Source organism: Anopheles cruzii, chromosome 3 (assembly GCF_943734635.1).
Source record: "Anopheles cruzii chromosome 3, idAnoCruzAS_RS32_06, whole genome shotgun sequence".
NCBI classification, from domain to species: domain Eukaryota; kingdom Metazoa; phylum Arthropoda; class Insecta; order Diptera; family Culicidae; genus Anopheles; species Anopheles cruzii.
The window spans coordinates 13,284,138-13,348,222 of NC_069145.1; the positions used below are offsets into that span (position 1 = coordinate 13,284,138).

Here is a 64,085-nt window from a genome sequence, read left to right on the forward strand (position 1 = left end):
GGCGTCGGTTTCCTAATTTTCGGAGCGATTTTTCCACGCTTGAAAACCGGCGGCAGCGGCTCCCGGCGGCCGGGACATGATTTGGATATAATCCAATTACGGTTGCGGTTGGTACACACTCCGATCTACATCCGCAATGCCACCCGGGGCCGGAACCGGGCGGACACACACACACGGGGGCACCGAGCCCGCAGAACCCGTAAGACACTTGGACGGCACTTGGGCTCCGGCACGTTTTGCGCGGCACAATCCGGCGACACACGGGCGGAACGAACCGTCTGGGTGCGGCACGGCGCGGTGCAATTATGGAATGGTCGAAAGATAGCATCTCAAATTGGCGCCCAAGTGCGGCTGAGAGTGAAATGAGCAGAAAGTTTGGCCAGAGAGTTTGTTCGCACTGTTTCGCACACAACACAGCGATTATGTGTGAATGAAATTACTACAAAGTGCGTTTATGAGTGACTGTCCGGCCGGTCTTCGTTTCGGTTTCGACCATTCTTTTTTCGTACAACTTATGGCATATTTGCTGAAAGTGTCACATCACATAACGGATCGTATTGAGCACCAAATTGTGCAAATACACTGTCCGGGTTCGAATTGACATAGCGATGAGAGTCAGTACAGGGCAGGCGGATGATCTATGGACGAGCCGCGATTCATGCTCAATTGACGATGCAGTAATTTTTGTAAATTAGATGAACTTTTAGTATTAGCAAGATACACTCTTACTCTGAAACGTTCATTGAATTTTTTACATTTCTTTTAGGTATTTATTATTATTTTAATGGCTCCAAATGTCTGCACTTAATTATTACGTTCATTTACTTAAATCAGTTTTCGAACAATATTAACGTGATATACGTAATCCTTATTACCAAAATTTGCTAGGATTGAAGCAAAAATCATACGCTAACTTTTAACGATCCCTAGTTATTTCATCAGTGAAATATAAAATGCCAACTCTTGCAAAGGAATCAGTTCTAGATGTGGCCCTTGGTCTTAAACCGCTGCACGGTTAGGCCAAAGACATTGCTCACTTCACAGCATTCTTGCGCAGATAAGTCTCAAATATTTAGGCTCGCTTACGTAACCTCCGAAAGCACCCAGCCATCGCTAATCTCCATGCACTTGACCCGTCCTTGTGTGACGGAAGCGGTCCTTCATCACACCACGACGCTCCGACGGCACGCATTCACTGACACCGGAGGCGAACGATGCTTCATCTTCAGCCCACGACGTCGTCGTCGTCTTCATGCGCCGGTTTCACGCCCCAGGCCCCAGTAATCTGCGAACGTTGGCCGAAGCTAGGGCTGCGAGGAAATACCGGCATCAGGCCGACGCCACCAGCATAAATATAAATCTTTTTTTGAATCCCTTAATGAATTAAACAACGATTGTCGCTGTAAACTGGGTGCAAATAACAGGAGTGGTTTGGTTGTACTTTTTTTTTTCCGCCACCGTGCGGAGTCTTTCATCTCCGGCGCCGTGCACGGATGCCCGGGCATCCTACGCCGCGCAACGGCTGAGGGCTCAAGCGTGAAGCAAAGAAAAACAACGGCACCAACCGGGCCGGGGAGCTTTCCGAGAAAAGCGGTTTTCCCGATGCGTGAAAATAATTCCGAGACCGAGACGGGAAGGACAAGTGAGCGCAGCCGGTGGCCGGTGACGACGACATTTAGATTCCGCCCCACTTGGGGTGTTGCCTTGGCGTTGTTTGAGCACGTGTAAGAATGTGTTTCAAGGCAGTTCGGTACAGTGGCTCGTGCTAATTGATTTCTTTTTGATGGTAACCGTTTCTACGCATCATTAGAAATGTAAATAGCAAGCTAAGCTTAAGAATGCCACTGGAATCCTCGGCAGCAGCTGCTCGTCGACGCAAATCGATGCAGGTGAGTTTGAATAACGTAATATGCTCTACAAAATGTTTAACCCTATTAAAAAAATGATTTCATTTGAAACCGTACTGTTTTGAATTTATTTTAAGCCATGATCACTTTTCGAGGATGATCAATTTTGAGCTTCCAATCTACTGTTCCACCAATATGATAGCTAGTAACTTCCCACACGCAATGCTACATTGATGAACTATGGTGGATCAAAGTAGCCTCTTGGCAGCGGAATACGTGCTTCTAGCAAAGGGGCCAAAAATCAATAAAATGAATTTAAAATTCAAGAGAAATTATACCTTTCCCAAAACAAACGCAAAAAAAAGATTCTCTGGCACGTGTGCCAGTGCCGCAGGATCAGCCTGTTTCCTCCTCCGTTGTGAGTAGTATTTTAGTAATGCGGACCGAAAAGTGCTTCAGGCGGATGGTAAAATATGCGAAATTGATTGAGCTCCGGTGTTCTACGGCAAATGGGCGTAAGTACCTGCGGAGTTGTTGCCAGTCCTGGCCAGCGTTGGTCTTTTTTTCGTCCGCTCGACGGTTGATGTTTTCGCCATTTCGGTTCGGGGGCCCAAAGTACGAATCGATTGGGTTCGCGCACGTGAAGCATTAATTTTTTTCGCCGTACGCTGCGCCACTAAATGAAGTTGAAGCTTTCACGTACTGGCTGGTCACGCACGGCACACACACACAACTGGCGAGCGGCACATACACACACGCACACACACACACACAAGTTACGTCTCGCTACGGATCCGACGACGAATTCGATCCTTTAAAACCACAGCACTGAAAGCCACTCCAAAGGACACAGGCACACACACACGGGCGCGCACACACAAACACACACCGTTGTGGTCTAAACAGTAACAGCTCCGAATTTTCAGTAACCGAACCACTGCAAACCGAATGGCGGCGGTTGGGTGACCTACCTGACCGCAGCATGAAAATGCGGCCCAAATCCGGCTGGCCCTGGCCCTCTGGCCGCTGGAGCATAATTCGATTGCACCCATTCTGCACTGCACATCTGCAGTTGCGTCACCAGGCTTATCTGTGTTTTGCCTGCGATCCACTCAATCACCGATTCCATCGGTTCTACGCCCGGATGGAAACTCTACGCCCCTCCCGGCAGCTGTTTTCCCGGCACTCGCGAGGTACTCGATTGAAAAACGGAATCAAATTTGCACACAACTCAGCTGTCAAAAGCGATGGACCACGAGCACCACTGGTTCACCATAGGCTACTTGGACACTTCTTCACTCCGACCCAAACGGTTTCAGCAGCCACAGTAGCACGATCGCATCCCGGTCCGTGGAGCCTTCCCCAATAAGGGCATCCGCGGGTCCTAACGTCACATTGGACCGCTCGAATAGGGATCACCGTTCGCGATCACGGCGAGTTCTTCGGACCGCCCTGCCCATAGGCTCCTGGACAACAGGTGACAGGTGGTGGAGGTGCCCCCCCTCCGTGAGTGAGGGGCGGGACATTCGGGGTCCCAAAAGGGTAAGCAATCGCCCTATCGCACTATGGGCGACCGCGACATACCGCAATGCTCACATTGTTTCCACGACGGATTTCGAAACACTACTGACGGCCGTCAACACACTGACATTTGCATCACGTCGACGCCCGAATCGCGTTCGGGTGCCCACGGGTGGCCGCAGGATGCCGAGACCGACCAGGCGCCGACCCGGACCCCATCGGGCGCGCGCCACGTTCGGCCACCGACCCGTTCGGGTTCGGCTGCTTCGGGTGGTTCGGCTGTGGCCGCAAAACCGAGCTGTCACAGCAGGGGCAGGGTTGCTTCGCTCGAACCGGTTCCGTAATCGGTTCAGTTAACCGATACAAAGCTTGGAATACGCACCGCAGGGCGCATGCTCCGGCAACAGAATGTGGGGGAAAATTCGTTCCAAGCGTCAAAAGGAAGTGTAGGGACATTGGCCGGCGTTTTGCGCGTTTGAATAGGCCATTTCAGCCATTCTGATCCCGTGTCTGCTCTCGAATGGTCACTCGTCTCGTGCGATCCTAGTGATCGTGAGAATGTCGAGACAGATTGGCCTCCTTTTCGATCACTTCGTTACCATGTAAACGCAATTCTAATTAATATGATGCGAAAGTATTGCAAATCTATAGTACGCAATGTGATGGAAGTAACTCTGCTCAGCAGTTAGTCCAAACGGGAATTATAGCTTAGTTTAGCTTATCTGTTTCACTCAATGGCACACGATCATTCATTAGAATATAAGTCCACGCACTGAGTTGTGACGATGTGACTCATTTTCTTGTTCAAAGGACTCATGGCTGCTTTCTGCTTTTACATGCCCCACTCTGGCGGTTAGATCTTTGCTGTTAATCAACTAGAACGTCAATCGTAAATGAGATTGAACATTGTATCGTGGTAAAAATGCTGCAATGGCACAGCCTAACCACAGCTCGTTTGATGTTCACGACGACGGGTTGATTTAGAACCCACGGCGGCCGCGAGTGTCACGAGTCACTCCACGCTCGATGACACCGGAGGTCACCGGCGGTGGGTATTTCCACGGTCACGCCCCGACCCCCGAGTTCGAGTTCTTCGGTAGGTTCGGGCACAAATAACCACCGTCAACCACCGTGACGCTTCCAATGAATGCGCCCAATCACGTTGATGCTAATGCTACATGTCGCCTAAATTTACCACCAGCCGCAGCGCGTGGTTGCGCGTGAGCTTAGAAAAAAGGACAGCCCGTGTTGAAGGGATTGCATTTTTGCTATCCTTCTTTGCTTTGTCCCGGGCGCGCACCGGGCGGGTACGGTACGTAGATTAAAGAGCTTGTTCATTACTTTGCGACCCTCATTACATATGCATGTGCCGCGATTTTTTGTTTTGTTTTTGGAACGAAACTTTCCTTTGCGCGCGCGCGCGCGGTTGGCCTCAGCCGCTCAGAAGAGATCTCGGCGCACACCGACCGCACGTCACAATAAAAACCACTTGCCAAAGTTAATCTTCATTAACCCCGGATTCCGGAGGAATGATAAATGAATGAAATTAAAAAGTTACCCCTAGCATCTGGCCTGGCCGCGTACTTATAAGCGACTGTCACGGTAACCGTATGCGCGGCCTACCACACTCTGTGACAGTGATGTGTGCGTTAAAGGGACACGAAACCGGCGCGCTAATTGTGGGCTGCGAATGTGGCTACAAAGTTGTGCCTCTCTCTCGCCTCTGTGAGGACGAAAAGAAAAAAGCGCGCAAGTATAGAAAATAGATGGGGCCAAAAGCATTCCCTTCAAAGATCGGAAGCCACGTGGCCCACGTGATCCTGTGCCCCGTGATCCAGGGGGGCTCCGGATGGTATGCTAAAAGTTATAAACTGCACTGGTACTTGCCCCCCGAGGGGCCTTAGTTCAACGTTCGTGTGCGTGTGTGTACAGCACGCGCCTGTCCCCCTCTTTAGGGGGGTGGGCGTGAATAATGAACGATAAAGCAGAAAACCGTCAGCAAGCATCGCTGTAAAATTCCATTAATTCCTTCGTCCTACACACGCGCGCCACGCATACGCCCGTCGTGCTTTGCATGTTTGCTGCCACCCCTTTGAAGGTCCCGTGCTTTGAGCCTGGGGCCATTTTTTTCGAGCACCGCAAATGTGATGATGTTTTGTGCCCAAGATTTTTCCTCCTTTCACAGTTCCCGCCAGCAGTATTTGGGCAATAAATTACGGGCCAAATGGCAGCGGCAGAGAGCGAGAGATGATTGGCGAATTAATGTGCTACCAAAAGTTGCCGGCAACAATCTGCACCGTAAACATCGGCCGCTAATCGCAGCTTCCAGCGTGAGGTGGCATTTGTCTCTGGAGCGAAATGTGAAAGCGAAATGTGAATTAAAATACTTTATTCTACCATGTCACACAGCCTTGTGTCTCTTTCGAACATTTACATCTCACTTCGGTGCGGGTGAGAAGCGTCAGAAAAACATGTAGGAACAGAAAAGGAGCAACCCGGAAAGGTCACCAAGGTGGCCAAGGTCCGAAAGAACGTAAATCGTACAGCTTGACCCCGACATCGTTCCGGTTCGAGGTTTGTAAATAATTAATTTAATTGATAGTTTGATAACTTCGGCTTATGGTTGTCTCCCAGTTCCGTTCCATGGCCGACACGGGGCGACGGAAAAGCTCACGCAGCAAAAGTTTCCGATCGAAAGTTAAATCCGATACTCAAACAACCCATCTCGGGCGGCGGGCCGGTCGGACGGTGAGAATTGATTTCCACCTTCGCCACGGCAGACGAGCGCTGGCATTAATTATGAAGCATTTCGAATCGAATAACTTTGACGTGTATTTACATTCCGACCAGCACGGAGCGGGCGACGTCTCAGGTTCAGGACCGAAGTGGAGTCAGCAAATAACCGGGCCCCCGTTCGCCATTTGGCCAGAAAGTGAAGAAAAGAGAAGTGATTGAAGAAAGACGCAGAGCTATGGGCTCCTTCGGTGTGTGTGTGTGCAGGGAAACCAGGACGACCCTTTGGCAGGGTGAAACGGAGAAAGGTGGCCGCGACTAACGAGCGTTCGGTGAGCGGGCTCACCGCTCGCGGTGTAGCGGCAAAGGTCACCGATGACAAGTGACAGTGAATTTTCGGACGAAACACGCCAACCTAGGTTCGTGGCTCGCTTTCCGACGCCGGGCCGGAAGCATCGGCGAGCATCGGCAAGATTATTTATTATTCATTTCAATGATCAAGCCAATTTGAAGCGACGGAAATCATCCCCGGCAACCGACCCGTGGCCGCCTATCGTCCCGGGCCGCCCTGTCAGAAGACACCGCCCCGCATACCGTCTAGGCTAGATGTTTAAAGATGATATGAAACTTTCAGATGGGGTTACTTCAAATTGTGGCTCATCTTTAATTTATGGTGCACCCCCCGGAGCCGTTAAGCATTTTTCGCTCGCCATTTTTTTTTTGCTCGTCGACGAAGTCGTTAGGGCGACCGGAAGCACGGCAGACTTTTGCGCTTGACGAATGTGTGTCAAACCGACTAGAAATGCACCTAATACCGCTGGTATACCTTGGCACCCCGGGCTCAGTACCCGTGGCACGTCTGGACCGCCACGGGACCGACCATGGACACGATGAAGTGTCAAACGACTCCTAAAATCCTTCGTCATTGGTACGAAATTTCATGCGATTTTTTTTGCCTTCTCTTCGCACCACACATCCTTCGGCTTCGGCTGGGTTTGGTGTTTCAAGACAGGATGGAGAGAAAAAAAGCTGCTACGAAGTGACACACCACTTCTCAGCGTCTGTGAGGCGAGTCCGCAATATTGCCGCCCGAGCAGAGCGGAAAGAAACGCGTGGCACACGGTTCCGACCCACCGACCATCGTCAACACTCGTCGGCACCTGAGCGGAATGCTAAATCAACTTTGCCGAAGTGCTCCACCGGCATGGGGAGTATGTTGGCGATGGAACGGGTGGGCAAGCGAGTCCTTCGTCGGCATCCTGCGCTGCGAGGTGTAATGTTTTCGAGCAAATACTTAATGCTTGCGTCCGGGTGTGCAGCAGGCCGCGATCCGATAGCGGTTCGAGAAGCTCGCGAGCGCGTACCACATCAATATTCGCCAGTTATTCGCCAGCTCCGGGGTTGATTTGACTAACCATTGTCGAGTCGCTGGTATGGATGCTTCGAAGTGAAACTAAATAAACGGTAGCGATACTCGTTGCTACTCTTTCCGATGTGACAGCCGGCCGAACTCTTAGTTACGGCCGACCCAGTCATGGAGCTCAGAAGTCATATTATTTATTCACTTGTTTGGCTACGATACTGTTGACTGAAGTTCAATTTCTCATCTCGATGCTGAGAGAACAATGTCGTGGATTGGACTTTCCTCTCTTTCAATTTGTACGCCCAATACATGATCTGACACATTAACAACGTAGTAGCTGCAAAACGATCGATTCGATCACGAAATAAAATGTACTTGAAGAAATAATACGTAACAATGGTCGCTGAGGTAGCTTTTCTTCTTTCGTGAATCAATCATCGGCAAAATGTCCCAAACTTTGGAAGCACCCGGAACGTAAGCTCGTTTCAAAGTGCTACGTTTGTTTTCACGCTCCCGGAAGTATCGCATTCCGCACAACATTGTCTGCGCCGTAGACGTTGGTCGCCGGACGACTGGACGTCTGTAAGTGGTCCCATGTAAGCTCTCGGTACCGCTGGAGCCCGTCGCGCTTGTATCGTCTTACAAATGAACGGTTCAGTAACCTGATACCCCGATGAGGGACGGTTGACCGGGAGCTGGTGCCGTGGTCCCAGGCGGAAGACCTATAAATTATTCCGTCGACGCAACACACGCAATTAGGGTAATGTTTGAGTTTCGGTACGCTCGGTGCGATTGAAGGTAATTAATTTATGCAACTTACGGCCCGTGAGTGAGCTTGGCGAATGCACTATCGTTAGCCTCGCGGCATTACCAAGCGGCCATTTGTGCACCTTCAAAGTGGGTCCTTAAGCGTCGTTTTTCTGCCGCCAGCCAAGGAAAGTCATTTCTGATTACGACATGCGGTACCGCTGTCGGAATGGTGTGGCCGTGGCCTTGATTGATTGAAGGCAAGATGAGTAGGCTGACGACGTGGCTAGAACATGCCTTTGATGGATCAAAGTAGGCCAAATACTTTGCAAGCGTCTCAAGCGTTTAATTCGAAAAAGACCAATCGAAAGGCGACACGTTCAACAATTAACCCCATTCTTCTTATACTTTCGGAACGGAATATTATTATTATTATTCCCAATTATTCTTATACTTTCGGAACGGACTATAGTGAATGAAAAATTACTTTTGCTGACAATGAAATAGTTAAATGTCTTGCAACGAGGGTTTTAGGAGATGCTGGGTTTTTCTTCAATTTCAGCCAATTTACCGGGTCCTTTCCCGTCAATCGGTTGCAAGATGCCCTTGCAGCTAGCTGGCCCCGGCCTGCCGACAGAAACTTTCCCTCAGATAACGAAATCATACATGGAAAACGGTCCTACCAACTGCCACTTACATTGCCACATGCCCAACAAGCAACAAATTTTCCATGGCCCCGAAATTTGTTCCGGAAACTGCTGTCTGTTAAACATTTAAAAAGAACCATAAAATTATGATAACGATTTGAAGTTGCTCACCCCCTCGCATTGGTGCTGCCGCGGCGTAGTTCATGCACACGTACGGAACGGCACACACACACACACCGGTATGGCCCCGAAACACATTGGTGGAGCCGATGGAGGCGCATGGTAGCCCGTGTGCGGCGTGTCGCTTATCGCCGTCAGCCATCGATTCTGGAGCCAGAAGCATATGCAGTGTACATTTGCACACGCATTTTATGCATGTTTTCTGTCCGCTTTTGCCAACCGGGGACATTTTAGGAGCCAGTAATCCACTTGCCCGCTCTCCCGTTGTGTGGGAAGATTTTCCATCGCCTGGTTTTCCGTCATCTTTCATCCGGCGACCAACTCGGCAGCGGCAACGTGACTACAATTCGACCGTTTGTGCGGTAAAACTCGCGAACAGCAACACACAGAACAGAAAAAAAACAAATCGCTTCGCCGCTCCACGCGAATCGTGCCGGCCCAGCACGTGGCGTGGAAAAACTTTGATGGAAAGAAAAATAAAACGCCTCCCTGCCGGGCGCCACGGCATCCTCGGGCGTGGCGGGGGGGCGGGGGCCGTTCGGGCAAACGGAAGCCCAAAAGGCCACTTCAACTGATGGGCCACGGTGGCGCGCCGCGGTACGGTTTTCCAGCTCACTGACGGTTGGCTACTTTTGGCCGGAAGTGCTCGCGGGCTCTCTTTCCGTCGTTGTTCGTCGCCGTCGCCCGTTCGCTGTTATCAATAAAAGTGATACACATAAAATTTGCATAATTGATCAATAAATTTTATGTAAATTTGGGACGCTGGGCGGCCCACGCACCCCACTGACCACGCGGGAACCGAAAGATTGGCGCTCTTGGGCTGCACTCGGTCGCCGGTTTACCTTCCTACGGGGCGTGCGACGGCCGGAAGGTGTCAGGCTCGATGCTTGACATCGTCGGAAGTTGTAGGCCCGGCCCGAGAGAATCGTCACCGAGGCCCGTGGAGAGAGAGAGAGAACGCTCTCTGTGGGGATTTCCGAGAAGGCGCAGATGAATGATGCAAAGTAAAACGGCCGGAAAACGCACACCCCGCGCACCGGTGTGCGGTGGCCGCGAACGATTGGAAAAGTTTTCCACCGGCGCTTCCATCTTAATATTCCGGCCCGTCCGGGCACTGACTGCCCGAGTTTGGTGCGATAGCAAAGTTGTTTGCGGTGACAAATGCCCGAGCCAAGACGCGCGCTGCCGGTCAGTGATACGCTGTGCTGTGTGCTGCGTTTGGGTCTCCGAAGACACACTTCAAGCACCGGGCCCACGCACCGACCGGCGATAGGAGGTAATTGTTTTGGGAATTGTTTTACATTTCTCTGTCCACCGCCGGGCCCCAAAACCGCGATACTGCACCGGGGAAAATGGGGCTGTAAAAAGTTTGGCCACCGTCGGGAATTTGCCGGCGAGTAACGGTAATTTGTAAATAATCTGGACCGAGACGACCGATCCCATTACGGGATGCTATCAGCCGAACGGCACAATTGGAATAAATTATTCGATAGTTTCTTGCCGTTGCCTTGCCACGAGCGCGTGTTACGCTTCTTTATTTAAACACACGTTTCTTTTAAAGACATCCTTCATGCAACAATTCCTTACTCGAACTCTGCTCGGGACGGGATCCAATTTTAGCTTCCGCCGTTCACCTTTTGCACATTAAATTCCGCACAATCGCAATGTTTTCTGAGCGGACGAGGCACGCAAAACACGGACATTCCTATCCGTTTCGCTCGCCGTAGACGCTCGATCGAGGCTTCCGGAGCGACCGGAAAACGGGAGAGAATTATTTCTTGCATTCCACCGCATACGACGTGGCGCGGCATTTGATGAAGGATGGTGCTGCTCTCGTTAGGGTCCTTTACAATTGAGAATTTCCCTTTCATGAACCATCTGAGACTGAGTCGTTCGGACGTTTGCCTCGCAGTTTCACGGTGAGAGAAACAATTAAGTGCCCCGTCGCTACACAGTGACGGGTTTCGGTAATTTATAGAGCCCTGTCAATGACTTGCCAAACTCTTTCGAACGTTTCTTTTCGGAACATTTTCAACGTGTCGATTAATGTATTTAAAGCTTCAAACTAGCTTCACATTCCACCAACGTTCATCGTTGTCCCGCCGACACGCAGAACCGAAAACTTGGCAATGGCCCTAAGTTGCGTGGCCTTCACGATGACGGTGGCGACCAAACTTTTAACAAGAACCAAACGAGCTTCCCTCGCAACGAAACGGAAAGAAACAAAAACAACATCCAACACCAAATGTTATAAAACATTAACGAAGCAGCGCTCTGCTCGGTCGCTTAGTTTGTTGATGAATTTTCCAACCGATCCGTGTGCCGTGAGGCAAGAGCGCCCAGGGCAGGCCCCAGGACCTAGTCGTTAGCGCTTGAATGTTGAGCGCCGGAACTCGGCAACCCAACATTCCAGCGACAGCCCTCTACAGCCCTCTACACCCGGCCGTGCCCGTACCCAACCCAGCGTGTGGCGGTGTTTATATAGGTTTTAAATGATTGATTGAACGTTATGACATTTTTGAACACATTCAATAGAGAGACGGTAAATAAATCATCAATTATTGTGTTGTGTTGCACACTTTGCGAAGGGCACGCTTCTGCGCACATCCACTTCCGCCCCTCTGCTGGGCTGGGAGCGATTGCCTCGCTTGTTTCAGCGCCCGGGTCCTGGGTGTTGATGCTCCGGCCGTCGACAGCTTCGGCAGTCGCCGGCACGGGCCCGGCGACCGGCCCGGCTGATAGGAATCGCTATTAATGAATTTATGTTACTCTTGTGGCAGTTTGGACTGCCCCGGACTTGCGTGCCGGAGCTGCTCCCCGCTGCTCCCGGGGGTCCGTTGGAATTTTTCCGACACCCGGCGGCAGTTTTATGCAGCCCCCGTTACTGTGTGGACGATTTATCTGGGCAGAACGCTGCTAATAAACCTTTGACATGGTGTCGCCTTCCCTACGGAGGTGATGATGGCCACCGATGGCGGGTGGGGTGATGATGGTACTGGTGATGATGATTGCGGGATGAATTTTGGCACGCTTCCATCGACGGCCCGTATACCTGCGTGGTGTGTCCTTGCACCGTTTGGGCAGCAATGAATCATTTAGATTTGCTGTCACGTGCAGTGTGTTGTGGTGCAGCCAGAATGGTCACTTGGTGTAGGCTTCTGAACGGGTTTGGCCATAGGCAGGCCCTTCATCATTGCACTTTCGGAGCAGTTGACGGGTAACTGGGAAAATTGCTAGCAATGGAAGAAGACTTTTTTTTTGAGTTATTCATTAGATTTTTATTATTATTATAATCGACAAAGCCGTATTGAGCACCAACTTATGATTTAAAAGGTTCAAAAGTATGATTGAAAAATCAAACCAGGATTCTTCTTATCCGTAGTCAGACACGAGTTAAGGACACTCGCTGAGTCAGCGGTCAATTGGCAGGTACACCAGATAACAACGACATGCCTGAACTTGCCCCGACATTCAACAGACCATCAGCTAGCAGGTACACCAGGACAACAAACAGGTCAGGTCTCGAGTTGCTGCAAACAGAATAGGCAGGACAAAGTAGAGGTAGCTGGCAAGGTAAGATAATCGAAAGATAAGATCGAAATTATATAAGATCAGAAACGGCAAAAATAAAGTTATTGTTGAAACGGGGAGGAAACTCTAACTCGCGTTATCCTTAGCGCCATAAGATCTTGTTAAGGTATTTAAAGTTTTATGAAGCAATATATAGATTAAGTAGCAATCGGCACTAGGTATCACGAGGCGGTAATGTGGTTCTGAAATTAACTGTATTAATGTGTAATTTTTGGCCTGATTGAACACTTGCATTGATTTACTACACCACCAATCATTGATTTCTTTTGGCACCTTAAATTCGTGACACTGATGCTAGTGATCTTCACATCCTGCGAGTGTTTGGGAACGTTAGTTGGATACCACACCTTCATCGCTATCAATCCCAATTTGCTACATAAAACGATTCTTCAACTCACCTGCATTCCTGTTACACTCGAACGTGCTTCAGAAAGCGTACGACCGTCGAATCCATCTCCCAAACTATGTTCCCAGCGAACTCCCGAGTCCTGCCTGTGCTTTCCGAGTCGAGCGGAACGCGTTCATTCCACCGCACGCCGGGGCTGAGGTCAAAATTATGAGTTGCCTATTAAGAAACCGCATCGGTTTGCCCGTATGTCCCCTAATTGGCCCGGAATCATGCTCGTTAAACAACCGCAATCCACCGGCGACCGGCCGGCGCCCCGATCCCAGCCCCCACTCGGCCGCTCCGGCATAGTTTACTCCGGTCTGTGGTGAGGCCAAATCTTGCGACAATCCACCGTTGCCGCCGCCACCGTCAAAAAGCAGCTGTCTTTAAATTGTCATTTATTCTTCCCGCGGCCTCGTGGCTCGGGGCCGGAAAACCGAAAGTCATTCGTCGTCCTCGGTCGGTGGTAGCGGCGGCGGCGGCGGAAGCCACATGAAACGGCTAATGGGCGGTAAATTTATTTTAATTTAATTTTATTACGTCCCCCGATCCGTGCTTTTTTCTGCTCCCCATGCTCCCGCTAGCCCCCGTTCTCGTCGCCGACGGTGCGGCCATCGGGGTTGCCGAAAACATCGGGTCGGCCTTCGGACGTCGGCGAGGAATCGCTTGGCGAAACCGGAACCGGAATCGAAGGCATTACGCGCGCGGCGTTCACCATCACACCGGACGAGAGGTGGAAAGCCATCGCGCCGGAAACTTCCCCGTCGCACGTAGAACAATAAATTTCCCGACCGACCCGCGGTTCCCGGGGCCCGGGACCCGGGACCCGGGCCGATAAAGTGGAATTTTCTCACAACGTATGTGACGTCGGGCCTGCCGGTGAAAAGTGATCCATCCTTTTTCGACCTCGGAGAAGTCGCACGAAGTCGGGAAATTAATGAACATGACATTTCCTTTTTTCATTCGGTGAAAAGGGGGTCCCATTTGGCGCTCAACAGCGATTTGGAATTGATTGTTTATGGACTGCGCAGCATGAGCGCTGCTCCATCCACACGCCGAGCGCACGTTTTCGTGCCAATAACTCACTCGCCCAGCGTAATGGAATGTTTTGTAAACAGAAACGAAGATAATTATTAGAACATTATTGGAACTTTGCAAATGTAGAAGACACACTTTAAGACGGCGCCTCCTCTCGGTGAGGGGCGGCAAACAGACGGCCCCCACGAGGGAAGGCAAATTTATGTTGTACGGCCCAGGCAACCATTTTTGAATTACTTGACGGAAAGTTGCATGCGCCACGGCCACGGGGCACGTTCCGTGGCTGGTAATTAATTAACTCGGGTTTAATTAATTCGTCTCCGATTTATTTATTCGCGCCGCGTACCCGGCCGACGACCCGCGACCGACCCGAGCCCGGGGGCCCAAAATATCTCAATCTCGCTGTCACAAAGCTTACGAAGATCCGCGTGGCGTGGCGAAGGAATGATTTTTATCGACCCAAAAAAAAGGCAGAGAAAAGGAGACAATTTTTGAGGCGAACAAAACGATGGCACGCAGCAAACGAAGAGAATGGGACTAATAAAGTTGCCCAGCTCGAACGATTTGCATCCGCCCTCGGGAGCGGCCCAGCAGAGTAACTCGCTTCGTCCTCGCGTCAGGTCATTATTAATGGATCGGTGAAGCTGGCCGAACCGTGGACGACCGCTCGGGCTCAGGGTCTGGACGGAAAGTGAGCTGTTTCCTCGCCGCTGTTTGTACAATTCCTTATCGATTGTAGACTATTTCCGGGTCTCGTCCGTAAATCACTGACGTCAGCGCTGCACCGAATATTCTATGCGAAAGATGTCAGTTCAAACCCGGACAGTGCATCAACTTGAGTCGGTAGACTCCGGTAGACTCCGGTAGGTTGGTCACATCACGGGAATGGCGGACCACTCCGCAAAGTCTCCTTAGGCCGTCCGGATGGCCAGAGGAGCATCGACTCGGATGTTGTGCTTCCGGATGAAGAAAAGAACTACTATTGATACAAAATTTTATCAATATAGAAGAAAACGGACGGTAAAAGCTTTGCCGCTGCTAGTAAACACTGCGCTGGTGTCTTTTAACACTCGGGTGGATCAATAAAACACTCTTGCGGGTCGAAGCGACAATATTCGGTTTGGGAGGGCATCGTTTTACCTACAACATCGGCGAAGAAATGGGTCACCGCGAGCGCGAGCCATTAGGTGCTACGAAAGGAACTAATTCCTCAATCAAACTCTAAAACCATAATCCGACAGCGAGCAATCGCCAAGCTCCGATGCGCGCCACCCGATGCATCATCGTCAGCCAGCCGAAGAAATACCCGGTTGCGAAGTAGTTTAAAAGCAAGCCCTAAGCCCTTTTGGTGGGGGGTGCCCTAGAGTCGACGGACAATGAGGCGCCAGGAAGTCCGCGAAGCACGAACACGAGCGAGCCACGGCCACTTAAACTGGACCAAAAGACAGACACGGACGTTACGGATTAGTTTGATGAATGGTTCACTCCCATCTCTCGCTCGCCTCATGATACGTGTTTATCGACGGAAGCATCCTCTCTTCACGGGTGGATTCAATTCTTGAAATCCACCAGCTCCTCGACTCCATGACAGCAGAGCCCTGGATAATGGGGAGTACAAAAAAAAAGTAGAAGCGCCAGTTCAATCCAATCTTGGCAGAGAGGGCGCCACGGTGCCGCGCGATCAGGAAATCGGAAGCACCCAATCCATCTCGGAGTTGGGCGATGGCCCAGTAGGACCCACTGCTTGGAACCGGGACGCGGCACAACCCCAGCCCAGCTAATAACTGGTGATGGATTATGGATAATCTTCGCCGGCATCGGGCTCACGTTTTCTATTTTCCTTTAAAAACTGCTGTGCGAGGATCGACGGGTCCGAAACAATCGATCGGCCCTCGGAGAATGCTGGCACACACACACACACACTGTGCCGGATGTACCGCAGGACCGGAAGAGTGAAATGCGAGATGGCGAAACCGAACCTGCCCGGCCCGGCGGGTGGAACAAATAAAACCCCAAACGGCAACCGCTCACACTTGCCGGGAAGATTTTTCATCGAAGATCCGACAATCCTTCTTCCCCGGTGCCCCCGGTACCGGTATCGGATTGCGGGGCTAGAACACGTTAGGGTGGGACGGACGGGACACGGAAAATGGAATCGAAACACGAAACATTCATGCGAACGGCAGCCGTGCGGCCGCAAGAAGCGAGAAGATAAATGGTAGCGGCAGACGCGCTTCAGTAGATAAAGAGATAGATTACAAGTCACCACAGGTACTGCCTGTTCCGGCTGGGCCTAGAGAGCCGGCCTGGCGCATTTCCACGATTTCCCCCGATTCCGATGCCGCTGCCGATGGCCATTTTTCTCGCGCAGCCTTCAAAACCCGGCCCAGTTTGGTGCGAAAGCAAAATTTAAGCCGCGCCAAGCAAATCGTGTCGTCCGTGAATCGATCGATTCCGTGGCCGGAGGTCCGTGTGGGCCACGTAGGGGCCGCCATCGAAGGCTCAAAAAGGCTTCTCTTTGGTTTGGGAGTTTTTTTTTCGTCCCGAGGAGGAGTGATTCAACCCAAGGCCACATCACTCTTTGGGTCCGGCATGGGTCCGGAAGCAGGAAAACTGTCTAACCAGCGCTCGGAACGGACGTTCGGAATGTTGCCGCGGTTTCGGCTAAGATGACACCGAGCTCCAGCTCGACCACACGAGAGACAGAAAGAGAGCGGAGAGATAGAAAGAGAGACGAACCCCGGTCCGGTGAGAGGTTGTGCGAAATTCAATTACCGACCGCAACCGACGGGCGAAGAAATATTCGAACCATTCCGGCGGCGGCCCGGAGTACCGGAATGCTCTTCCGTGCGAGCCTTCTTGCGGTCAGCAACTGGCTGGTCAGCGACTTCCGACTGCGGAGGTATCAATTTCAATCATTACGCTCGACCGAAACCGCACCGACCGGCTGCCGACTGCCGGCTACCGGAGCTTTCCTTGGTGACACATACGCCCGAGCTGGCCCCGAAGTGCCCGGGAAATGTGATTCCACTTTTCCTCTTCCACTGGCCACTGGGTTGAAAATCTAAATCGATCGGAATCGTGTTGACCCATCCCGGGGGTGACGCATCAGTGGCCGAGGTCAGCGATCGATGCTGCATCGAGTTTGATCTTTAATTTCATTACACTGGCCGGCCTGTAACCGACGGGTACCGATAAATTTGCATCTCACTGGCCGGCCGGCAGGACGGCTGCACATCGCTCACGTGCTGTCACTTTCGTTGGGATGCAAAACAAACATAATTAATGGCGGAAAAACAGCAGGCGGTGGAAAAAAGCGCTCGCGCCGCCAGGCAAACACATGGTCCGTTTGGATGCAGCGTTTACTAAACCATGTTTACCGAAGCTCGGATCAAAGGGCAGTGTAACTGGGGCGCCAGGATTTTCCAGGATTCCGCGGCGGTCGAGTGTTGTGCGGAAAACTCCTGCTAAAGTTCAGCTGGGTAATGGAGAGACTAGTTTTGATTTTGCTCTGATAATTATTTTAATGTGTTTTAATGAAACTCATTCAACATGAACTATCTGTACATATGTACATATGTAAGGTCACATGTACAAACATGTTAGAAGGCCTATCAAGATCATCAATTCCAATTTCATATCGGTGACCGAATCGTGGGCTTGCTGTGACACGAGTAGCATGTTTCAAAGGAGAAATAGAGCCGAATGCGAAGAGCAGCAATCGTTTCTATCTGTTCCGTTGACAAATGATGCATCTCCGAATAGTAGCAAAACAGTGATGGAACTGTATCAAAATTTAGATCATTTTCAAACAGAATAAAGCTAAAGAAGTTTATACAAGCAGTTCAAGCACCAAAGCAGTTCAAATATGACAAACTTTTACTTTTACAACTTACAGGAACCTCTACTCTAAATTGTCGCGTTCATATCCTTGAGTTCCTGTTATTCCTAAAACACTGATCTCTCTTCGCGCGGAATGGTTCACTACTTTTAGTCAGGTTTTTACCCATTTTATGTTTTTTAATTAATTGCAAGGTTTCTAAATTAAAATAGATAATCTGTTTAAATTAAAGAAGCTGTTATTTACAGAAAGCACGAAAGTCAAATGCTGTCTTTGTCTCAAGCGGAGCTTTATTATCCTATTAAATTATTGCGATATCCGAAAGTTTACTGCACTGCTATTGATTTCGAAACGACACCAATTATGCGGCCCTGCAATGCCCTTTTCGATACGCCTATAAATACACCGGTGCTAGCGTTTTACGCTACCTAACCGATCATTGTAGTGGCGGTCGCGTCCCATTGACAACAGTTTGCACGTCGGCGGTTGCCAGGAGCGGTTCCGGCACAGCATCTCTGCGGTGCGCTTAGTCCCCACGGTAAAGGCTCCACCATCGATGCCGATGTCGAGGCTCTTCCCGAGGCGCTGCCGAGCATAAAAATTAATTAAGTGTGTAATACCCCGAAAGCCACAATTGCATGTCGGCAGTGGCATGAATATTTATAAAATTTAATTTTTGATTGGCACCGCACTCGCACCGCGCCACCCGCCGCTCCCTCTCCGAGTACGTGTCCTCGGTGTGCGCCGCGCACGGTAAAAGGACCTACAGCGGAGGCAGTGTAACTAGAAACGGGTAATAAACCGAGGCCGACGGGGATCGGGTCGCCCGTCTGCAGTACGTAGACGTACGGACACGCCGACTGCCCGAGAGATTTTATAATCGATTTTTGCTACGTGCCCATATCACACAGTCGTTCTCGCTTGTCCGCCCTCCGGTCCAGACGGTAGACTCCTCCGTAGTAAACCCCCGGGGGAGATTTTTGTTTTTTACCCCCGTTTCCATTCAGTAACGACGGTCGTCTTTGCACCACACGTAACGAATGTCTCTCTCTCTCTCTCTCGCTGCAAGTCGCACGAAGGGTGTCGCCATATCCGGGTACGTCCTAGGGACGGATCGGCAGAGCCTGCGGCGGAGTCTGCAACAATCGTGCAAATAAAACCTCGGGAAGCTAAATGAATGAAGGAGAGTGAAATGGTACTAATTGAAGTGAGATACACCAGCGTCTGGCAAACGAGGGAACTATCGTCCAGCGAAAGGAGCCACCGGTGGCCTAGGAGCACGAAGGTGCACGAATAAACTGACTGCGAAAATAACATTTACAACTACACAATCAAGTCACTTGATTAGTCATTTCGGCTCGGGGTAGCCACACCAGGGCCTCGGCCAACTCGCGAATTGAAAGTGGATTTATAGCACAAAGGTGTGAGAACGGTGCACCATTTGTGGTCCGTTCCCACTGGCGGTCGCGAAAGCAATATAAACGAATTGCAAAACATGAATTATTATCCACGATTCAGGTGAGCATTCTGACTTCACCGAATATGCTTCAAGCGTCGCCCCATGAGATCGATTCCTTTCATTTGTGCAGAGTGACAGCATTAATTTATAGGCACATTATACTGCCGTGTACAGCCTTCCTTTTGTGGTCGGTCGAGTTGGGGAATTTTAATCGCTCCCCGACTCGCCACTAACCCGAGTTCGACGACATAATCGCATCTCAGCTGTTGAACCGATCTCAACCATTCGCCAACTCTCGGCTCCCCGGCGAACGGAAACTTCACGGAACATGCCACTCAATTTGCCGGGGCGTGCGGATCAGAGCCCCACGGACGCCTAATGCGCGCGCCTCAGCGCCGCCCCGAAGCGTCCGCCCCGATAAATGGGAACGACAACGAAGGAAATCGATAATTAAGAACGTTAATTATGCTCCATTAACGCAACCGTTACCGTTCGCGGAATGTGTATTGCGTCCTGGCCCCTCGTCCTGCGCCAGCCCGGGTGCTCGGGTCGGGCAAAAAGTGGGGCCGCCCTCTTAACGGGTGCGGCGATCGACGACGGGCCATTTAAAAGGCTGGCGTAATGCTGCCCTAATACATTACACACACACAGCGCCAAACGCTTGGCGCAAAATATGGGCCAGTAAACGATGCACAAATTAGTGAGCTAATTGTGTGTAACGAGTGGACCCCGGGTGGGGGTGCCGAGTGGTGTTGTTTTAAGCTAATGGAAGAGGTATAATTTCTAATACCGCTGCCGGGTGGTGGGCGTACGCAGTAATAACAGGGGGCTCCGTGGTAATTGATGCGACCGGAGATGCATTAGAGTGTTGAAGCATCGCTCGAATCTGTCCTGAAAAGTGATGCGCCATGACAGTTCGCGATTGAAGTGGGCCACATACTAACTAGAGTTCCTACGATCAGTCCCGCCAGCCAAGGATTGACATTCAGTTGGTCGATAGAATCATCATTGAATGGATCATCGAAATTGAAAGTGTCAATCGCCTCATAATTGTGGCACGCCCGTAGATCATCCGTCTCGTTGCACCGATTAATCGGTGACACCTGGATCAACTTGAGTGTAAAATTCTGCCTGTTCTAATAATAATAAAAAGAAACAGAATTATTTAAAACTTTAAACGGGATATTTGAGATATTTTTTCGCCAATTTACTGTTGAAACTTTGTTGGCAGACAGCGTCTACTTTCTATTATAAGGACTTTGAATTAATTCATGCGGTTTTACAATAGTGCTCACTAAATGTAAAAATTGCCAAACGTTCTCGTTACTGATTTGAATGAAAAATTTACCTCAATGTTGGACATCAGCAAATTCGAGTTTTCGATTTTCAATTTGGGGCACCCAACAACATTCCAGTTAAAACAAGTTCTCAGTTCAATTACACCGTCCAGTAAACCGCCCATTTGGGTTGATATTGGAACAGATCATTGCTAGCCAAACCAGTACAAACACCACGTTTCAGAATTTACGCAACGCGGCAACGAGACGAGAATTTTTACGCAACCTCGCTCGCTGGACGATAAAAATGTCTTCCCATTTTATGCACTTTTAATCCAGTGAACAGGTTCATTAAAACGTCTTCAGGCGTTCGTTTGAGCGTTCGATCTGGTTGCCGCCGTTTTACCGCCAACTCCACGTTTATGCTCCCGCTTGGTGCTCGCATTATAGACAAGTTGATGCATCTTTAGTGCCACGCAACGCCACGGTTCCAGGGCCTCCACCGGAGTGTCGGTGGGTAGTTAAATTTATTGTCACTTATTCGCAATCGAGCTTCCAAAGCGAGTCGTGTGCTCGTCCTGAACGGCGGCGGGGCGCTACTTCAAGTGGCGCGGTGGCACCATTTTGTTTTACGCTTTGTTGGGATGGATTTTTTTTTATTAACATCGTTGCTCGCCACTTGTTAGGCGCAACAAATTCACACCCGCGTGCGCTGCACGTTTAAATTAGCTTCTTTCAGTAGGAGGTTTGATGGCCGAATCGTAAACGGTTGAAGGAGCCGTGTGCCAGGCGCCAAGTTTGGCGGCAGCCAACGGCCAAAATGCGGGGACGGGCTTTCAATTATCAAACGGCGCTGGACGAGCATATTTCATCTTTTACGACCCCTAGGAGGTGGATCGGATTTTATGAATGCTCGTATGTGGTACCCGGGAGTGCCCTTCGTGCCCTCACGGGGCGCGACATGATGCGGTTTATCAGTCAATTGATACGATACAACGCAACACCGCTAACACCGGTCTGTCTTGGGTCCCGTCCCGTCCCGGGTCCGTTGGTCCGTTACAGCCATCGAGCAGGTCCAGGCTAATACCCAATTATGTTTGATTAGAGCGAGAGAGAGGCGGGGACCGCAAGCAGCCAGCAGGTCATTCGCAGCGCAGCGTTTTAGGAGCTGAAGGAGTCCTCCGGTGCCTCATTTGCTGTTACCGACACGACATGTCGTTCGTTCCGCTGCTCCCGATTTTGATCGGCGTTCGGATTCAATTTGTGTGCATCCGCCCGTAACTGAGCGCGGTGGCCACCGTCCAGTGGAAGCTGCAGCTCAAAATTTCAATTATCCAACTCCGGCGAGCTGAGCTCGTTGTCGTTGCCCCGGGACGAGGGTTCTTTTTCGAGCAGTTCGGTTGGACGTTCGAGTAGAAGATTTATGAAAATTAATTTAAAACTGTGTACGTAGTGCCCGCCGAGTACGCCGCCCCCCCGAAATCCGATGGACCGATAAAACCACACACTCATCAGGACCCGGTCGGTTCGGGTTGGCCGTACGGAGAAGGCGCCTTGTGCGCCGGAGTTGTCGCCGGCTCCATTGACACGGCACGGCAAGCCACAGCGCTCGAAGTGGCCCATTGTCGGTCGGACGGACGATTATGTTCAATCTTCGGCCTGAACTATTGCCCCCGCGCCAACCCCTGTACCAACATCCCGTTCGAATCGATGCCATTACATGTCCACTTTGGCGTTTTCGAACAGTTCGTACAGACAGGCCGTACGGGATGCAGGTTCAGCGCGCCATCCTTTCGCTAGGATTATCCATCCGGCCGGGCATTTGCTTTTTACGAGCGACTCCTGCCGTTCTTTGGGTTGGCCGCAAATCCTTAATCCTTCTGGTCGTGGCCATGGGAGTGCACGGGTACGGCACGAGCAGGCCTTGGCTGCTCGCCATTGGCCGAAGCGAAAACTCCGAGACTCCGGGAGCAAACGTACGAACAATTGACTCGATTAGATGCATGCCGCTATTTAGTGGCGTGAGCGCGCGCGCCCGTAGAGCGAAGCCGTTTATCGGATGGTCAGGAGGGCTCCGGGAGCATAATCTGGGATTTGGGCGGATTTTTATGCCCGTGGTCCCGGGCCGGCGTCCCAAAGATCCAATCAAATCCAACTAACGCGACACGCATGCACACGTTCCGCTTGGAATGGTTCCATCGGTACGCACGTAACCGATTTAATGTTATCAATAATGCACCAAACCATCGCAATCTGGTTAATTATGCAACTGCAAACAAACTGTGGGGCGGGCGCGCATAAAATCGCATAAGCTTGTTTGGGCACACAGTTGGTCCCCCTCGGCCCGGCTCGCCACTTTAGACGGTGAAGGTATGGGAAATTTAATGAACGATCAAATCTAAACGACCGACTTGCCGTATTAAAGTACTCTTTCTCTCCCGGGCGTTAAAATCGTTCCGCCCTACCGAAAGTGCAAGAAGCTCGGCCCTCTTTGGCCCTCTTTTTCGTGATGATTGCTCATAAAACGGCGTCAGGCGCGGCTTTAAAACGTCCTCAAACGCAAAATCACACCCATTAACATCGTGTTAAATGCGTGCAAAATACAAGCGTTGGCACTTGAAAATGTATTGATCATAATCCTCTCATGTCAATCAGCGTTCCGTGTGCCGATCATTAATTGGACCTCCTTTCCGATGGCAACCATTACAACCAAACGGTCGATAAATAATGCGATTGCGATGGGATTAAAAATTCCCATTTCTCACTCGGTCAGTGGTTCGCTGTCCAAAAGGAGCCCCCGTGGCGCCTGGACGTGACCGGACTGCCTCCAGAAATCAAACATTTAAACACACACACACACACACACAGCTCATCGGCGAGCGTGCCGACGACACCAGGGCAAATAATCATTAAAATGTGTATTAAATAAATTAACAGATTCAACATTAATTATTAATTTGCGTCAACAACAATGACCATGAATTCTGATTCGATTCCACGAAACGGAAGGGCCGACCGAATAAAAAAAACCCAGCCCGTGTACACAGGAAACGGAAAAGCCGGCAACCCCCCACCGGGTCGAGTGCACTGACCCGTTGCCCGGGGCAACGACGGTAGATAAATATATGCGAACCGCACTTTCAGCTCACGATCAGAACGCAGCCCCCCAAAGCAACATCGATGACAGATAGTGGGTTGCTTGGATGGGACAGCCACGTTGCCCTCGCGTAACTCATCAACCAATATCAGTCAATATCAGTAAGCAAACGCGAGTCCCAATATCGCCGAACAAGAATCAAGGGAAATGGCTCATGGCCAGGCCTCATTCACATCGACATTCACTCAACTTGATTTAAAGCTTCTTGTCACCGGCGCCACAATGTTAGTGACTCGCCAGAAAGTCCAGGAGCTTGGTTGGGAAGTTTTAATGTAGTCCGAACCTTGTGAAAATAGATGGCTAGAGTTTTTCGTCAATAACGACCAAAACTTCTAAAAGAAAAGCATTATGAATCGACGTTTTAAATGGCAACAAATTTAACAACAAAGCTGTGCATTTTTTGACGCAAATCGGACCATCGGAAATATCTTAAATTAAGTTTGAAAATTCACGCAAAAATAATAGATTAATTTTAACCAACCTAATGTTATCACCAAATTACTTGCAAAAGCCTCAAATTAGGTTTCTTTTCGATGCAAATTAAATAATATAATTCGTAGCATGATTTCGGGTAGAAGCTAAATTTATCCTTTCTACCCTTATTGGTTGCTCTGAGTGCTGTTTCTACATTTTAACTGTTCTTTGCATCATTATATTCTTGCGTATACCTTTTCCGAGCACTTGCAATTTATTATTAAAAGCTACTGAAACTATACTTTTAAAAGCTTGAAGCTTCTTCGAACAACTTTGTGTCCCTCTTTAAACTGTCGTGTTTTAGTTTATGTTGTAGGTGCTTGGTGCCCGTAATTTATGCTTGGAGCAAACTAATTGATTATTTGATTAAAAATGACAGAATTTTCCAGTTAAGCTAACATGTTTCAAATGGGCATCTAATCTTCTAATAGACACGAATCCAATATTGATCCAAACCAGTTAACTAACTTTGAATTTTACAAACAGCGGACCCTGCGATTATTCGTTTCTGAGCATAAGGGAACCTCGCCCTCACCCCGAAATAGGCCACGAATGACCAGCGTAGGCCGTTGGCAGTCGCAGCCTGGCCCCTTAATACCCTTAACGCAAATTGACCTAAGCGAACGGATAAACACAATTTTCAGCATTGTCGTGGCAGGGCCACAGATATGTGCAAAATATTCAATTAACGAACGGAACGAAATCAAACGGCAGCCGACTACCGTGGTCCACAAACGCCGGAACCGGAAGGCCGACCGGCTAAGGCTCGGGGAACGATCCACGATCGCCCATATTTAAAGCTATTTTATTTGTATGCGGATTAGATTACGCTTACGGAGCCCCTGCCATCGGATCGGAGTTCATTGGATTTCGATTGAAACGGCGATTCGATTCAATCAGCACACTACACGGACCAGAGAAGCATCAGAGGGGTCTGTTTGGCGGGGACACGGCGGCAGAGAATTGCGTTTCCGGAATGGTAAATGATCCTGTTTGATTGGAAATGAGGCAGTCGCCGAGGGTCGCCGGCTGTGCTGTGTTTAATTGGACAGAGTAAAATGGCCGGATGTTAGCGCACTGCCACCGATGGTTTGGGTGTCACTTACCACCTCCCCATCGCTCTCTGGTCAGCATTCGGACAATGTTAGTGACGTGTTACAGCTTTAAGAACGTCCAACGGACAACGGCGAGCGCTTAAAGTAGGAGGCTCCCGCCCGCCCCGAATGCCATGCAACAGCAACTGACGGAGTGTTTTTGGTAACGTCACAATATTTATTTCAACCAAGCATGTAAATGATGTTTAAATGTTGTCCATGAAGAAGAGTGCTGAAATCGTAGATTCCATCCTCTTCGCTTGCACCTTCGCTTGCCGTTCCCGTTGTGACTCTCGTGGTGGCCGCCGCTCCGACGGGTTCTAGACACCTTGCGGCGGGTATCGATGATGATGTCCGCCGAAGCCCCAGGCGCTCCGCTTCCGCTTACAATAAATACAACTGCTACAGTGATTTGGTTCAGAGACATTCAGCGCCGCCTATCCCTTAGCTCCGCCAGCTTTCTTCTGCAACGCGCAAACACAATGGACAACAAGAAACAGGTTAAGGTCAAGCTACTCCCGCGAAAGGATGCCGATTTAGTGGACCGTTCTTACCGATGGCGGCAGCATCTGAACGTCGGTGGCGGAGCAGACCGCCTCCGGGTGGAGACCGCCGCGCAGGTAGCACAGGCAGTCGTTGGTCGTTTCCGTTCGCGACAGCTGATCCGCCAGCACGGCGGCAACGATCGAAATGAACTGCTTCTTGTCCTTCGGCGTCTTCTGCTGGGAGAAGTTCTGCAGCACGAAGAAGTTACCGCCCGATCGCTCGACCGCGACCACACCGGCCACGTCGTCGTACTTCAGGGCCTTCCGCTGGTCGGCCGAGCCGACGACGCGCTTCTTGTCGTTGATCGGGAACACCACCTTCTCGTTGAAGCCTGGAATCGGACCGCGGTTAGTACTCCGGGATCCGGATTTCCGCAAGCCAGTCACACTTACCAACAATCGATTTGACCTTCGACTGGTCCTTAGTGTTCGCGAGACCGAGGTTCTTCAGGGGGGCGATCATGTTGAGTGAAACGCCTCGCAGCCGCACGTTGGCCACTCCAAGCGCTGCACCGAGAGCGCGGCCCTACAAAAATCAGCTCATGGTTAGGCCCAGAAACCACAGAACCCCCCCTTAGGCAGGACTTACCGGATGAGCGATTTCGAACGAGTCCGAGCGAACGATCAGCACCGACTTGCTGGCGGTGGCCCGGAACGGGTAAGAGAATGCTTGTTGCACGGCGTTCACCTCGCTGGTGGCTCCCAGGTCTTCGCGGACCTGCTCGCCCGCATCTTGGAGCGTCTGCAGCACCTTGTCGACCGGTTCGTAGCCCGTCTTCAGTCCCTTGCAGTGCTGCGGTCCACTCAGGTCCGCCTGGCCCAGCTTGCCGGTGTAGTCCAGCTTGCCACCGCTCGAGAAGAGGCTCGTGTACTTGCTGGTCTTGCTGTACCCGATCACGGCCACGTTCACGTCGCTGATGCCCGTTGCCTTCAGCTCCTTGCGCAGGTCGTTGATCGTGGCCTGCACCAGCTCCCCGAGCAGCGGTCCCAGTGTCGTATCAACCACCACCACCACGTCGGCCTTCTTCTGCGGTGCCTTCACCGAGAACCAGTCGCCCACGTCCACCGTGCGGCCCTCGTCCGTCGAACACTTGTGGCACTGGCTAGGCGCAGCCGTCGGGATACCGTACAGGCTGCAGGTCGAAGCGTAGAGCTGTGCAATCTCACAGGCGGCCTCTTCCGCCCCCTTTTCCCCAGCATCGTGGGCCGCGTGGTTACACGCTTCCTTGTAGTCGGCCGAGTCGCGCAGGTACGAGCAGAGCTTCAGCGACGAGTCGGAACCGAAGAACTTGGAGCAGGTCGGATTCGAGTGCTCGTGCGAATCGTGTCCGTGGTCGGCGACGGCACCACATGCCGCGCTCGTTTTGTAGTGGTTCGCAAAGACGGTCGATCCGTCCGCGATCTTGCCGTCCGGAAGGGCAAGATCGTCGTACGGCTCGTGGTTTCCGTTACCGAGCAGACCGCGCAGACGGCCGAGGTAGAAGCCGGACACGAAGAAGTGACAGATCTTCAGGTCGGTCGTGCACATCACCTGGGCGCCGTACCGGGTGCCCACGGTGACGGTGTAGTACTTGCGGAACGCGTACACATCACCCTTGTGAATCGGCAGATCGGTTTCCTTGCCATTGAACTTCACCGCTCCACTGCTGGTCAGCTCCACCGACGAGTCCCGGTCGAGCAGTGTCACCGACTTCAGATGGCCGGCGTCCATGTCCGCGACGAGGCTGAAGTTTCCATCGACAAAGTCGGCGGCCAGCAGGTACGAGCAGCTGCCCGGGAACGTAAAGTGTTTGTCGTCGAACGTGAAGAAGTGACCTCCGTCGGCCAGCTGACCGTGCATGCTGAACAGTGGGACACGTGCGAACGGATTGAACGCGTACAGACGCAGCTGGTGGACCAAGTCCCGGAGCGAGAACATCTTCTCGTTCCGGACAAAGTTCCACGGACTGAACTGGACGCTCGATACGTAAGGGACCAGTTTGAAAGTGACGAACGACGTCAGACTATCGCTACCGAAGGTCGGCTCGGACAAGTGAAGATTGGCGCTCGAGATGAGCCGCTCCACGATCAGGTTGATGGCCTTCACGAAGCTTACGGCGATAGCCTTCAGTTCCTCGACATCGTTGACCGGCTTGCCGTCCAGCTTGCTGCTGACGTACCGGTTGATCGCTCCGGTGAACTCCTTGATCTCCGGCACCGGGTAAAGGTCTTCGACCAACACCAGCACCTCCCGCAGCAGCTGGTAGGCGTACCGATCGAGCCCATCGAAGTACTGCTTCAGTGTTTCCTGCACCGCCTTGAACTCGTCGAACGACTCGACGTAGTCCTGGGCGAGCTTGTACAGATCCTTAAACTCCTTCTCCAGCGCCTGGACGGCCCGGGTGAGCGTTTGGGCGAACGTCTTGAACAGCTCCGACACGTTGCCGGCGATCTTATTGAAGTCCTCCTCGAACACCTTCAGCGCCTTGACGGTGCGCTCGAACATGGCCACCACCAGTTTGACCGTTTCTTCGTACACGTTAAACAGCATCGCCTCCACCTTCGCGGAGAGTTCCTTCAGCGCCGGCAGCACCTTCGTGTTGAACGTCTCCACCAACGTCCCGGTGACGTCACTCACGATGGCGGAAATCTTGCGGAAGCTCTCGACGTACACCTGCGACAGATTGCCAAACACCTCGGCAACCGCCTCGAACACCTTCGAGGCCGCTCGCACGAACTCGGCGATGGTCGGATCGCTCATCACGTCTTCCTGCAGCTTCTGCAGCTGCTTCCGGTAGCTTTCCTGGAACTTGCCAAAGTCCGGCAACGCGTTGAGCACGTTCTTCGACAGCGTGGACACTTCCTGCGTCAGTTTGCCGTACCGCTGCGTAATGTCGTCCTTCACAACACCAAAGTCACCCTGCAGCTGCTTGTTGAGTGCGACCACGAACGTCTTCGCGTTCGCTTCGTCCACCTTGTACTCGGTCGACAGGAAGTGCGTCGCGTCCAGCGTCACCTTGGCGGTCAGCAGCGGCTTCCCTTCGCCGACCACGTTCAGCAGGATCGCCTTATCGACGCCGAACGAGCCGTCGGCGCTGAAGAACGGATCTTGCTTGAAGGCGAACGATGCCGACGTTAGGCCACTCAGCTGCGACTCGAACACTACCGGACGGTTTGGCACAAGCCGGACGGTGGACGTGAAATCGGCCCGGTACTTCTTGATATCGAACGATCCGTGCGCTCGCACAAAGTCCTCGCCGAAGCGCGTGAGCAGGAAGTCGAACTGTTCCGGGCTTCCGAAGAAGTAGCTACCGAAGGTGTAGCCTTCGAAGGGTAGCGTCAGTGAACCGGCCGCACTGGCTTGGCGGTTCGCAAACGACAGTGCCGAGTGCCCGCTGAAGCCACAGTTCAGTCCCAGTCCCTTGCTGCTGACGCTCGCCTCCGACGTAATGTTGAAGCCCCGGTACGACTGGTCACCGTTGACGTACCGCACCTTGGCGACGATCTTGTCGCTGGCCTTCTTGAAGATGTCAAACTCGACCGACCCGTCCGCGGCGTGTTTCTCCCCATCCAGGCTACCCTTGGCGCGGACTGCCAGCGCCTTGATGGTCGGGTGCGAGAACGTCAACGCTCCACTCGCACTGACACCGGCCGCCCCGAGGGCCTTCGTTTCGGCGCGCACCCCAAACGTGGCCTTGTTGTCCGGATCGTTCTTCCGGTCGAGGTAGAACGAAACGCTACCATCGAACAGCCCAAACTTGTCCTTCGGCACACTGAACACCCCTTCGACGGCGACGGTACGCGTCGGCAGGATTAGACTGGCGCCGGCCGACGACGGATGGATGTACAGCAGGTACTGGTACTTCGGTTGCTTCTTCTCCTTCAGCTGCACGTCGGTCGTGTGGTCAAGCTGCAGCCCGTTGGCACTCGTCTTGGCCGACAGCCCAAACTCGTGGTCGTACCCGAGCTGCTGCAGTTCCACCGAGACGAGGGCCTCGTGTTTGAACGAGTTCGTATCGGCACGCTCCAACTTCGACGCCAGCTCCACGTTCGTACACTTCTTCGCCTCGTCACACAGCGCCATCTTCAGCCGGAAGTTGTTCGGATGGACGTGAGCGTCGTACAGTACCGTGTTCTTACCGATCGCGGCCGTCAGCTTGACCGAGGCCCCCGATTCGGAGAGCCGCTCGCGCACCACCTTAAACGTCGCGCTCTGTTGCTTATCGTACAGTTTCACACTGCCCTGGCCTTCGATTACGCTCCCGGAACCGTGCTCCTTGACGGAGTAGTCGGCGTAGCCGCTCAGAATGTCCTTTCCGCCTTCCGAAGCCCGGAAGCTAAGTCCCTTGCCGTTGGCGCCCGGTTTCGCGTTCACCTCCACCGTGAACTGGTTCGCGTTCAGCTTCGGCGCATCGCCGTACAGCTTGAAGTAGAACGTCTGGTAGCTGTCAAAGTTGCCCTCCACGTTCGCCTCCAGGTCGAAGTCGGCCAAATTTTGCACCTTCGCCTCCGCCTTGAAGGCACTGTGGCCAAGCGCCTTGTAGCTACCGTACACCTTCACCGTCTTGCCCGGGTAGCCGAGGGTGAAGTCGACCGACGGGTTCGAGTCCGTCATGACGACCGCATTCTCGACGCTGTACTTCTTGCCATCGGCCGTCACCAGCAGCTTCGTGTTGTACGCACTGCCGGCCGCTTTGGCGTGCTTGAACGTCACGTCTACGCTGCGCACGTTCTCAAACTCGGACTTGAGCGTCAGGTGAACCTGCACATCGTCCGCCGACGGTGCCTTGGCCGAGCCCGAGAAGTCAAAGTTCTTGCCCTGTCCGTACGACACCTTCAGCGCTCCGTTCGTCGCAAGTGATCCACCATCCTTGGCGTCGTACGTGTACGAGCCTTCCGCGGCGATCGGGTCCACGTTGGGCAGGGCCAGCTTCAGGTTGCCGTTGCCCCGGGCCAGATTACCCTTGGCGTGCGTCGTCACGGACGCAACCTGACCGTTGTAGTCCACCGAGCCACTGTAGTCGAGCTCGTGCACACCGTCGTCGGTTTCGGGCTGCAGATACTTGCCGTTCGAAGCGACCGCCAGCTTGAAGGAGGATAGCGCGAGCGCCACCTTCAGATCGTGGTTCGCAGGCTTGCCGTGGCCACCGACGTGGTAGTACCCATCGACCTGGGCCCCAAAGTCGGCTCCGTACTTGCCGCCAACGCGATACTTGGCGTGATGCTCACAGTACTCGTCCACATCCAGCGTTAGTTCGGCCGTCTGCGGAAGCAGCTCTCCGGACAGCTTCAAGCTACCGGACGCCGCCCGGTAAGTACCTGCCGGGACGTGCTTCACTCCGACGTCGACCTTAACCGTCTTCGAGTCCAGATCGCTGTATACCACCGTGTGGGCGGACTCGAACAGCTTGGCCTTGAAGTCTGCATCCTTAAGCTCACCGGTCCACTGTACCGAGCGCTGCTTGCCACCCGGCAGCCGGTCGTACAGGTTGGTCACCATCTTGCCGAACTTTTTCTCGCCCTTCGTCGAAACGTCTCGCTTGAAGTCACCGCCCAGTTGACGTCCGGTCGGCAGCACGAGGCTGAACTTGCTCGAGAACGTTCCGTCCACTGGTTTCGGGTTGCCCTGGCCTTGCAGGTTCAACTCGTACCGCTCTGAGAACACCTCCACCACGTTCTTGCTGTCGAAGCTCGTTTGCGTGACCTTGTTCTTCGTCTCGAAGTGCACCACCTTGGCGTTGTCCTTCTCGAAGTCGTAGAAAAAGTCCACCGACACATCGTACACCGGAGCGACCACCTTGAACTTGCTGTCCAGCTTCACTTTGCGGTCCTGCTTCAGGAAGCTAACCACGGCGAACAGGTCGCCCTGTCCCTTGTCCGACTTCATCTCACCGTTACCATCGAACAGGTCCTTCACCGTAAACTGCACCCGGATGAGAAAGAGGATCGCCATTAGCCCCACTGGTGGGAACCTTCAAGTCCATAGTCCACTTACCGTGAATTTGCCGTTGGGGTCCTCGCCACGTTCCAGCTTGAAGTCGTACGTAGCGAACTCTTCCTTGTCGACCAGAACCTTCGCGTTGGACAGGACGTTCGCAGCGTTGAACACGACCGTCAGCGCAAGCCTAAAACGGGAACCACAGATTAGACACTGGACGGCGCACCCATCACATCTATGGGACCTACTTGTACGGAGCGGCTTTGTCGGCGGCAACCAGCGCACCCTCCAGGTTCAGTTCACCCTCCTGGCTGGTGAACCGGTTCGTGACCGCGCCGTTCAGCTCGACCTTGGTCCCAGTGCTGGCCGTCAGCCGGTTGCTGAAGCGACTCTTGTTCTGCTCCACGATACGCTTCGCGAAGAACTTGAAGAAGTGCTTGTTGAGTGACCCACCCACCTGCACGTCGTAGTCACCGGCCGTCTTCTCGTTGTACTTCGCGTCGACGCTGGCCGCAACCTTGTACTTCTCGTACGCGTACTCGCCGTCCAGCAGGAACTGGTTCCGGTTCGTGGCAAAGTCCAACCGTAGCGTCTGCTTCGGCACCTGCAGCTTGTTGGTCAACTTCAGCGACTCCAGTCCCTTGGCGTCCGGTTTCAGCGTAAACTCGGCCAGCTGGCTGAGCTCGTACTTGGCCGTCGGATTGGCCAAATCCTTGCCGGTCGCGAACGAGAGCAGGTTCTTGAACGAGTTCTCCGTGTACGCCACCTCGAGGTGCGCCTTGAAGTTCTTGGCCGCATCGCTCGGTGTTCGCTTCTCCAGCTGCAGATTCACGTGCCGCAGGTCAAAGTCAAGGTGGCCCACGACGTTGCTCACCACCTGGTCGACGGTGACGTCGACGGCGGCATCGAAGCTACCCTCACTGTTCGACACCACGTGCCCATTGACGGTGGTTTTCGGAGCGTACGGGCTTGTCCATTCAATGTTCTCCAGGTGATACTTGCGTTTGCCACCCTCCAGCTGCTCAACCACAATCTTGCCCGTGGTCTGCACGATCTTCGACACCTGTGCGTCGCCTTTCGGCGAGCGGATCGTAAAGATCGGCACGTACTCGTCGCGACCACCCGAGGCTCCCTTCTCGAACCCGATCTTGGCCAGGTACTCTTCGGCTCCGTTGTGAGCCAGCGCGTACAGCGCCACTTCCTTGTCGTTGTTGTTCACGCCCAGCTGGAAGTCCACGTTGCGGATCGGTGACTCCAGGGTGGCCTTCACGTACAGCTCGGCACCGGTCACACCTTCCAGGCGCAGGTTGGTCAAGCGTTTCGTCTGCGAGCCGGGCGTATCGAAGCTCAGCAGCAGCGACACGTGCTTCGGGTTGCTGTTATCGAGCTGGCCGGAGAAGTGGAACTGTGGTTCCACCTCCAGGTACACCTCGAACACCTCCTCCGTGCGCTGGTGGTCTCGGTTGGCCACACAAACCGTCACCCCGATGAAGGGGTTCAGATTGTCGAAACAGGCCGTGTACTTGTTGCCCAGCTCGTGACGCTTGGCCGGCAGGGTGATGAGCTGATTGCCACGTTCCCGCGTCACAAACACCTCGCGGAAGGTGACCGACACCAGTTCCTGCTTGTTCCGGAGCGTGTCCACAGTTAGGTCGTAAGCGGACGCATCCCGCAGCGCAAACTTGACGGCTGCTCCGGTCGACGAGTGGCCAGAAACGGCCACCTGCAGACCGGTCATCACGTTGAATGCGTCGACGCTGAGCGTTCCGGTCACCTCGAAGCTAGCGCTCGGTGCCAGCTTCACGTTGAACTTGGCGTTGCTGTAGTCCTTCACCAGTGCCTTCAGGTCCACGTCGACGGCCGCATCTAGCCGGGCCACTCCGGCACCGTGCGCCGACAGCCTCAGCGGAAGTCCGAGCGCCGTGCTGTACACGAGGTCCGTGTCCAGGAACAGGGCGTGGTGTTCGAACGTGCGCTCGAACTTCTTGGCACCCTCCACCAGCTTATCGAAGCACTCGAGCGCCTTGTCCAGGAACTCGTCCGGGTTGGTCGGCACATTGTCGCCGGTGCTGAGGAAGAACAGCTCCGAACCGAACACCTTCAGCGTCATATCGAGATTAAAGTCCTGCAGTGCGTCATTGTGCAGATCCACCGTTTTGGCCAGTGCGCGGATATCCTCGCGGATGCCACGACGGAACCGTTCCTTCGCCTTGTCCGACAGCTTCTGGTACTGCTGTACCACACGGTCGTACGCGCTCTGCAGGTCCAGACCCGAGAAGAAGCCTTTCGGGCCAAAGTAGTGCTCCACCAGGCGCTCCAGATTGTCCTGACGGCCCTCCAGCTCGAACACGTTCACCGCATTACCGAACAGTTCCGCGGTAAAGTTGACCCCCACCGATTTCGGGAGGAAACTCTTCTGCGAGTAGATAACGCTGGCTTCCGCACTGGCCCCGACTCCGAGCGATTCGACGGCGTACGAGAACTCGCGGTTAAACGAGTACCGCCGTACGTCGAACGGGAACTTGTTCGAGGTGCGCAGCTTACCGAAGTGTTGGCGGGCGGCCTCACGCGTCGTATCAACCGAGGCGCGTAGACTTGCGAGGTGCGACGTGATAAACGAACCGACCTGGTACACCTTCTCCTGATCCAGCAGCGCCTTCAGCTCGTTCGCCACATTAGCCGACGGACACTCGACCAGCGACAGGTACGCGTGGATCCGAATCTCCGAGTCTTCGCTCGCGTCCTTCAGCGTGTTGAGGGCAGCAGCGACCACCTTCTTGTTGCACGACGCCGCCGGCAGTGCCTGCAGAGCGGCCACGCGAACCCGCGACGAAGCTCCCGGTCCGGTGCAGGTCAGCACCTTGTCCAGCAGCGGGGCAACCAGATTGTCCGAGTTGCGGACTCCCTTCAGGACGGCCACAATCGTGTCCTCGTCGGCGCGCGTGCTGCTCTGGCACTTGCCCAGCTTGGTACCGAACTTGTTCGAGATTTCCTTCACGTCCGCCGACTGGCAGCCGTGTTTCTGGCAGTACTTGCTGACGAGCGAACCCACACTCAGGTACGCCTCGCGCGGCGGGTTCCCATCGAGCAGCTTGTTGACCGCCTTCAGTGCTTCCTTCGTCATCGAGTTGACCAGGTTCAGAGACACAAACGCCAGCTTTTGCTCCTGGGCGTCGGTGATTTCCTTGTTCTTGTACAGCTGCGTGATGGCCTCAACGGCATCACCCGTTCCGACGCGGAACAGCGCATCCAGGTAGACCTTGCGCGATAGTGACTTGTTCGGGGCAACACTGCCAGCCTTCACCTGGTTGTACAGCGTCAGGAAGTCTTCCTTCGTGGAGAAGCGCATCAGTTGGATCAGCTCCAGGAACAGGTTCGAAGTCTTTTTGCCCACCGCCCCATTGACGTACGAATCGATGGTCGCCCGCAGTTCCTGCTTGACGACGGCCAAGTTTCCGGCCGACCGTTGGTCGGGGTTCTCGAAAATAACCGAACGGGATTCCGCATTGCCAGCCAGTGCCGGTGCAGCACCACCCTGCTGGCCGGTCAGCGTCAGCTTCGTCGTCATCTTGGCCGTCACGCCAACCTTATCCTTCAGGTACGGCATGTACTGGTACTCTTCGCCCAGCTTGACCGACTCCAGCAGTCCATCCTTGAATGTTTGTTGGCTGTTGTAGTAGCTCTCCAACAGTGGCGTCGACTTGATGCCGGCCTTGCTGTTGACGATGCGCGTCACAAAACTGTTCGATAGCGACTCCCGGTAGGCGCAGTTGCTCAGGTCACGCGACTTGCTCACGACGGTCGCCCCGCCGGACGTGTGGCTCGAGTAGTCCGTCCGGCAGACGCCAAACACGTCCGTCTCGACGCTCTTATCCTGGGCCGACTGGAAGAGTGACACCAGACCGCGCTTCACGTTCACCGAGAAGTCGGTATCGTCGGCCTCGGCACAGAGTTGCGGTGCGAGCTCATCGTTCGAGAGCGCAAACTGGACCGGCTTGCCGATTTCGTCCCCGAACGGTGTCTTCTTGCCGTCCGGTGCGTACGACGTTAGCGACAACACCTTCAGCGTGTACTGGCAGTTGTCGCCGGCGTACAGCTGCATCTTGCCCTCGACCTTCAGGGTCGTTTCCTTGTTGGCCGCCGCATCCGACTGCTGGATCTGGACGTAGCTGTCCACATCGTAGTTGTAGAACGTGCCGGGCTTGAAGCTGTACTTGCTAGACTTGTCCGCTGCGAAACCGAAACGGGATTAGGTTAGGCTCAAAGTGGCACACTCGGGGCACTCACCCAGATACTTACGTGTTGGGCACCCGGTTTTGCAGGAGGCTAGCGGGATGAAACGTCAAAAAAGAAAGCAAAACATCGATTAGCTCTAGCGACTCCATCTCAACGGGGCCGCGGCGCTTGCATAACGCCTGGGATGCCCCGGCCGGCCGAGTGTGTTGACCCGTTGCGTGATAGTACGCCACGGTGTCAGAGGTTTATCTGTTATTTGAAAAATCCGCTCTGACCCCAACGATCGAAAGGCCATCGGACGGACGGACAGACGGGGCAGGAACAGTCGTCTAGGTCCTATGGCGCTGATAAGCTGGGCCGCCATTATGATTCGCCTACTTTGGCTCGCTTTCGCTGTCGATCCTGAACTTGACATTGGACTCCCGGATCATCGCTGCCACTGACCGTTATCAGTCATTCACCACACAAATCGCCGCGCAGGCAACGGCCCGGCTAGTTGCAGCTAACTGCAATCAGGCCGTAGGAGCCTAATTTCTTTTCAGCTTATACGTGACGTCAGCAAAGTATACTTCTCATCTGTTGACTCATTCCCCTGGAAACTTCTGGAAGCGCCTGTAAGGCACTGCCGCAGCGGCATTGCCTACTGAGAAAAACATCCCATGTCAACAGTTCGCGTGTTTTCGCCAAATAAATAAAATGGACGTCTAGCGCATGGATGACAGTTGCGGTAGTGGACGTCGATTCTTTTTTAGCGATTAGCTCAACAAACCAGTCAACCAGTGCTCGTTGTTTAGCAAAATTTTCGCAAAAAAAGCTCCAATCTAATTCCGTTGGAATGTGTTCTGTTTACGTGGCGGTTCCATTCCCTTAGGAGGCTTTTCAACATGTCCATCATCACCGGAGCCAGTAAACAGCCCCGATTCTAGCCCCGACTGTTGTTTGAACCGCACAAAACACTCGTCTATGTGTGTTGTGGGGCTCATGTTTTCGATTTTGAACATCGAAACAATCCATCAATCCAGTGAATTGAAGATGTTACGGTTGCGGTACTTTCTAGAGCATTCCGGCAGCGAGCTACTATCGAGTTATTCAATTGACGCCCAGAGCGGAGAAGCTTCGCCGGCGGTCGGTTGGTCAGTTAATTCAATTCATTGAAAAGTATGAAAACAAAACTCAGCTCCCCGGTGCTGTCAATCTTGATTTAGGACGGTGGAACGCTACGCCGACAACACAGATCGCCGAATCAGATCTTCTCCGGGTTCCCAGTTCCGGTCGTTAGCGGTCGATCTTGGGCGGTTTCTGGAGAAACTTTTTGGGCTTTAGGCGCTCCCAAGAATGGCGGAGTTTATTGGAAACTGCAGTCCACACGACACTGCGCCACTAGGCTGGCGGACCTAGGGCGCCCTAAACCTAACTAGCCACGTTCAGTTGACCGTTTACGCGTCACCGACGCCATTACAATTCATTGTCTCAATTATCTCAAATTGTCCTCACACTCTCGCTCGGTTCGGTGTCGGTTCCGGGCATACTACCGCGCATGCACTCCAGACACCAGGCCCTGTTTCCCCCGTTGCTACAGGCTACTCGTTGGAACTACGTTTCAACACAGAACTCCGCCCGGGAACTGTGGTTTGGGACGTTGTTCTACACAGAGAGGAGGGTTCACGTACCTGCGAAAGCACTTTCGAACAGCACTAGCGTCACCAGGAAGCCACAGAGCAGGGACCTCCTGCTGCCGCCAAGGATCCCCATCCTTGTTCCGTGCCTCGATGCACGCACCGTGTCACTCACTGCGCTCACTCACTACCGCTGCCTCACTCACGATCAGGATCAGGATCAACAAGGTGGACAACCACCAGAGTCCGGCGCACATCAAATGGGGTACCACTCGAGAAGGGAGAAAATCCGGCCGTACTTGCACTACCGATCGCTGTCACCGGCGATCCCGGGTGGGTCTCAGGTCGGTCGGGAATAACGGACTCCGACCACGATGGCGTACTTTTATAGAATTTCCCCATACACACACCTAGAAAGCCAGCGGTTGCGCTTGCACTGATAAGCGGGCGGACCCCGCAATCTCTACCGATCCGCCAGCCAGCCAGCCAGCCCGACGGCCACAACCTCCCTAACAAACAGTCACACAACCACACTCACACACACACTCACACACCGAAAAGGAATGCTGTTTGTCTCTCGCTTCTTTGCTTGATCGTGTGGTAGGTAATTCAATTCGGACGATCGGTATGCTGAGCGCCCTAGTGTTGGTGCCTAGTGGGGTGCACACGGTGATACACAATACGACACGATAAGAGCGGAGAGCGATCGAGCCGAGGACCCGCACCGCGCCAAAAGGCAAACAAGGTGAAGCTGACCAGATAAGGCGGGCCGCCGCCGTGGTGATCGGCAAGGAAGTTTCCGTAAGCAACCCGGACACGGATATAACGGACGTCGGCGAGAGCGAGAGATAGAGAGAGCGGACCGATCCGATCTGACGAACAGGCTGACTCAAACCGAATCCAGGCGCTCGGCCAGAGGCAAATTAGAGTCGCTTAGACAGACCGTCGGACGGTCCAAAGTACCTGCCCGCGAGGAAGAACAAAGCAACTGCGGCGGACACCCTGCGGGCGTCAGAGCTGAAGACGCTGAACACTTTGACGACCGATTACGATCGCGCCGTACGATGCTTAGCGATGCTGTTTTAGTAGCATCGTTCGGTGGGCGTCAAAATGTTGTGCGCTTGCGTAAGACACTCACGCAGCCTTTGTCGACGGCCAATTGAACGACGGCGTTATTTGTTGTTCATTGTTTCAGCCGAGGATGATAACTACTGGGTTGTTCATTAAGTTTTGCGGTTCGATAAGAAAAATACAATTTGATGGCCTTGATCGGTATGGCCTCCTTGAACATGAAGCGAGAATCTGGAAGGGCTGCAAAATACGCTTCCACAGCTGTTATAACCTCAAATACCTTCAACACATGAATGTTTTAAGTCTAGAAACAGATGGCCGTCGTTAGGAGTCAAATCTGGCGAATACGATGGATGTTCCAACAATTCGAACTTCACACAGCTCCCTGAAATCCAATACTTCAATCAAAATATTGCTCACACTGCCCAATGAGACGCCTAGAGCTTCTACTAAATACCTTTCAGTCACTCGAAGATTTTCCAATACAACATCCTGTATTTTTCCTACGGTACGGTTCACTGTACTAATTGAAAGTTAAAAGTCCTTATACACTTTCAACATTCGTTTATACAATTCCTTTGCTTTTAAACCTTCCAAAAACAAAAATGGAATCACTGCACGATACTTGATTTTTTCCAATGAAAAAAATACTGGACACGTCGTTCTTAAATGGCTCGTGAACAAAGGATGAAGTGACAGATTAAAATGAAACTTCACTTTCACGTTCATATGAAGAGTGTGCAAACATAGCAAATAAAATTAGGATAATAGTAGTGCCCTTTGATATTGACGCGCAAAACTTATAGAACAACCCAGTAGCCTCAGGGTAGGTTTGAAGAAAACCATCTTAGGAATCCAAAATTGAATTCGAACGCCGGGGCATCGAACGATCATCGGAGGCAGTCCTGCACCAAAGAAGAGGATTACTTAATTTTTCGAGGTTGAATCATTTGTTCACTGCTCAACGAACGAAACTTAGTTCTTGAAGTACTAAACGAAGCACTAATAGCGATTGGCTCACGCTCCCGCGTTCTGCAACCAATGAGCTAGAAATCGATCTTTATAGGTTTCCGATCGAAAAACGGAGACCATTGCCCACCAAATCACACTTCCACGAAAGATTGATGAGCCCAGCACTAGCCTAGACCGGAGTGCTGAGCCGTTGGTACCGAGGCCACGGCGAACTCATTACTTAACGCACCCCGGGAATGTGTGGCCCAGCGAGTGCACTTTTATCATTTGATTATAAATTCTCGCTCCGGTGAAGCTAGTTTTCTTAAATTAATTAATTTCCCACTCGGGGAAAGCGGTAGCGCGGCCTGCATCTTCTAGCGTGTGCTCTATCTCTCTCTCTCTCTCTCTGCCAACGCCGTTCTGTGGGAAAGGAGGAAACATCCCGCCAGCAAGTTCGCCAAGAACTGTGTTTCAGTGCGCCCTGCGCCGGATTACAGGGATTGCCTGCCGGGACGATTCCTTCTGGAATCGGCCCGTGGATTGAGTGATTGAAATTAAATCCCGTATTAAATTACAAACGATTCATTAATCAATCGCTCCGCTCGGTACGGCGGGCCCGGGTCGTTTTTCCCAACCTTAGAAGAAACTGCGGGCCGACCATCGGGGGAACCAGCGGCGAGCATTGCTCGCCGGTGCTCGCCAGGGAAAGCCGTCCGTCCGGGTTGATTGATTAAGTGGAAAATCTCTGCCGTTGAAGTTTGATTTCCATAATGAGTGAAGCTGTAAGTTCGTTCGCGGCCGCCTGCTCGATGGCACGGAACCGTGGCGCTTTAATCAGCCCCAATTGATCAGTCGCCATCTTGGCCGCACGAGACTATTTGCGGTGCGGCGCGATAAGCTTCGAACGGAAGTGGGGAGCCCATTTTCGGCTCCTCGAAACCACGTCAACAGATCGCGCGCACTGTTTGACGTGATGGTGTCCGCGGTCGGATTAGGGTTGCAGGTACGCCACACCACGGCTGACAGCTGATAGCTGATTGTTTGTATTGGGCAGCGGTCATCGCCCTTCGGGCCTGTCGGAAGCACAGTTCGTGCTCTCGGGATGTACAAGATGAGCTGTGAAGGAGCCCTGGCCAAGGAAGCGAAGCTCCGCGGAGTTATGTACTGTACAAACATCTTCTCAAACCCTACTATCAGGTGCCCAGCGTGTGCGTTGGTCCACGGTTGGCCGCCGGATGAATAAAATCGGCTCTGCAGATTAATCGTGGTTTCTTCCGAGCCACACAAAGAATCGTAAAACTGGGCCCCGCAGAGGTCAGCTGCTATCGGCAGGCCATTTGAGTTATTTCGCCATTTTCCGTCAGCGATTCTTTCGTTTCTATTTTTTTTTAATTCTGCCTCCTTTCGACTTGCCGTGCACTATTTCGTCGCTTCCCGTTCGGCGGAGTCAATGTGTTTCCAGCCCAACGCCGGCCCCAAAACCGATAAGCCCCGCGGTGCAGGGTTGATGGTCGACCATTTTTATCGGATGTTTACTTTTGCAGCCAGCGGCTGATTACGGGGCCTGCGTCCGATTCCGGTGCATCGTGCAGCCGGTCCGACTGGAGGAAAATGGAGCTTGCATCCGCGGCAACAATCGTCAACCGGCCTCGTTGACCCCAGGGCATTTTCGTTCGCATCTTCAGACCGTGTTTTTCAGCGCCCAACATTGTGTCAGTGTTGCTTCTTTAATGAAGCCCGAGCTGCGGCACGTAGAATCGTTGGCAGAAGCCAAGCCACGGCGGTCCTTGCATCGCGGAATGGGTCGAATTCAAAGAATGGGTCAACTGCTGTCCGGGCGGCGAATCGGTCTATCAGCGAATGTTGGCCATCGTTTTCTCGCCGGCGATAACCTATTATTCGGCCCCCGATGGGCGGACTGCAGAAGACGGCCCAAAAAGGTGGTGCCGCCGCCTCGGCTGATAGCGCAGCGAGATGTGCTTAATTCATGCACTCCATTGCCACACGACGCCGAGGTCCTAGAGCCGTCGCCGGGCGAGAGCCTGAAGGTCAGGTCCCCTCGGAGCGATAATTATGCTGCCGATTTCGGCCATGCTCCGGAGCCCAAGATCTGGCCCAAGATTTTCTGGCCCCGGCCGAAAGAATGGAACCAACCGGGCAAGTGATTATCAAAAGGTTTCCTCGTCCGCTGCAACGTGTTTCGAGGGCGAGGATCTCGGAAGCCACGGCGTTGCCATCGCTGCTCGTCGACATTAATTATGCACCTCCCAGGGGGTGAGGACGCCTCGGTAATGTAGTCTCTCACATGGCCGGTGGCACTAGTTGGAAAGTCAAATTAATTATTCACCGGGACCGATGAAGTGCAGCAGCAGCCGACAGCCACCAGCTGCAGAAACACTCGTCAACGCGAACACGAATCGATTTTTGGGCATCGGAAACGGATCGGATCAGTTCAATCAGAGTTTTGCCCGGCTAACTATCCGGAAACCACCAACACCACCGGCAGTGATCCGGAACAGTTCAGCCCAGAGTTGGTTTTCCGAGTTTCTTTCTAACCCAACTTTCACCCGACGTCCATACGTAGCCGGAAGTTCAATCATACGTCGATGGGAAAAGTTTTTAACCAAGGACCGATTTACAAGTTACGCTTCCTGGGCCACCGATTGCCAATTAAACGAGCAACACGAGCCAGCTACCAGCAAAGCTGTCGGCCAAAGTTTGGCCACAGACTTCGAAACATTCCATCAATCTACTGTCTGTCACCCGCAGGGACCGGCGCAACGGCGTTTACCCGCCCGAAGATTGATTGTCAAGAGCAACGTCTTTTGAAATCAGTTTAGCGCCGTAATGACCACGCGCTCCGGCGCGTGGCAGATCTCACGCCGGACTACCGGGCCGGAAGTCATCAATTCGATATCGAGTGCCGTCAGCAGCTCCGAAGCGGGGCTCGGTTTTCGGTCGGGCGCCGGTTTCGGATGAGGCGGATTAAATTAAGTTACCACTTCGGTGGCGGCTTCGAGAGATTTTCCAATTATGCTTCCAATCAATGAATGTCGCCCTCAATTTGGTTGAGCATTTGACGCTCCGAAGGCCATTTCGTTCATCTCGCGCCCGCGTACGCTGGAGGATCCGTTTTGTTTTGTGCAAAAACCCTCCTATGACTGGACGAAATTTCCCCAAAGACAGCGACCGACCGACGACCAGAGACGAGTATCGACCAGGGCCAGGACTGGGGGCCCGGTTTGTAGTCCGGACAATGTAAAAGCTTAGCGTGAAAGTGTGAAAACCCTTTTTCGCCCAAGGCCACAACGCTACCGCTCGGTGGAGTTAACCCAGCAAAACCCTGCCGCCTTGTTCCGTAATTACGTGAACACGGGGCAAAGTGCACGGGGCGATACAGCGACAAGGTTTCTGGCCATCAAACACACACACACACACCCACACACGGGTGCGCTTCCATCCGGAAGCGGAAGGACCTTTTTACCTTCGATAATTGCCTCCGGGAATGGCCGTTCCGGGGGCGAAACAATTTCTCGGTCGGAACGGGGACCCCGGCCCGGCTCCTTTGGTGAGTGGATCAGTTTTTCGGGTCGGGTAATTATGACTTTCGCTTCCCGGACCCTTTCGCCATCCGCACACGTCATACTCGGAGGGTACTTCCAGAGCACTCCAGAGCTCTCGATTTCCCACGGCAACCATTTGTCACCCGGCCCTGACTCGGGCTGCTGACGGGCGAAAGGAGCCCGGGGGCAGATCGGCGATGGTTGGCCGAACTCCAAAAAGGTGCCTCCGAACTTCAAGTCCAGTGAAGTTGGATGGATGATAGTTTCCAGCGGCCCGGACGTGAAGTCCTTGTGGATGGTCCTCGTCGTTGAAATTATCTTAATTACTTGTGGACATCGTGCCCGGCACGCGAAGGGATGGCGAATTGCCGAAAAAACGTGTCGAGATAAGTGATTGTGAAATGTATTTGCATTAACACCGTTCCGTTAGTGCCCAGCGATACGGTGGCGTGCTCACGCCAACGGTGCCAATTAGGGCACAGTGCTCGGAACGGTGCTCGATCCTGGCTCTATCGCCCAGGAAACAGTCTGCTTCTCAAGCAACACAGCGGCAAAGTTTTCGGAGCGAATCCGATCCACCGCAAAAGACGGCCAAGAAAATGTGGCAAAATAAACATCCGCACATCCTCGGGCGTGTTATCGGGAACGATCAGCACCGCCAGTGGCCACCGCGATTGGCGTTTTACGGGGAACGAGCGAATGAAAAATCTGCCAACGAAAGCCGAAAATAAGCCTGCAATTGACAGTCGCGGCCTGCTTATCGCGCCCCGGGAACCGGTCGTGGTTGGCCACTCTGGTCCGAAGCTGATAAGGCGGACACTTACGGCGCTTGCATGCAAAGCGAGCCAATCGTCTGGACCTGCCACTTTTGGTTTATGATTGCTTGCTTAGGTCGAAAATCCGCCAAATGTTGTGGTGTCCGCCCTGAGAAAGCACCATCTCTCGGGTGCGGAAGATCCAAATCTTGGAATCAGTTCGGAGTCGTGTGGCCACGGTGCGGAATGTGCCAGCTCAAGGTTACCGGTGTATCACTCCACTCCACTCCGAGTTAGTGAACAGTTTAATGGACTTAAGCAAGAATCGTACCGGACAATTGAGCCGAATTGACACTCCAGGAACCGTACACCGGTGGCCAGTCGTTGAAAGCTAATCCTCGATACGCCAACTAATGGGAGCGCCGGAACACAATTAAATGCTAATTACTTTCCGCCATTGACGTCCGCGGTGTGCTCGCGTTTACCGGGCGTTATGATGTCCTTTTCGGTGCACCCTCGGGGGTCACGATGCCCAACAAGCCCGGCATGCGTAACACGAACACATGCAGTGACATGCTGTTACGCCGTGTTACACGCCGATGCCGAGGCGAGGCGAGGAACGATTACGCATTCATGAGCGAGGCCAGTGTCCAGTGGAAGTGATGGGCCAAACTAAGCAGCAGCAGCAGCACCAGACAACCGCAACCGCCTGTCGTTGGAATCGCACTGCATTAGGAAACCTCTCCCCGAAGTACCCTTAAGCGAGCGAATCGCGTGTTAAAGTGCATCACACAGTGCAGCGGCGGTGCAACGTGAATGGAAAATGTATGAACATGAGCCAGGCACGTTGCAGAAAAATATAGTCACACCGTTTGGTGAGGATAATAATAAAATAAAAGAAGGCGCTTCAAAGGACCAACATCAGAATAAACGAACGGGTGGCCATGCACGGTTTAATAATGTTTCAAATAGGATGAGCAAGTTGTTAAATAGTGTTCGCTCCGGTTCGCTTCACAACATTAATACATGCTCGTCCATCGTCAGCGTTTCGTTATTCGGCGAAACAGACCGCGACTAGGGCCCGTGTGTGTTAGCTCGTGGTTTGAAACTGGTACGCAAAAATGGGTACAATGTCATTAAAAATTCATCGCCACCGCCCGACACTAGAGAGTGTTGTGGGGTGTAATTAACATGTTGAACCGTCGAGGATCCACCACCGGATCGCTATATTGCATCCGTGGCCTGCGACTGCACTACGTGCGTGGCTCCACAGAGCCACTAACACCATCATTCTTCGGGCACGTTATTGGTTCTAGTTTTGTCGCCGCTCAGTTTCCCGGCACCGTCCAGGATCGTGTCGCGCGTCTTTCGATTGACTTTTCGCGATACGACCCTCGACCGCGGACGGTCGTAAGTCGTTGGAATGAAGATATATTGCTTCGAGTTTGTCACCTCACCACGCGGTTCCGCAGGTCGTACAGGTAGGTTGGATAATTTGTCTCTGGCCTGGCGTGAAGTGAGAGGGACACCGTTTCCGGTTTGCCCGTTTCTTTTCAAGTACCAAGCTTGTCCTCGTCCGCAGCCGCCACGCAACGGCATTCGGGTCGTCTCTGTTGGGACAAATTTATATTGAAACATAAATAAAAAATGGCGCGAACGCAAAATGCCAAACTGTTGACACAGGCCACCGGGTTTGGCTTCGCTTCGCGCTGGCGCTTCGTTAGTGCGCGTGTGGAAAACGTTGTCGTCTCCGGCAGTTTCGGTTCGTCCGGCTATCGCGGAGACGAGTGATGAAGAGCGTCCTCGAACCCCGCCAGCATCTGCGGTCGGTAGACGACGCCTTTTGCTATGCATTTTCTTGCTGAAGGAGCTGAAGTTTTAGTTGAAGTTTAAAGGAAACTGTTAACGGGTAACGAAACGGGTTTGCTGATTTGTTTCGTCTAAGCTCCAATGCTGCTATCCAACGGAGTGGCTGGTCAATAAATTTCGCTGACGAGTTTTATCGGTTAATGATGCGGAACTGTCTAATGGAGTTCAAACCGATGGAAAAACCAATTTATTAACTCGTATTTATTATGCAAGTGGTTTAAGCATTCCTTCACTCCCAAAAAAATGGGATACAATCGAGAACGTCCAAATTGGTACGCCCCGGCGCCCATCATTCGCACCTGACAGCGTATCAGTGTTGCAATCAATTCCTATTACTGCTACAAACAACCCAACAAGTGGCACTTCAGCGACGCGGATATGCATACCTCGCGCGCACACGGTGTAGGTTAACGATGCACATCGCCATTTCTCCATAACTGCACTATTCGGATGCATTCGAAGCACAAAAAAAGCCGCTTCGCCATCAGCACCATCGGCCCACCACCTGTCAACGGGAGCGGTCGGGACGTCGGGACGCCCCATTAATACGTTTGTGTAAATGTGTACACCAAAAATTCATGGCTCGTGAGGGAGCAATTATGTGCCCAGCTAGTGTCCTCGGCACGCAGCCCGCCATTTTGGAATTTATTTTCCTATCCATTCGACTGTTTTGCTGGCAACGACAACACTCCGCGTCACGCTTGTTGAACATCGGTGTAAATTTGGCCCAGGGGTCGCTTTCGGTGCACCGCCCGCCCGCCAAAAATGTTATCTCAGCCCATTCGCACCACAATGCACCATGCACAATTGGAAACGGGCGACTGCTGTACCGAAGCAATTAAGATCTTCAGTGCGCTCCGCAGCGAAACGCTTCAAACGCTACGTTTCACGCTCATTTGCGGCGCTCAAACGCCGGCAAGGAGCCTCCGGCAACCAGCATGGGAAACAAATAAACCGCCATCAGCTCGAACGGCGCTCCTTACACGGCCACTATCGCTGACAAGTCGTCGCTCTCGCTAGCCGAAGACGACGCCTGGGACGCCCGGCCGAAGGACGACTGACTTTGCACAAACCGCTGAGCCATTATCGAAAACGGCATCATCAACATGGCGAGCGGGTGCTGCGGCGGCCCAAAATTACATTCAACGACGACGACGACGACGATGATGACGCTGGCGACGATCGAATGGCACCAACGGTTGGCGTATGTTTTATGCTGCGATCAAGGCTCAATGCGCGACGACGAGCGCGATGGTGTTTTCGGTACCGCATGCATTAGACAGGCTTGCGGGCCTCGGTGGCGGCACACTGCCTTCCTCCGTTTCGGGCGATGTGTGCTTTGGGGAAATTTCTTGCGAAACACAACAACCGACGGAACAATAGCTGAATGTCCGGGGGTCCGGGGTGTCGAGGCAAGAACACTTTTCTTGGTTTCGCTCATAGACTTTATTGGTGATAACACCAAGCCCGGCCATTTTGGTACGGTTGAAGTGTGAAGCGGGACTTGTCATAGACGAGGCGCACACGCGTCCAACATAGCGGCAACATGCACTTGGAAGGATATTAAATTGTCCCTCTACTACTGTGGCCAAACACAAACGGGAAACCGTTTTCTTTGGTTATCGTGATGTTTCTGCATCATGAATTCTTTTAATGAATCTCGGTCCACAGCCATCTCTGTCGCGTCTCTTGAGTTAGCACTAAGTGACTTCTGGCTATTCGCTTAAATCAAGAGACCGATCCAAGGACACCGTTAAACTCGATAAGGGAAGAAAAGAACCGAAGAATTAAAGAATTAGCAGAATAAACAAATAATATTTGTCTTGTAAGCGAATTCCTGATATTTTTTGGCTACAGTAGTGTTATCCAAATGAAAATGAACCTTCGGGAACCTTCACCCTTCTGCGACAAACTATTTTCAAGTCCAATGACCTTTTGAAAAAAAGCCAAGCAGTTGGTATCAAAGTGTGACTCTCGAATTAAGTTTATCACTTCTACTAGTGTCCTATGTGGATCAGGCTTCTGTAAACTTCTGAAAGGAAAACCCCCGTTCTATGCAGCAAAAGTATGCAGCAAAGCACAGAGCCTGTTAGTCCGCCTGTTGTCGGAGTGGATAGTTTTCCTCGATTACGGGTCGCCGGCTTTGAATCGCCACAATAATCACTCCGCTAATCCATTCATCAGCGTATGAACATAAATTCCCGCACAAAATAAAGAAAAAACTTCTTCAAGTATTTTCATCACCCCGGAAAAACAAAACATGAAAATGGTCCACCCTTCCGGAAGCCAAAATTTGGCCAAGAAATCGTGCTTTTAAAACCCCCAATAAATCTCTTCAACACTCGCCGTCCGCAGCAAAAGTGTTTTGGCGGCCCGATTTGGTCGGACCGGAAGAAAATGGGTTTTCCAGGCTGTGTCATTGCCTTTTTCAGGTTGGGGCGTTCTGGGCCTGGGAAAATCTTATCGTTCGGGGCTCGGGCCCTCCGAGAAGCGTATAAATTACGGAGGACGGAGGCAAAGAACGCTCGCCGAAAGTCCGATCCGACGTCGCACAGACTGACCAGCACCGGCAGCGGAGTCGGAGTCTGACAAACTGCCCTGCCCTGCGTGGCACTTTGCGTGTTCCGCACATTAACATTGGTGTTGCCCACGCCCTCCGCCCACGGGCTGGGGTGGAACCAATTTTATGATCTCGAAAAATGTGTGTAACATTTAATTTCTCGACCCCACCCAGGGGTGTCCGGAGAGCTCTGCAGCCTGCAACCTGCAGCGGCGGAGTGAAGAGTTTGAGCTGCCGAATGCCAAGAAAGCTCCCGGAACACTTGAAACCAAACACCAAATCCTGGTCCTCCTGAACCCCAAAACAACGGTCCTAAAGGCTATACAAAAACCGTTGTTTTGATTTCACAGAGAGAGAGAGAGAGAGAAAGAGTGGGTAGCACTTTTACCACAACACGAAAAAGTTGGTCCCGGCGAGGTCCTTTAGGGCGCTTCCTGGTGCTTCGAAGACGACCGGGACCACCAGTTCTGGCATTGTTCTATTTGCTGCCCTCTTGTCGTGCCCAGTCCATAAAATGGCTAACGACAATTTTAAGCAAATGACACCGACCTCCCCTCGACACAGTAATTTAGAGCGCGCCCCGTACACCGTCGATCCGAGCCGAACAGCAGAGCCTTTACCATAGCACTCTCCGTGAGGGTCCGTGAGTGCGAATTCGATTGAAGTAGTTGTCGGTGCAGTGTCGTCGTTTGCGGGTGCCCGTGGAAAACATAAGAGCCGTTCCCACTTACACACACACTGAGATGCAAAAACGGGCGGATGCCTTCAGATATGCGAGGTGGCCCTGCCCCCAACTCGTGCGCCCTGCACTTTCGGGCCCTATCGGAATGAAGTGCTCCGATAGTGGTGCATCTTCGGAACCGGCGAAGACTCGGCGGTCGACGGTTGGCGTGTGTGTGTGTGCACCTCCGTGAAAACTCTTTTTTGTGGTCGTATTTTATTTAACTTTTACGATCACCATCGCCCATTCAGCGTTTGGGGATGAAAGGCGCGCAAAAAGAAAACTATTGCCACTCGGTGTGCCATAAATTGTAAGAAGTATCTCTCTCTCGCTCGCTCTCACCCACTTTCTACCTCTCTATCTCTCCCTCCCGGTAGTGGTCCCGTGGTTATCCTTCCCGAGCAGAGCAGGCGATAAATTTATTTCCTTTCTATGTTAATTCATATCGCCTACTGTGCCGATCCGGAAGTGACTCTCGAACCTCGGGGTTGGAGGGTCCAGCCAGGGGCCACGGGGGTTAGAAATTGCAAAATTATTCCAATATGGCTTCATTCATATTCCGCTGAGTGTGACACTGTAGCTGGTTACACTCTCAACCGCAGAGAGACCCTTTAAAGACCTAAATTAAACCCGCTGCTGAGTGGGGTGCAACCACACCAAGCAAAAAAAGGGCTAAATACGAACCACATTACAATGTCCCCGTCATTATCCAATATCCATTAGCTGGTGCAAGTAAACAAAAATCGGGACCCCAGGCGAGGCGCTTGGGCAAATTTGTTTCTCATCAACGCATTAGTGGGTTCATTTTGCGTGACAAAATACGATTACGGACCAAATAACCGTTCGTGAAACGGAAAAAGACCGAAATCACAGACGGCCCAACGGCCTATTTTGCCTATTGCCGTGTGCCGGCCCAATAGGTGCGTTACGGTGTGTGTGGTGATATAGAAAAGTCCATTTGTGCACACAGACCGGGACGAAAGATACACACACGCGCCGGGCACACAAAACACTCGGACCATCTGGGAACTGGCGATCGGATTTGGGAAACGCGTACGCTAGATCCAGCGCATCCGGCGACACTATTTGTATGCAAATATTTGATAACCGCCGAGCGCAAAAAAAAGGTAATTTAAAATTTAATTTATCTAATTGATTTGCACCGAAAGCGTGACCGTGCGGGGACGTAACGCGTACGTGGCACGACCGTCAAACACTCGCACGCGGTCATCACACTGCACATCAAACCGATGATAGTCGGAGGCCCGATGGTCGCGTGTGTGAAGCTCCTCGAAAGCACCGCGTGCAGCGCCTAGTTGTCCTGGTTGGCCTGGGTGTCCATCTATTTTCCATGAACTTCCTGTCCGTGCCGTCGGTTGCATCAATCACACGAGAACAGAGAGAGCGCAAGTTCGGGTGCGCACGCGTTATGCTTCATTTGCGTTCCGCTTTGATTAAAGTGCATCAATTTCCATTTCGGTTTGCTTCAAATTAAACGGAACCGGAACACTAGCCGAGGCTCGTGAGGCGAACATGCATGACGCACGGGAAACGCACACGCAGCGCTAATTATTTTTAACATTTTCAGCTGTTTTCACACTCTGTTTTGTGCTTTTAAATTAAACATTGTGTAGTATGTTTATAAAGCATTTCGTTATGCTCTATTACTTTGAATTTTATTTATTGAACTTTAGCGTATCAAAGATGCGTATCGTATCGTAGCGTATCGTAGACTGAGTTACTCAATATCGAAACCTCATCATTTTTAGTCGCCAAACTGTTTCCAGAGCATCGAAAAATCGTTATGAAGTATCGAAACTTCATGCCATTCATCCTAATACTTTGCTGCGAACCGTCCGGCTTATCAGTTGAAATTTAATACCTCAACTTACCCTTACGCTGTAGGCGCGTAGTTCGGGAGTAGTTTTTAAGCTGTCCCGTACGTCGTAACAGACTAATAGGCAATTTCGACTGGTTGGTGGAGTTTTTAGTGGCCGTTCTTTAATGCCGAAGCGATAATGCACGGCGGCGTCCAAAGTTCTCCCTGTTCGGCCCCAGTCGGCGGCCAGTTTGCGGCTAAACTTTGCCATGGAAAATCATCACTTTCTCCACCAGACTTTCCACATGTGCCTCTCGACCATCGATTCGCGTGGTGGCAAGTGAATAAATCTCTGCGTGCGTGTGTGTGCGATGCCGAAAAAAAATGGCAGCTGGATATGGAAATATATGCAAACAAATCGACTCGCCCTCGGTCGCCACTCGGTGGATACCGGGCCACCGGAATTGCCGTGCCGCTCGATCCCTCCGACCCGTTGAGCCCCGTTTTTCTAACCGGAAAACACGTACGATTTTATCCGCAAACTTGTTTTTTGCTGCATATTTCATATGCTACCGGCACTCACTCGGGCCACTCGGGTCGGCGTAAAACTAAAATAAAAATGCCGTGTCCATGGATTCCCGGTGGCCGGTTCTATTTACGGTAGGGATTAGCACCACCCGGTTCCCTGGCCGGCTATCCGGCTCGAACTTTCCGAAGCACGCGAAACGGCGAAAGCTGAACAAACTTTGGCGGTGGCCTCGTCCTCGTCGTCGTCTCGTATGTGCGTGGCCCGGTGACCTCGCGCCTAGAGAGCGCGCGCAGCGCCGGCGGGCCCACTATTCGAATGTGGATTTGGCGATAATTCCCCAAATCGGCCACGCCACACACAGCATCACAGTCTCACGCTGGTGCCCGGGCGATGCATGCCCGGAACATGCTCCGAGTTACGACGGATCGAGTCGGATAGAAAGCAAAAGTTTGACCACATGGCTCACCAGACACCCAAAAGCGGGCGCTCGCGACCGCTCTCACCGTCTGCTGCACGAGACCAACATACCGAGATAGGGTTTATTAAATTCTGCACGTCCACCCTGAATGGCTGGATAGGGCTTCTCTGAAATGTACTAAAATCCCGCCCCGGCAACGGCTTCGGTGTTTGGGCGAACGATTGGAACAGGGCGTCCAATTCATGGCAGTAGTAGATTAATATAGAAAACGATTTAAAATTGAAAATAACTTTCGAGCTTTCGTGTTGGAGACATTCCCATCATATGCTACTGAAATGCTCGATCAATAGTTTGCAGAAAAGGCGGCGCCTTTAATAACGTCAGCTCTCTGCAGCTCCGGGTTAGGCCCGGAAAACTGTCGATTCTTCCCGTTTTCGACTCCCGGGGTGACGGAATTGCATTGGCAAATGTTTAACGACCTTCTCGGTCACATGCATGCTCAGTCACCGGAACTGTGTTTGAGTTCTGTGCACTCGGGAACGTTCAGGTTCCCGGAGGTTCCTCCATCAGTTCAACAATAAGTTTGTTGCTGAGAAAATTAATATAAAGAGGGTGCAAAAACAGGGCGACTAGAGCAAGACTTAAACAGGCAGAAAGATAGAAAGAGAGAGAGAGAACGGTTGCCTGACACGTATGGTAATGAAGATGAAAAGTTATTACCCGCCACACACACACACACATCATCCGAAGCTAGTTCCGGAGTTCCGGGGAACCGACCGTAACGCAACGTAGACGACAAAGTTTTAGTCTCCGATTGGAGAAATTCTCGCGGGAAATCAGATTTGTCGAGCACCCACATCAAAAAGGACCAGCCCCACCATCGTGCCTCGCACCACGCCTTACCCTTGGTTCCCCATTAGCAGCATGACAAACGGCACGAAGATTGATTGTGAAATTAAAAATTAATAATCTCGGCACACACCCACTCTCTGTGCTTTCGTTTCACTGGCTACCGCCATTCTGGCATTGGAGCACACATCCTATCGAGGTCCTATGGTGCATCGCCTCGTTTTTTGGCGAGTTTGAAGCGAGATAAATTATTATCTTATCGCCCGCCAGTCGGCCAGTGTCGGGTGGCGCACAATCAAACATCAAACTGCTGGCTACGATCGGCGAACGCAGAACGTAATTCTATCAACGTTCGATGGAGGATATGTGTCCTCCGCCTTGGTTTTTTCTTATTTTCCACCTTCCGGAAGAGGGAATCGAAAGAGGGGGGTAAAAAAATGCGCCCCGATACCGACCGGCGCCAGGTGCGAGGTGCTATCCATTCCAACTCGCTGGCTGGCTGGCTGGCTGATGGTAAAACAACACCGAAGATAGATGGCGTACTTTCATGATTAAATTATCACACCAACAACCACCCGGCTTCGGGTACGGCTTCACCACCAGCCACCAGTCGGCGCCAGTCCATCTTCCCGGAGCTACCGGAATGTCTCCACAAATGTCACCGTAAGCAGGGCTCTTACTGCCAACTGACACAGCGCAGCGCAACCGGCAGAGCACTGTGCATTTGGTGGCTGCAGCCACCGGCCAGGATATCTGCTCCGTTGTGGTTTGCCAAACCAAGCAACGCTCTTCCCGGAAGCACATAAGCGCACAGCGGGACAAGTGGCATTCTCGAACGATCAAAATTCGGTTCGATAAACCCGACGAATAAATGGACACCGGAGTAGTTGTACATCTTGAAGCACAAATCATTTTAGTTTAAACAACAACAGAAAAAGTGGCTTTTTTTACACATTGTAGAATATTCTGGCCGCATTCGCGACCGTTGTTTGGCCCTCTCTGTCCCGGGCCGAGAGTAGCAGGAAGTGGACATCGTGCGAGGAACGATTTTCAAATTTCTCCATCATGGTCACCGGACTGCGGTTTCTCTGGCCGAGCGGACGGATGGAGTAGGTCGACTACGGTCGGCCATCGTTCCTGCAAAAACCCGCCTGTCCATTTCGATGGTTGTATCGGTTTCACCAGCATCAGCGTGGTTCCGTAGCCGAAGGGGAGAAAAAAATGGAATCCTCTTCAGAACCTTCTGCCGCCATCGACGCTAGATGAGGTCCTTGATGGGGAAAATTAAATTATTGTGATCATGCCGTGCGGCAGCCGAACTTGGCAGCATATTTTATTTGCCCCGTGTCCCATCGTCACCTGTGCGAGTGCTCGGGGGGCCCGTCGGGCAGCACCCCGGGCTGACTCGGGTGACGAAATAAAAACCTGACCCCGGTCGAAAGGCCATTAAGTCAAGCATCAATCAGGATTAGGAGGGGTCGTATCTGCGGTTCGAAACGTTAAGCCCCGGCCAACAAACAGCGCTGGCCGCCGTTTGCCATGAACCATGAACCATGATTAGCCTTTGAACCTCAATCATGGCCGATGGAAAGCCCTCTCCATCCTCCCCCGAGGAAGCTTTCAATCGGCCGGAAATGGATCGGTGCTCCGGTCATTACGGTTCTGGACGGGACGCGACACAGGCTTCGAAGGATAAGGATTCGTGTTTCCCTTAAAAGTGACCCCGGCCGTTTTAAGAGCCTCGCAGCATTCTTTGCTACGAAAGGGAACAGATAACGCGGTGGCGGAAGGCGCATGAAGGATGCGGAGCCTAATCCGTGCGCTTCCGGTCGCTGTCGGCGATCGATGGACACCGAGAGCGCCGATTGTACGACCGGAATGTTGTCGTTGCCAACCATCGAATAACCATCGACTTTTCGGCTTCAGCCATCCTGAAGGCTCGTTCACGGCTTGCGACATTGTTGACCTCAATCCAAACGTGAAGTGTTAAATACTTGGGACACTTTTTGAAATTCGCTAACCACTGAGCTACCCTCTGATATTGCGCTTAACGAGCATTTTCGTTTGGCACTTGTATTTGGTTTGGTTCAGTTTTGGTTTAGCTCCATCATTTCTACTTTTTTGACTAATTTTTGCGCTTATATTTCAAGGGGCAAATCAAGGACCTCTGATTAGAGCCCCTTTGACCCATCCCAATACGGTGGCTCAAATAATTTGTGAGCTTCTCTGCGCAAATGAGGGCACTCTCGGGGCGCTGACTCGGGGTTCCATCGCAACCCCACAATCCGTCCGTCTAATTGGCAAGTGAACAAATTGGCTTTTTGGACCGGGACACCGGGAGTCAGTCTCCCCGGAGCTCAGTTTGCGCTTGAGTGTTCGCGTTCCGATCGCACCCTCAACCGAGCCGAGAAGTTCCGTAAACAGTATTCGCCGGCAAAAAGCGAAACGGCCGAAAACCGAAAGCAATCCCGGGGCCACAACGAAAAGCACAATCGCAAGCTTAGAGATCGGACCTGGACACAGTAGCTCAGAACCGTGCGGTCGGTGCCGTCACGCAAAACAAGATAAAACTGAAACAACATTTTAGCAAACACCCAACGACACACGGACACCGAAACGGACGACTCTCTTCTGTTGGTACATTCTACAAACACCGGGCCATGTTTGTCCGTTTGTTTCTGCTCTCTGCCTGCCTGTTTTCGTCCTTTTCGTGCGCCGTGTTTCCCATTGCCGTGTTTCGTGTGTTTGGTTTTCTCGTTAAGTTGCCGCCTTATTTTTTTGTTTCGCTTTTATTTAATTCTCGATCTGTCTCTCTTTCTCTGTCATTCGTTAGCCAACCGAGCTTAGTTGGCCACGGCGAAGCGAGAATTTTGGAGGGTGGACAGTTTGCTCAATCCATCACCCGGCCGGCCAAATGGCCATCGTCATCGTCATCATCATCAACATCGGTTCGGTGTGTCGGGGCAAAACAAATCTCCTCTCAAACAGTCCAAATCTCATCGGACAACCGGACACGCGCGGCCGGCGCGCCATGACAGGACAAACAAACAAATTGTGAGTAAAATGGAGCGGCACAGAGCGAGAGCGACACGACGGAACACAAGAAGGGTGCTTTCAATTAAAAAACTTTACCACCACCGACTCACTGTTCCGCCGTCGTCGTCGACGTTGCCTTTCGAGGGGGTCCCAAAGTCTGTCGGACTGGGCCACAGGGTCATCAGGAGCTGCGCTGGGGGCCGAAAAATTTGCATGTTTCGAAGTACGAAATCAAATTAAAATGCGCGAACATACGCCCCTCACATCCGAGTACATCCGAGTTGACCCGATTTGGTCACTAACCGTTTTTTGTTTCCCCAGATCCACCGAGCACCATTCCGGTACTAGACGGCCAGGCCATGGCCACCATCCGTGCGGCGCTTGTCACATCTTGTCGGCATTATTTGTTCGGGTCACCCGCTCCCGCGACGCCTAGACAGACCCCGTGTTGCGCTGACCGATAAGTGATAGGGCGAGCTGCTTATGAAAAATGCCCTATGCCCAGCCCAACTCGACCCGGGCCTACCCGAAACACACACACACACACACCAGCACAGCGCAATCAGTGTCAGTAAACGACGACTGACTTTGTAATCTCCTTGGCGACTTACGGGGAGCCCCCGGATGGGGCGCGCCAAGGGTTGAAAAGTGGATTGAACCGATCGGTTCGATTGCATACATTCAGGCGCAACCGGTCGGTCGAAGCTTTTGAACAGATTAACGGTCCGTTAAGCTGGTAACTTCAGCATTTGCTATTTATTGTTCGCAAACCACCCACCGACCGAACTGACATCAGCCGTGGCGCTCATTATCAGTCACTTATCAATCGTTTATTCCTTGCACGGGCGTAAGTAACTTTTGCGCAAAACTTCCGTCGGGCGAACGGAAAAACATGATCCCGTGCCTTCCGGGCACAGCCGGTGGTCCGAAACCCCTTTAGCTGGCCCTCCGCGACCCCCCGACCGGGCGTTCCGATTGAACCGGACCCGACCGAGACCACCGGCCGAGTTGGAGGAGTAATTGAAAAACTTCGCCATAGCCGGCTCCAGGCCGATGTGCCTGCCTCCTTCCGTCAGTTGCAGTTTAAAACTCCCCCCAGTCCCGGGGACCACCCTCTGCCGGGGCAGGGCTTTTTGGAGATCTTATTTGCGTTCTCGTCATTGGTTCGTTTCCGGTTCGCCCCGGACCGACACGCGGGACAAAACCCGCAGCCGGAGCAACGCGCAGCGGGAAACCGACAAACCGGAACCAATTTAGCAATCTACATTTGCCCGCTTCTTCCGCCCACCCGTACGGGGTGCGGGGCAGGGGGCCAGATTTTCGGGATCGACCGCAGAAAAATTGCCACCGAAAGAAAGCAAAAATTAACCAAAGCCGGCACCCGGTTCTTGCTGAGAGCGGCTCTTCTATGCGGCCGGAGCCCACTATTTGCATTGCAATTTCGGATGCAACCCCAGCACAAGACCCAGATGGCCAAATTTATGTGGCCGCGATGAGCGATGCACCGGAGCCCGAGCCCGGAGTACGCAAGAGTGGTCGGTGCAATATTCGTGGCAACTTCCGCAAAGATAACCGGAACTTTGGGGAAGTTTTCTCAAGTGCATCGATCGATTGGTCAAAGCAAACGCTGCCCGGGGCCAAAAGTTACATTATTGCTGTCTCTGCGGGAACTGCGGAAACTTGCCTTTTGTTTTGGAGCCATAAAATCTGCAAGATTTATTGGAATTTTGGCAAAGAGTCTTACCATAGTTTACCTAAATCACAAATTAATCGGAACAATGTTGCTGTTGTATTTGATTAGTTGAATCGCTCGCTTCCAGATGCCGTCGCTTCTTAGGTAATGGCCCAAAATTAAAATGAAAGAAGCCTTTAGCTATGGGACAGGTTATGTGAATATTTATTATACTTTCGTGACTCTCATTTGAAAAGCGTTAGTGATTAGTAAACAATTGCTTTGGCATCTGTGACCCATTCTTAAACGATTCTTATTCGCTGTGGACTCGAATGTGTAGCTGATTTGAAACCGAAACGGGACAAATTACCTAAAATTTGCTGAGTTTTAGAAACATCTTACCATCATCGGTTCTACTTCCAACAAACCTAAAAGCAGCTTGGCAGCAACTGGAACTAGCGTTGCCTTCCATTACTTCCTGTCCAGTGACAAGAAAAAATCATTTTTCGATCCCCATCCGGTGATGTGTAACCTCGCACGACGGTCGGCTTCGCCTAGCCGCGTCCGGCCGGACGCTACTCGATGGGCAAAAAATTAATAATAACATTTTCAATAAGAAACGAAGCAAAACTTTCGCCAACCATCGGCCGGCCGGCCGGCCGAAACCCGGATATTGCCGCAATACTTTCGCCAGATGAATGTTCAATATCGGCCGCGCGTGGTGGCGGAGCAAAATTGCCAAGCTGCCCTCCTGTCTACCCGTCCCCGATATGGCGGCTGCCACGGATAGTTCCACTTGCTGCAGAAGGGCCGGCGGCGGAAGTAACCAAAAAAAATACCACAAAACCACCACCCGGGAGCCGGATTATGGGCAAACGTGAGCCATTGCTAATGTTCCTTTATCTTGGGGTGCTACTTTTTTCTTCGTCCTCTCGCCGACGACATTGTTTTATCGAATTTTGTCGACGATCGATGTTGGGCACGTTCGCACCAAGCACCAAGGACAACCGCCAGGACCAACCGGGACCGGGCCAGAAAGAAAAAACAAGAAACCAGGAACGAAACGAAATCAGTTCCGCAGCATCAGACGCAGCGACGGGACGACCGGCTTTGCACGGGAAATGAAATGTTGGCGGATGTTGCTCGAGTTTCGATTCGTGTCATCTTGTACGCTTCCTGCGCGAACGGCGCCCGGCTTGTACGATTCCGTGTTCACTGCATTGCGACTCGAGGATTCCGTGGCTCGAGCACAGGGTGCCCCAAGATGCGGCGGTGTAGCATACGTCAGTTGTCAAAGTGAGGAAATATTTTGGAAAAAAGCTACTCCCGAAGCATAAGCTAAACTTTGGTAACAATGTTTTGAAATTACAAAAAATTCCCGCCGAACCACTGTTCGGGATCACCCTGTTCGTGCAGTGCCGACAGTAATGTGGCTTGGAAGACGTCGACGTTGTGTAAGCCACCCTGCGGCTTCCGGACACACCGCAGCAAGGCGCCACCTGGCGATAATGTATCCATTATATTAAACACATCGTATGCGGTGAAACATTAAATGAGAAAATCCAGATAATAATCAAACCAATAACACACCACCGTTCGATAGTTTCCTCCCGATAGTGCCCCGTCGATCCGCTGGCCACCGGCCACCGGTTTCACTCCACCGCAACATCGTTCTCAGCGTCGTGCAGTGTCATCGATAATGGTTTATCCGACACACGAGGCACACGTTGCATGTGGCTTAATGGTCCTCACGTCCATTTCTTGCCATTTCGTTTTTCCTTTTGTTGCGGCTTCCGATTTCTTACTTACACTTGAAGCCCGGAGACTGGCATTTGGGTCGAGCCAGGCAGGGCGCAGCGGCAGCCGTAGATGGATCACGATGTAGGACATGGTTTTTGCTGTCCTCACCGCACATTATACGGGCTGGCCTTTTTTATGGTTCGGTGCTAGTTAGTTATAAAACTTCCAACACTGCAGGCCAATCGAGAGCGAGAGACGAGCTCTTGACCGACGGTAAAAGCCACAGCTGTTACGCCCTCGTCCTCGCTGCGATCGCGCCGAGTGCCGCCTTTTTTAGCACAAAAAATGGCCCAAAAATAGGGTTTCTCGGTTGCTTGTAGTTGGTGTAACGCTTGGGATTAGTTTTTTTTTAACAAACCACAATACATGGACAGTAACCAAATCGAAACACACTCGGCTTGCCGTTTTTTTGTGAATGTCTTATGGTAGATCGTTAAGCAGTTGTTCGTTGAGTAACTTGAGCAAATTACTAGCGAACTCAGGTTCGTGTGCGCGCGCGAAGGCGCGCGCTAATGTTGAACGTTGGGCTGATAATTGGAGTGTCCTCCGTGGTGCGCTTCAATCAACAGAACCCGGGGCCACGTCCAAAGAACACTAATTAACGCCCGCCCGAGGGATCTGCTTCTTTCGTCGCGTCGTGCTGCTTACAAGACCCGACCACCCGCAAGGGCCACCGTGCCGTGCCCTAATAAGACACCCCGTCCCGTCCGACAAACACGTCGTAATGCATGCAAACGGCGCAGCGGCGTGTGTTTGCTTTAATTGCTCACTTAGCTTATCGTGCAGCTGGCAGCGATCCGCCTATCCCCAGAGACAACCCCGCCCGCATTTTCTTCACCCTCACCAGGGCGCCCGGTGAAAAATGGAGCGCCGATAACAATCGGCAGCGGGACCGACCGACCGACCGACCGAAGGACTGTACAATGTTTATCAACCGGTGCATGGTTACGCTGCAGGCCCGGTGCCACCATGTCACCAAGCTGGTGTGGTCTGGCCGACGGTATGTCGGTCGGGTATCGTCACCCCGAACCGGCCAGAGAATGGTGCCTTGGCGCGGTCAACCTCAGCCCGAGAGATGGCACGGACTGCTGCTCTGTCCGTCAGCCTGCAGTCAGGTTGGCTTTACACCTGTGCCCGTCGACCGTTACCAAACCGTGACCACGGTTACAATTGCAATTGCGAGCCTCTGAGTCCAGCTGAGCAGGACGTCGACATGACACGCCGGCAGCGAGATAGCACCACGGTCATAAATAACCACAAAAACTAACCAACCAACCAGCCAGCATGCTGGCCCGACCGACCGACCGGTGACCGGTGTTTGGCCGGTGATGGGACCGCCAGGTCCGACGACAAAAGAGAGAAAAAACAAATCGACCAGTGACGGAATTAATATGGCGGAGATATGCAGGAATTCGCTCGTGCGTTACAAACGTTGTCGCCAGGACGCGGACCTTTATTTTTGATGCACAAAGGAGGAGCTTAAACATTAATGCTGCTGGCATCGGTTGCTTCCGTTACTACTTTCGCCGTGCTTTTGCCAAGGACATACACACAGATGATGTGTTGACACCACCCCTTGTGACCAGTTGAGGTTGTTTTAAATAAAAATTATGCTCAACATAAACCGAATTTCGTTAGAATCGTATACGCTCATTGATGAACCACTCTTTACTGTGGCGTGGCGGCTCCTCACTTTGGCAGAACTCTTTCTGCCAATCCCCCTGAAAAAGAATAATTAAATCATGAGAACAGCTCAGCACCATTGACCAGGCGCCTCCATCGCCGGGTGCTGATGGCGCTCAAAAACCTCACGACTGATCTCATTTTCGAACCATCACCTACGCCACGGAACGGAAAGCCCCCCAAATGTCACGCCGGTCCACTGGTCCAGTGGTCGGGCTTTGGGTTGACTGCTAATCCCGGGGTGGGCATTCCTGAAGTTCGCTGCTCACTCTTCAATTAGCCGCCCTTATGCTTGCGTGAACCCAGCCCCCCTGGTCCGTTGGGCAGCTTTTTGCCAGGCAACCTTTCCGGTCGCTTTCTTGGCCGGTGCAGACCGGGGCGGGCTTAACGGGCTCATCCGTGGGATGTGGGCGATGCTCGTCTCGGGCTCATAAAGGCGGCCCGGGTCGCCGGTCCGGTTGCGGTGTCGCTGTCGTTAAGTGCATTACAATATGGTTTCCGTCGGCCGCTGGCTGGCCGCTTGAGCTCGCTTCCGGGATAATTGAGGCTTCCCTTCCGTGCGCTTACTGGTGCGGTGGGGTGTGAACATGCCCGAGAGGCGGAGACCCGAAACTGGACACCGTTGGTTTGGCGCAGGTTCCAATGTTCGCAGCAAGAAGCAACAAGGCCAAATCCAATTACGCTGGCGGAACTGAAGAGCGAGTTATAGCGAGAGAGAGAGAGCAAGAGAGAGAGCAAGAGTGAGAGAAAAGAATAGACCAAGCGTATAATCGGTTTTGCTTAGACCGAACCGGTAAAAAAGGGCTTTAAGTCCGGACCCCTAAGGCCCGGTCTGACCCCAAGGCCTGATCCTAGATGGTCGTGATCTTGGCCGTCCGACAATCCGAGGGGATTAACCTCCCAAACTCACCAAACACTTTAACCCTACAGTTCAGTCTCGATACGGCATAAAGAAGACATTTTTATAATTCTTGTTGAAAAAAAACAGGCGAACATCGCTTCCCCAGAAGGTCCCATCACCGGGCGCCATCCCTATTAATAGGCCAAAGTCGGAACGCTCGGCATCGCCGTGACCCGTTCGGCATCCCGTTCGTTGGACGATGGCCACCATCCCGCGCGCGCTCTCTCTCTCTCACTCGCTGACGGCTGCGGCGATCGTAAATATCAATTACCTAACGTAAGAACTTTGAAAATTCAATTTTTCACCCGACGCCCGGTTTCACCCGCTAAACGGGCGTTTGAGGGGCTGAGTTATGGCGGGCGGTAAAAATCCGGCACACAAGGTGGACCAGGGCGCCGGTGCCGGTTTGCCGTGAAGTCCTTGCCAGTCCTTGCCCAAACAAACAAATAAATTCAATTAAAACCCTTCGCGTATCGAAACCGGGTCCGCGTTGGTGGTGGCGCGAGTATTTGCCCCGCACCGAAGCATACGGTTCCGACCCGCCCGCAAGCCTGGAAGACTGAAATCCCTCGGCTACCTGCGGCCCAGGAACGCGTGCTCCCCGCGTCCTTGCGCGCTTCCCACCACTCGATTGATCCGTCGAGTTTTATGTTTTCCCTTAATTGTTTATGGGACCGAGCGGGAGGAAAATTTATTTAATTAGGTCCCGTTATTTACGAGTTCTGCAGCCATGCGCGCCGAAAGGGTTCGCCGATTCGCGCTCCTTCTCCGGTTCCGCGAATTGACCGCTGGTGTTCCGGTTCCGGGCGTCGTCAAATCCAGCTACCTTCTCGCGCGGTCATTGAACGGAACCTTTCGCACGGAGGTAAAAAAGGAGGCAAATTTATGCTTCGATCGCTACCGTTTGCCAGAAAGAAAGAGCGCGAAAGAAAAAGAGAGAGAGTGAGAGCGAGTGGAAAGTTTCCCAACCATTCTGACGGGCCGCCGGTTGGTATTAATTCTGAAAATCGGAGCACCCGGTCAACGTCAACGCAACAATAATTCCATCAGCAACTTTCCACTACCAGGAAACAATTACTCCCCGGGCTGGTCGAAGCCTTGGAGTTTTTTGAGCGAGTTAACCTGGTGTCTCTGCTCCGGCCTGTTTACTCTTTCGATTACACTCCTTGCAAAAACACACACAAGTGCGGGCCGTGCTGTGTTCGAGATGACGCTGTGACGCCTTTACCCCGGTTGGTCAGAATCCATTAAACTTCACTATCTTCCCCGCTCACTATCTTCCTGCCGCCGGGGATCTTCTTTCATCGTCGAGCCGAAGGAGGAAGGCACTTGCAGCCAGGAAGCCAACGCGGCACCGGGCCAAACCAACCAAGAGTTGCGGTTCCCACACGCGAAAGGGTGCCAACTTTGGGCCAACAATTTCTCATTAAGATATTTCGCCTTTATGGTTTTTGTCCTAAACTTGAACCGAGTTGAACGAACATTAGTTTTGCACATAGTTGTTGCCCAGCTCCGGCTCTGTCGGTTCCACTTCACGGGTTCCACCGTGTGTGCGGTACAATTAATTGAAGAAAGTGGTAAAAAGGGTTCGTCATTACTTGGGGACAGCTGGAAGTGTGGGCCGGTGGCTTGCTCGGTCCCTTAAGCAGACTTTACGGGAAGTACCGCTCGGAAGATGTATTTATTATTGATAACTAATGTACGAATTGTTCCTGTCATCCGCCTCTATTCCTGTCATCCGCTCCATAAGTCCCAGGGTTTGCTCGGTTGATCGTGACGTCCGTCGGAAAAGTTGAACGGCGTCACGAAGGGAGACATGCACCGATCCCCGATTTGCTTCGATTTCACTCAGCGAACAACACATTTTCACCTGCCTCCAGCGAACACAGGACCCCGGCCGGTGGAGTGGCCCCCGCCCGTGGGATGCGTGATGGTCTAAGGTTGCACAATACCCAGCAGTTTCAGCAAATTCCTGTGAGACCGGTGATTTTCCGAGAACACACACACACATATGCCGCATTTTCCTCGTTCCAAAGCTCGACGACCACCAACTGCAGTAGCAGCAGCAGCAGCAGGGTGCATGTGGCGCACTGTTGGTGCTGCCGGTTTATCTTGGATGTGGTTTCTTACGGCATTTTTCCTCTCTGCGAGATCTTCGAGACGTGCGCCGGCGATACCCGAGGCGTCTCCGAGCATTCAGCGCACAATGGGGGG

The 64,085-nt window shown here is 52.4% G+C and overlaps 1 protein-coding gene across 1 annotated transcript; it reads right to left on the reverse strand.

The window, feature by feature from the left end:
* Positions 1 to 25,530: 25,530 nt before the first annotated feature.
* Positions 25,531 to 37,807, reverse strand: LOC128274113 (apolipophorins). The gene is made up of 8 exons (XM_053012202.1): positions 37,726 to 37,807; positions 36,119 to 36,145; positions 32,068 to 36,049; positions 31,877 to 32,006; positions 26,492 to 31,804; positions 26,296 to 26,428; positions 25,912 to 26,234; positions 25,531 to 25,821 (listed from the first exon to the last, which is right to left on the reverse strand). The coding sequence occupies exons 1-8, from the start codon at positions 37,805 to 37,807 to the stop codon at positions 25,795 to 25,797; spliced, it is 10,017 nt and encodes a 3,338-aa protein (XP_052868162.1). The 3' UTR covers positions 25,531 to 25,794.
* Between the last annotated feature and the right edge of the window lie 26,278 nt (positions 37,808 to 64,085).

Bases quoted from the DNA above. Each gene is read 5' to 3' on its own strand.
- LOC128274113 (XM_053012202.1), bottom strand. From the start codon at position 37,807: ATGGGGATCCTTGGCGGCAGCAGGAGGTCCCTGCTCTGTGGCTTCCTG. The intron at 36,146-37,725 runs GTACGTGAACCC...TCATCCCGCTAG, and splicing joins GTTCGAAAGTGCTTTCGCAG to CCTCCTGCAAAACCGGGTGC. The intron at 26,429-26,491 runs GTAAGTCCTGCC...TGATTTTTGTAG, and splicing joins CGTTCGAAATCGCTCATCCG to GGCCGCGCTCTCGGTGCAGC.